The sequence below is a fragment of the Aegilops tauschii genome, chromosome 4, assembly GCF_002575655.3.
Source record: "Aegilops tauschii subsp. strangulata cultivar AL8/78 chromosome 4, Aet v6.0, whole genome shotgun sequence".
Classification (NCBI taxonomy): Eukaryota; Viridiplantae; Streptophyta; class Magnoliopsida; order Poales; family Poaceae; genus Aegilops; species Aegilops tauschii.
In genome coordinates, this window is record NC_053038.3 from 31,325,762 (window position 1) to 31,397,850 (window position 72,089).

The following is a 72,089-nucleotide window of genomic DNA, read 5'->3' on the forward strand; positions in this document are numbered from 1 at the left end:
TAATCAGAATCTGCGGCAGAATCGATTGATTTCTTTGAAGGAATTTCCTTGTCACAATGTGTATTTGTGATCCTGACTGCTGCAGTGGAGCTTTCGGCTTTGGTGATCCTGACGCCGCTGGCTGGCCGCGTCCCTGTGTCTAACTCGGCGCACAGCGTTCTCAGGATGTCTCTGGCTGAACTTGCGGTTCTGTCCAAAGATGTCGCGCTCGACTGCTTCAGGACGGCGAGAGCTGAGAGTGGACAACTTGGCAACACGCACAAAAATCGGCCCGGAAATGGGGATGCGGCCAAGAGTCGTGATTCCCCGATCTACGAGTGGATGGCCCGCTGCGATGTGTGAGGTCAGGCATCGGCATCGGCTAACTCTACTGTGACGTGCGAGGTCGGCTATCGGATATTGGTTTTCTTTGGCTCTAGCTCATGACTAATCCTGAATTAAGCAAAGGAGTGTTTGTATGACACGGTTAGATTGACAATAAATGCATTAGGAGAAGTAGCTCCAATTAGCATTTTTTAGGTGGAATAGTTTTTTGGGTGGGTTAGATGCAACTAGCTCTAACTGGTCCTAATGTTTAGATACTTTTGGCCTATTTGAGCCCAAACTAGCTCTAACCCATGGATGGATCCAAACAGGAACATTGACTGATTATCTCAGCTTCTCTATGGCACAACCGCAGTCCTTGTCGGAATGCTTCAATGGCACCACAAATTATTACACGCTTGATTGAGTTCGAACACACTCATCAAAGTTTCTTCTTTCTGAAGAAGAAGAAGAAGAAGGGTTTTCTTGTCGCCATAATCCATAGAGTTCTGAACATTGGCATCACAAAGTAAAACGGAAGCACAAAATGAAACAACATCCATTAGCAATCCTACCAGCCGAACATAACAAATTAGTGAGGACATAGCCAGGGTCGCACGATGTCCAGATCAAAGCTCTGGTCGTCTTGGGACATCTGCAATGGGACATCTCAATAATGTAGACGCATTCCTCCCCTCTCGCAGGGGTCGTTTTTCTGCGCCTCGAAAGATTCTCAATCAGAATCTGCGGCAGAATCGATTGATTTCTTTGAATTCCCTTGCCTTCTCCTGTGTCACGGTGTATTATTGTGTTGCACACTGCTGCAGACCCGCAGTAGAGTTTTCGGCTTCGGCGATCTTGACGCCGGTGGCTGGCCGCGTCCCTGTGTCTCACTCGGCGCACAGCGTTGTCACGATTTCTCTGTCCGGACTCGCGGTTCTGTCCAGAGGGGTCGCGCTCCACTGCTTCACGACGGCGAGAGCTGAGAGCTGATAGTGGACAACTTGGCAACACGAGCAAAAATCGGCCCGGAAATGGGATGCGGCCAAGAGTCGTGATTCCCCGATCTAGGAGTGGATGGCCCGCTGCTTCTTTCTATCGCCATGTGTGAGGTCAGGTATCGACATCGGCTAACTCTATCGTTAAATAGTAATGAAATTCGCAATGGCTTAAAAATAATGCAATTTGCAGTGGCTAAAAGTTACAATCAACCGGCTGATTGGATGTACACTTCAACATAAGTTTGCCATACGTACATATGCCATACATCAAAATTTACACATTGCCAAGCAAGAGAAACTAAATCTGCCATATCTTAAAACCAAATAAAAAAACTTAACAATTATGTTTGAAACTAAGTTGCCATTGTTCCCTAAGATGATGGCAAACAAAATGAAAATGAAAATTATGAAAAAAATCTTATGAAAACAAGTTTACCATGGGATGTTCAAAATAAATTTGCCATGGTGTAAAAAAGGAATTTGCCATGATTTGTTCAACAAATGTTTACAAATTACCATGGCTTATTCAATAAATGTGCCATGTTCAAAAAAACATTTATTGACCATGGTACAAAAAATAAATTTGCCATGGTTTAAATCTAAATTTGGCATAGTCCAATATAAAATTTGCCATGGGACAAAAAATAATTTTTTCCATGGTCAAAATATAAATTACCATGGCAGAAACGAAAACAATATACCATGTGCTGTGTTTGTTGCTTTCTCTGCCCTGCTTTGCTTCTTTGCCTTGCTCTAGGCGTGGTCGTGGCAACTCTATGAACAGGCCTTGCTTTTTGTGTTAGACTGGTAAAAAATCTCGGGCGTCCATTCCAATATGGCGCAACATCAGTTATTTTCCTGCCGCGCACGGGGTAACGGAACTCAAACATGGGCACGACAAGGGTCTTCAAAGGTAAACCCAGTATGGGATATTGTGTGGAAGCTAAAAATCCCGAGCAAGATCAAGATCTTCATATGGAAGGCGCTGCATGGTACTGTTGCTTGTTATGGGATGCTCGCGTCAAGGCATATTCCAGTTTCTGCACAATGTCCGATTTGCTCTTCTGGTTCCGAGGACATCCGCCATCTCCTATTCACTTGCAGGCGTGCTCGTCTTGTGTGGAAGGCACTTGGGCTAGATGAGGTGATCAACCAAGCGCTGCCATCTGACCGATCGGGATCTGTAATTTTAGAAGAGTTGCTGTGTAGTAAGACCAAGAAATCACCGATCCTTGGTGGTCTAGGGCTACAGGAATCAATCGCTGTTGCATGTTGGTACATCTGGTACCAACGAAGAGAGATTGCTAAAGGCGAACAGGTGGCCGCCCCAACTCGAACCACCTTTGCAATCCAAGCTCTAACATCAAATTTTGGTGTCGTCTTGATCTCTAGTGCACCACCTGAAATCATGTGGACAAAGCCTAGCCCGGGGTCCTATAAACTTAATTTGGATGCGGCTTTTTATGAGGATGGGACAGGAGCTATGGGAGTAGTCCTCCGCAACTGTTCTGGGGAGGCAATCGCTGGCGCTGCTGAGCCAATTACTCATGCTTTGGATGCAATGGCAGCGGAGTCTCTAGCCATGCTTAAAGGAATGGATCTACTGGAACGACTAGGATGCTCGTGGGTTACCTTGGAGTATGACTGTTTAGAGTTGATTAATGCATGCAATGGTGACACTGGAATTTTTGGCCCCTCCTCGGCTACCTTGGCAGAAAATTTTGCTAGAGCAAAGCACGCTGCTGGTATCTCTTTCCAACACTGTAAGCGGGATGCAAATTTGGTCGCACATCACTTAGCAAAACACTCTTATGAGTCGAAGTCTTCTGTTTTTTGGGATGATGATCCTCCTAGTTTCTTACTACCTCTTTGTAATTCAGGATGTAACTCTGTTGGCTTTGAAATAAAGTGCGCCGAATAGGCATTCCTTAAAAAAACATGGGCACGAGTTTCTTTTTCTTTTTTCTTTTTCTTCTTCTTCTTATTATTATGTGAGAGACAAGGGCTTCAGTCTTGCGTCTTCTGTTGGGTTGCTTGGAGTTTTTTTTTTCTTCGAACACCGGATAGGTGCAGGGGATCAATCCTAGACAAAACATTTAAAAGGCTCTAGTTAAGGTTTCACAGACAAACATGGTATACGAACATGTTATACTTGTAGTACAATAGTTTGTCACTCCAACTAAAAAAAAGTGACCCTGCAAAAAAAATCTAAAAGAAGTGCGTGAAGATTTTAGGGTTTCACAGACAACATCAAAATAGTTTGTCTCCTTTATTTATGTTGGCATGTTATAGTTCGTAGGTTGACTATAGGAGCATATGCAGTAGTTGTTCTGTCAGCGGTCAAACTTTGTACGAACATTGTATTTTCGCTGAAAGATTAATGTCAAAGAAAATACACTGGTTCAATAAAACCGAGATTGTTTTTGTACTCGTTCTCCAGATTCCAAACGGGGCGAGTCAACCCATGTGGGTGAATCCAAAATTGTACTGCTGGTTTTCCTTCGCCTCTTTCTCATCGACGGTATATCCACCCATGCTGCCTCAGTTTGTACCAAGAAACCTCGAGTTTAACTAACTAGGCTCGGTAATTTTAATAGCTATAAGCATGTGCAGTGTCTCTGTCTCTCTCCAATCTCGGTTTCAATCATGGAGGCATACATCTAAAATCTGGACTGCAAGATTGCTTCCAAAAGCAGAACTGTTAGAATAGCTGCAATCAACTGTTGCGATATCTCGCTGGCTGTTGCTGCCGACGGTGCGCTCCTAATTAATTAATTTAATTAAAAATGAAAATGCCCTGCTTGGTGATTACTAGCATAGCACTGGGAATCGTCGCCGTATATTAGATTAGAGAGCTAAAATAATCGCATCGTTTATTTCATTTTGCTTAGCTGCATAGCCTAGGACTGAAGAGAGGAACAGCTGGCCTTCCGTAGACCTCGTACCATTCACTGGAACCCATGGAACGAAAAACATGAGGTACTCTGATCCGGAGCTTTGCTACACCTACAGGAGGGTTACAGGATGAGGGAATTATAGGGTGTCATACTGTCATGGCAGTTTCTAATTGGTCATTAATAGACGCATGGGCCCACCCCCATTAAAATCAGGGGGGAGGGGGGGCATGTTTACAATGTTTGAAAGTAGCCTGTAGAACCCCTGTAAAACCTATACGTCTAGCATTTTTGCTCTGATCCGTGGGTCTGGCCCTGATCACGCGTACTTATAAATCTTTCCATTCCAGCAAGCTGCTTAAAAATGTGGGAGTATTACTTGAGATCGAACAAAACCACGAGTATAAATAATTTAGCAAAAAACAAAAGTGTTCATTTAGTTACTGGTAGTCACATGCTGGAGTGAAAGAAAGAAATGTCTAAAACATGGTGCTAGTGATCATCATGGACAGTTTGACAAAAAACTTTCAGTGTATATTCAACCAGCTGCACACAAATATCCTCGCAGTGATGTGGCAGGCTAGGGGCGACGGCTTTACGTCGTGGCTGCGTCCAACGCACAAGATTCCAAATATTGTTGTACTATTGTTTTTTTTTTGCGGGGTTGTTGTACTATTGTTAATGTACTTCATTTAAGTAAAACTATAACGATTAGTTATAAGTTTGTCATTCGTCTTTAATACTGTATATCCACAACTAGCATCATCTTTGCTTCCTTGCGCGGGGTTTAGCTGCTGCTATTATTTCAATAAGCAGGCAGGCACATGCGTCGCGTAGCAGATATCCGAAGATGCATGCATGTGGTGGCAGTGATCACCAGCACTAACTACTCCTAGGAAAAAGTAGCTGCGCAGAAATATCCATGCGGTCGACATATAGAGGTAGAATAATCGTACACCCTCCGTCTAGGTGTGTAAGTCATCTTACGTTGCGCACCGTGACCAAGGTGGAGGGGAAAACGAGAGAACTTAATGTGTTTTTGCTAATTAATAACAATGCATGCAACGAACTAACCAATGCATGTCGTGTTTGGTAGTCTCAAATCATTTAAAGCATGCATGACCCACATCTCTTATTGGTTGATATGTCACAAAACAAGAAACGAGATGAGAGTTAATGTACCGCGCCTAAGTGTTTTGGGATTATTTGATTTTCGTAAGATGACTTACACATCTAGACGGAGGGAGTAGTATCAGTTGGTTTGTGATGTGCGCGGCACGTTCGTTCCAACGGTCCGTCATGGTGGACGGCGACCCGGCCAGCTAGCAGCTGCACTTGTAGTTGTAGTCCTAGTCCTAGACTAGACAAGGAGAGGAGCGGATAAAACCCACTGCACCGAGCTGCCTTCGCCTAGCGCCGCCCCGGCCAAAATCGGGGAGCTCGGTTGGACGCGAGCGAGTCCGCCCCGCCGCCGGCGGCGGCTCGTCAACTCAGAGGCATGCTGTGCTGATGGATCCATCGTCGGGAGCTCGGTCGGATCAACGCACTAGTAGTAGGCTTTGTTGGATGAGGACTTGACGAGGCAAAACTGCGTTGCGTTTCCAAGGCTTCCGAGTCCAAAGCCATGAAGATATCGAGGCAGGCAGAGCGGCCGCGAGTCGCACGCCACAAGTAGTACGTGGCGGCGGCCGCCAACAAGTCCATTCTCAAATTGATGAGATCGGTCAGTCGCGCCAGTAGTTACGTACGTGCAGGAGCCTAGGGCGCGCCGTATGTTCTACATGGAGTGGAACTGGAACACGTGCCTAGCTGACGGACGGAGCGGGATAGATCAGGCCGTCCCGGCGTTGGACTGGACCCGTCGACCGGCCGGCGAGGCCCGCCGTCCCGCGCTAACTGGTCGGTCCGGTGAGGCGGAGCCGTCATTATTTTATATAGAGCTCAAGGCTAGTCGGGTTTGAATAGGCACCGGTACGCTTGAAGTCAGACAGTGATCTCCAAAGTCAATCGGGACTCGGGACGTGTCTAGCTGCTCAAAACTCCAACCATAGGGATTACTAGTTCCCTTGCAAAAGAACTGATTGAGCTAGCCAGCCACTAAAAATATACATACATGGAAAAGGTACTCCCTCTATGCAATTTTATGACCTTGGAGACATTAAAGACAATGTGCAAAGCAATCCATTTTGAGTTGTCTAAAACGACTTACAAAAGTGAACGGAGGGAGTACATGACATAAGATAATGATACTTACTACAGTACTTTGCAGACAAAATTAAAACTGTATCCATAATAATACAAGCATGAGAATAAGGATCTCAAACAGCAATCTCATGGGACAAGTTGCAGTCAAACACAACAATTTCTCACTCCCACAGTAGCAAATAAACAAGGGATTGACTTGAGCCAGAGAAACACCTTGTTAACAGAAAATAGGCAAAGTAAAACGATAGTCAAACTTCATGATCCCTGATACTTGGCCTGGTAGTTCCATATTGCCCCTCCCTGCCAAACAAACCAATTTAAAACTTAGATGAACTGCATGTATTGTTGATTATCTTAATAAATAAGATATGATAGGTGGAAAATGAACAGTTTGGGAGCAGCAAGCAGTAAAGTCACCTAACTAATAGGACATGGCTTCAGAAGTTGGCTTGGCTGGGAAGTCCAAGCAAGCTTGCCCTGAGCATTGCCGGAGAGAGCAAGAGGACAGCCAATGCTGGCGTCCGTCAGAGAGAGAGGTGTGCAGTTGAAAGTTGCTCTTGGATGGAAAGCAGAACTCCGGGTCCGGTATATGTACTCACCCAGTGCAAAGTAGAATCTGCGAGAACAAGGAAAATAGTAGTTATATGGATAAGGTGGCAACAGTAATACTCTGGAGGAGAAATGGCAATACAATTATATGTATGTTAAATACGCACATATGTAATTGTCATCATTTTACTATAACCTAACATGTAATTGTGAGATCAGATCCTGCACTACCATTAGCTGGTCTCACTTTGATGATTTTACTAAATTCATAGAAAATTAGGAATTGTGCGGTGGTACTCTTATTGTCTTAAGAGAGACTATGTTCGATGCAGGACAAAAACCAGTCGCATATCTTCTAGAACAAAAAAAGTCATGGGCCCAAAGACTTGTGTGCTCATAGCTAGCAGACTGGGAGTACATCTGAAACAAACAACTACACTGATGTAGAGATAAATGGCAGTCATTCACAGGAAAAATACTGAAACCTTAGGATAAAAAGCAACTTCGCACAAAATCTGAAAGAGGCCACTGGAAGCTATAACTGAAGGAAGGTCCTTACTGAGGAACAAATAACCAAATATGCCATGGCATTGTATGTTTTAGGTTCAAAATACCTAATTTTGATAGAAATAACTAAAACAGATGTATCTTATAACTAGCAGTTTGGTAAGACTAAAATGTGGATGTTATTTTGACATAAATAAGAAAAAGGCGTTCACGTAAGCTTCTAAATGGGATTTTATTTCATTCTCCACCTTCAGTTGAGCAATGACTTGGCATAGCTACATATGTAGTAGTCAGGCCAAATGCAACTTATTTTAAACGTTTGTTGTAAATAAATGCAATGCAAAATTCATTACACAAACATATTCTAAAAATAAATTTGATCTTTTATCCACCTTTCACAAACAAGAATTATTGGTACAAGGGATAAAAGATGGCGACCGATACTTGTCCTTCGAGCTGCGCTATGTGATCTTAAGCCACGCATTGAGAAATTATACATCTAGTCATCACCTTGTTTAGGGTGTCACAAAACCGAACTCCAAAACAAACGACCAAGGAAATCATCATGGAGACAATTTGACGGACATAATGATACTGTAGCTTATAAGCATATAAGAGCACGAGAATCCAATTCGGTGCCCAGGTCTAGATGAACCCAGTGAACAGTAACATGACAAAAAAATCAACTTTTTTTTTGCTTCAAAAAGATGTTTTGAGTGCAGGATGTGCGTGCAATATTTCATCCCGTTTGAACATCTGTGGAGCTCATGGCAAAAAAAGAAAACCGGACAAAACAGCGCGTGAACAGTAACTTTCTCACAGAGCCGAATTTTGTCTTTTTTGTCGCGCGCTCCTCGAATGTCGAAACTTCACCAAATTTTGCATAAACATCGCGCACACAAGCATCTTGCTTGCAAAAAAAAAACTCAGAATTTTTTGATTTTTTCCTATTTTTTACGAATTTTTTATTTTGCCCGGGCACTGAAACGCCGCTCTGGATAAGAGCAAAGCTACTGAGCAAATCTTTGCATAAACAGTGTAGGAGTCTCACACAATTTGTTACAAGAAAACCAAACAGTACAAAAATACACTGTTGGGCAAACAAAGCTACTCGGCAAATATCTTTCCCATCTACCCTACACTTGAGCAAACTTTGAGATGAGCTAGCCGCTCTGGATAAGAGCAAAGCTACTGAGCAAATCTTTGCATAAACAGTGTAGGAGTCTCACACAATTTGTTACAAGAAAACCAAACAGTACAAAAATACACTGTTGGGCAAACAAAGCTACTCGGCAAATATCTTTCCCATCTACCCTACACTTGAGCAAACTTTGAGATGAGCTAGCAGATAGGACAACTCCCTTGTGTATTTGTGTGGAATAGAAACATGTGAAGAGAAGAAAGAAAACAAAAGGAGATATGGTGCCTCAACACTGACTTTCAATTTATGAACCTCAATACTGAACACTACACATGGTCGCAGCAGTGCATTTTCTGTAATGCTATCACCACCAACAGTACATTAATAACCTATTTGTTTGCTTCAGCATATCAACATCTTTAAGGTCCTGAACCACATTTTCAGTAGCAAGGATCTGCCTTTTGAAAACAAAAACAAACCTAATCATGCGCAGGGGTCTAGATTAAAGATTCACTTCAGGCTCTTAAAACCAAACTGGTACTCTGATCAGTTTAACCGAAGTAGTTGAATGCAAAGTTCCTGATATGGACAAACATATACGAATCATAAGGAAGCATCGGTGCACAGGTATAAAACTACAACAGGCTAAAAACAGAATCTTTACTGTGGCCCGTAAACTATTTCTAAAGTCTCTGGTATGCCAATCTAACATTTTGATGACAACATGCAGCTTTCAAAAGCGAGTATAGAGTAAAAAAAGCAGAACTTCAGACTAAAAAGTGAAGCTATTCCCTTGAATCTGTTGAACATTTAACAATATCATTATCCAATTAATACCACTGAAACAACTTGTTATGACCGGCATAGGGGCTTAGCCCAGTGGGTTATGGCCCAAGTATCTTAATTAGGGGCTTAGCCCAATTATCTTATCGTATTAGGATCGTTTGCTTAGGAGTCAAGTAAACCTCTCTATATAAGGAGAGGAGATGTATCAATCTAATCAAGCAAGAAGCAATCATAATTTGCTCGGCTTCCCTTAGGGAGCCGGGAGACCTAAACCCTAGCCGCCTCCTGCCTTCGCCGCCGCTGCTTCCGTCGCAAGGACGGCGCCACGCCGCCGGCCGCCGCGCACCAGCCCTCGTCCTTCCCCCTCCTTCCCCTACAACCTACGCCCTAGATCCGGTAGGGCCCTAGCTCCTACCAATTTGGTATCCAGAGACTCGAGTTCGATCATGCCGTCATCAACACCCACGCCGCCGTTGCCCATCATCACCACCGCCCCGATGACCACTGTCGGGGGTACTGAGGACCAGGGCAGATGCAGCAGGATCTCGTGACGGCCGTCCAGGGCATCCATCGGTACCTGGCCGGGCCCGCACCTCCACCGGCTGCGACTACCGCCGCCTACGGCCACCCCACGCTGTCGTGGCCGTCCCAGGGGGCGCCTGCATTGGGCGGGCCACCGCTGCCGCCGTTCCAGGCGGGGCACCCCAGCGGGCCGCCTCTGCCGCTGCTGCATCTGCCCTGGTCCTCAGTACCCGCGGCGATCGCCGGGGCCCATCCGTCGTTCCAGCCGCCGCAGTGGCCCGTGCCGGTTCTCACGGCGCCATCCGCGCCCGCCCCAGCGCCACAGTGGCCGCACTGGCCCGTGCTAGCCCCAGCCGCGCCGGTCCAGCTCCCACCGCCGCCGCCCAGCTCCGGACTGGGCCAGTCCACACCAGGAGACCTCCCGATCCAGCAGGTCCGGTTTCCGCCGTCACCGTCCCAGATCCCGGCCTGGCTAACCGGGACGTCGCCACCGCCAGTTTACACGGAGGCCGGGAACCCACCGGTACCCATGCTGCAGTCTGGGGCCTCGTCCGGCTCCGCGGGGGCCTATGACGGTCTCCCCACCGTTGACCGGGCGCCGTCATCATCACTACTCTGCACCGCCGAGCCAGTCGGCCATGGCGCGCCGACCCAGACGCCGCCACGGTTCGCCAAGATCGACTTCGCCATTTATGACGGCACGGAGGACCCGCTTAACTGGCTCAACCAGTGTGAGCAGTTTTTCCGTGAACAGCGCACGCGAGCGCACTTGGCTGGCATCCTACCACCTCCGCGGTGCAGCCCAGACCCCAGGATATCCAGACGGCCATGTACTACGCCCGCGCGTTCGAGCGCCGCGCGGTGGCCGTCCAGCAGGAGTCACCGTCCCGGGCCACTGGGTCGCTACCCTGGCCAGATCCCGCTCCGTGTCGGCCTGTTCAGGCTTCCGCGGCACCCCTCGCCGCGACAGCGGCGCGCCCGTTCCGCCGGCTCACCTCGGCCGAGCTACTCGAGCGTCGCCGCCAAGGGTTGTGCTTCAATTGCGACGAGTCCTACACGCCCAGCCACGCCTGCCCACGACTCTTCTACCTCGAGGTTGCAGACTACATTCCGGAGGACGCCGTCGCCGCCGACCTTGCCGCCCCAGCTGTTGCGAAGGTGTTTGACGCTGGTTGATCACCTCGAGTATTTCAGCAAGCGCTTCCCCACCTTACAGCTCGAGGACGAGCTGTTTGTGCAGGCGGGGAGAAGTGTTATGACCGGCATAGGGGCTTAGCCCAGTGGGTTATGGCCCAAGTATCTTAATTAGGGGCTTAGCCCAATTATCTTATCGTATTAGGATCGTTTGCTTAGGAGTCAAGTAAACCTCTCTATATAAGGAGAGGAGATGTATCAATCTAATCAAGCAAGAAGCAATCATAATTTGCTCGGCTTCCCTTAGGGAGCCGGGAGACCTAAACCCTAGCCGCCTCCTGCCTTCGCCGCCGCTGCTTCCGTCGCAAGGACAGCGCCACGCCGCCGGCCGCCGCGCACCAGCCCTCATCCTTCCCCCTCCTTCCCCTACAACCTACGCCCTAGATCCGGTAGGGCCCTAGCTCCTACCACAACTATACAATGTTCATCATCACAAGAAACGACAGTATTTTCTATTGTCTGGCATCAAGGAAGACAATAAATTACGATGTAAGAAGGTTTTCCGAGCTGAACACTGAACGTGCAAGGTTGAAATCAAATAAGCAGATGCAGAAGTAATACAAAAGTGAAACTGAGTTCTAGGAAGTTTGTCGACATACCAAATAACACATTCTTCGGCAAACGGATCTTGTCATATAGCCATTTACTGATTTACATCAGACCCCATGAAAGCCAGGAAAATAGTGAGCATTAGAAATAACCGTGATATTTTGAGTGACATCTGTGAGTAGGCAACACAAAGTGAAAACGTGAATGAGTACATATACTATTTGAAAGCCATGAAAGGGCATGCAACTATCTAAGAAATTAACTGACTACACCAAGCAATAAAACTCTCTGGTGCACCACTTTATTGAGGAAAAAAACAAAAATGAGTCAGGCTGAACACGAATATAAATAAGTTCAGTACAGTACGATGTTCTTTAAGTTGATGCCCTATATGATGCTTATGACTAGGGAGGTGACCACCCGATCATTGCATTTCCCCACCTGAGAAGAAAAATAAAGCCATCCTTCCAAGTGCTTACACTTAAATAAAAATCGGAATCAGCGTATGACAAAAGAGCTTATAATGTAAACAAAAAAGAACCCTGGATTCATAGCAGCTTCAAATGGGGAGGTGGAATAGTAAGAATACAAAAAGAAGAAATCTTCCTCCACCACCTCTTTGAAAGTGCATTTTGGAGCAAGAGCTACCATTGAAAAAATTGGGAGCATTGTAGCATAAATGCCTACATATGCTAATTTCAATGTTAGTCGCTTCAGACACATAGATAGCCTAAAAGGAGCAGTTTCAGTTTATCTATATCAAGAAACGAACAAAAGATTCATCTACAAATATCAAAAGAACCCCGGATAAATCTGCCCCCATCATCGCCAAAGAAAGAAGAAAGTACCAAACAAACTAAGAAAGGCAACAAAACATCCTACGAATCTAGCTAGATATGAGCATCTATTGGATAGGAACAAACAAAAATTCACATGCAAAAACTTAACCGAGGTAGCCAACAAACCTAAAAGGACAACAAAGAATCTCCCTTCTTGGAGCCCAGCTAGACGTAGACATCTCTTAAATCCAATTTGCAGGAACCTAGCTAGACATGAATATATGAGCAAGTCATAAACCAATTAAAGAGTGTAGACACCAATTTTACAGTACAGTTCAGCAAATAAAGATGGCTCATTACTGTATGGACAAGCTCCATCAATCAGAAAATCGAGGTAGAAGATCTATGAACTAAAATCTTCAGAACTCTTTGCTGGCCAAATTATACCTTAAAATCAACAATAATAGATGGTTGCACACCTGGAATTTGAGATGTGTTTCCGCTGGAGCACTTCCTGCGAAAATAAAGAACGCCATACCATGATAAAACAATGTAAATCCAGATCTTCCCCCTTTAGCTGAACACCAAAACAAAACACTGGGTTTTTTGTTCCACGCCCAAGCAGTCCCAAATCCTTCATGGTTTGCTGAGAGAGATGAACCTGGACGTCTAGCCGCCCATGAATGATAGGCACGCTACCGCAGCCGTCAGGCATCTGGGCAGCTAGAGGCGAAGAGGAGGATGGTGGCAGTAAGGGGCCGCAGAGGAGACCGGCGTCACGTCCGGAGGCAGCGACACATTGAGGAGGCATCATTGAGCATGGATGCGGCCGAGGTGGACCTCGACGGCGGCAGGCAGGAAGAGGATGGGGCTCAAGCGAGGGATGTGGCGGCTAGGGTTTTCACCACATAGGGAAAAAGGTTAACCTGTTTGTCAATGTGTGAATATATAGGCTGGCTAGAAAAAGACGGAGATGCCCCTTCAGCGGGACAAAATCACTCATGGTGCCATCGCTTCGATGCTAGCCGTCAAGCGAAAAGATCCTACGGCCACCATTGCAAACGAATCAAGAATTGAGATTAGATGTATGGTCCTTGGAAGATATAAACATCCTGGATGGAGATATTCTGAATGTGCTGTGTATTGCTTTTGGAAGGATGGGCTATGCCTGAGTGTCCAAGGTACATGATATAAGATGATGATACTTACTAACAATACTGCAGTACTTTGCAAACAAAATGGTATAAGGATAGAAACTATATCCATGATAATACAAGCACGAGAATAAGGATCTCACAAGAATGTCATCAAACAGTAATCTCATGGGACAAGTTGCAGCCAAACACAACAGTTTCTCACTCCAACAAAAGCAAATAAACAAGGGATTGACTTGAGCCAGATAAACATCTTGTTAATAGAAATAGGCAAAATAAAAAGATAACCAAACTTCATGATTCCTGATACTTGATCTGGTGCTTCCATATTGCCCCTCCCTGCCAAACAAACCAATTTAAAACTTAGTTGAACTGGATGTATTGTTGATCATCTTAATAAATAAGATAAGATAGGTGAAACATGAACAATTTGGGAGCAGCAAGTAGTAAAATCACCTAACTAACAGGACATGGCTTCAGAAGTTGGCTTGGCTGGGAAGTCCAAGCAAGCTTGCCCTCAGCATTGCCGGAGAGAGCAAGAAGACAGCCAATGCTGGCATCCGTCAGAGAGAGAGGTGTGCAGTTGAAAGTCTTGCTGCTCATATCAACACGGACCCAAAAGCTTGGCGTGGATGGAAAGCAGAACTCCGGGTCCTGGTAGATGTACTCACCCAGTGCAAAGTATATGACACGGTCTTCCTGTATGTTGAGGAAGGGGTACATGGGTGCCATGGAGGTCGGCAGGCGGTTCCCTTTGAAAGCCCCCTCTTCACGCAGGCTCCCCAGCTTGAGCTCGTAGTCTACATCCCAACTCATATCTTCCTTGAGTCTCCAGACCCTCACCATGCGGTCATCCACAAGATCCACACGCTCAAGGAAGCCGGTGATGGAGACAAACTTGATGGAGTCCCCAACACAGCCCACAGCTCGAAAGGCCCTCGGCTCTGGTATGTAATCTCTACAGCCTAAGTATCTCTCGCACCCCACAGGGAGGTCTAAGGAGTGGGCGTCCATGTAACGCTGGCTGGAGAACACATCACCGCAGTCACAGTACATGCCACCAAGCAAGAGATCCACCCAGTAACCACGGCCACGGTGGGAGAACACATCTTCGGCAAGGAAAGAGCTTTTCTCAGCGAGCAGATGGTCGGGGAAATTAGTGAACTTCGCAATCTCCCACTGAGACTTAGATGAGGATCCCGACACGAAGAGAACAGGCTGCCGTCCAGGACAGCCTATGTCGTAGACGGTCCCGGGAAAGACCAGGGCGTAGGAGCTGATGTCGTCGTCCCGGCGGCGCGCCACAAGAACACGGGACGTAAGGACGGAAGGGGGTGTGCTGGGCGCAGACGGGATCATGAGGAGCGATCTGTCAATTGCGTTGTAGATGAGATAGATACCCCGGGGGTAAACTTGAGGAAAGGAAGTTATCATGATAATCAGGTTCTTGTCGACGGCATGGATACAAGTGGAGAACGGGCGGACGCCTCGGAGGGTCAGGCGGGACAGATCTGGCGCACCAGCAAGGTCTGCTTCTAGCGCCAGGCCCCGCATGAGCGCATCGCAATCGAGGTCCGCAGGGAACCCGAACGCCCTCTTGGCTCCAGAGGACAGCAAAGTCTTCTTGTTGTCGGCTGTTTCGCCGCCGGGGAGATACGTGCCCACGAAGGGATCCAGGAGGAAAAGGGAAGGCGAGGGCGGAGTCATGACTGAAGTTTCGACGGCTGATCTGTTGGTGCGTGTGTCGTGGGGGTGGGGGTGGGGGTGGGGGACGGGGCAGGATATTGATGGAGAAGCCGCCGGCGGCGGCAGCGGCGGCGGCGGGGAGGATGATGAGGAGACGGGGGGGAGGACGGGGGCAAGGGCAAGCAAAGCACGATCTCAACCGGGGTCGGTTTCTCGACTCTTCTATCTAAAGAAAGAAGAGCGCTAAAGAAAGAAGAGCGGATGATGGGTTACCGTCGGATGCCGGCGACGCGGATCGAGGGGCTATTGGAGCGTTGATCGGTATCTCAGAGAAACACACCGGTATGAAAACACCTGGACTAGGTGCACGATGAACCGCACGACTCGGGTCGTACTCTTTCTTTCCTCTTCTTATTGTTTCTTTCCTCTTCAGGAGTCGACCAGTTTCTTTTAAAGAAGTTCACCAGTTCATTATGAAAAATATATATATATAACTACGTGTGCCTTCAAAAGTGAAAATTCATGTGTGAAAAACTTTGCTTGGAGCTCTTCCATGTCAAGGAGTCTAAGCAAACAGACATATAATTTCGAGTTCTCACTGCCCCTTATGCAGTTCAGATTGTGAAAGCATCCGGCATGTTTTATTCTTGTGCCCTCGAGTACCGGAGGTGTGGCGTTTACTAGGTATGGCAGCGGTGGTGAATGAGGTATGCATGTTGGAAAGAGAGGGTGGCTCGGTGATGGCTGACCTCCTCTTGTCCAAAAATCCAACTAAGGCATTGGTTAATGGTGTTCACCGCAATGACCTTGTTGACACGGCTGTGTGTACTTGTGGTGGAAACGACGCGGATATACACACGGCGAGCAACTGTACGAGCCTACCAGATCAGCGCAAGCAATATGGGCACTCGCAAAAAATTACTCAAGAGCAAAATTCAAACACAACAGAATTAGGAGACATGGCTGGGAGAAACCACCAGAGGGCACAATCAAGCTAAATGTGGACGCATGTTTCGACATTGAAAGTGGCACTGGCGCTACAGGTGCTATACTTCGAGACCACTCCGGTTTCTTTGTGGCGGCATCTTGCAGCAACATCCCTTTTGCTGAAGAAGCGGCTACGGTGGAAGCATGAGGCTTAAGAGATGGACTTCTCCTCGCAAGTGAAACTGGATGCAACAAGATATGCGTAGAAGGTAATTGCATGTAAGTCATTGAAATCATGCAAAACGGAGGAAATTCGCTTGGACCGGCAGCAGCAATTTATGAAGAATGCTCTTTCTTAGCTCGTAATTTTATTTCTATAATTTTTTCTCATTGTCCTAGGGAAGCTAATATGGCAATAGCACTTCCACTTTGATGATAATTCTTGATTGCTCGCGCCCACGCCATGTAAAGTAGGAAAACCGTAGAAAACGTGGAGCACGTGTCACACCGGGAGAGACGCTCGTTCAGTTTCAGGGTGGCTATAAGGAGGGAAGAAGGAGAAAGATTATTTCTTTTTTATCTTATATGACTTTGTATGCGATCGGAAAACGGATGAGATCAAAAAGGCCATCATTGGGGCAAACAATGCAATAGCTTCGGTGGGAGCAAAGCCCAAAATGGCATAACCAAATGATTGTTTAGCCAATGATGGATTTCGCGCCACGCAATAAATAAAAGAACTGAGGAACTCGATTTGACACTGTTGGGGAACGTAGTAATTTTAAAAAAATTCCTACGCACACGCAAGATCATGGTGATGCATAGCAACGAGAGGGGAGAGTGTTGTCCACGTACCCTCGTAGACCGATAGCGGAAGCGTTATCACAACGCGGTTGATGTAGTCGTACGTCTTCACGATCCGACCGATCAAGTACCGAACGTACGGCACATCCGAGTTCTACACACGTTCAGCTCGATGACGTCCCTCGAACTCCGATCCAGCCGAGTGTTGAGGGAGAGTTTTGTCAGCACGACGGCGTGGTGACGATGATGATGTTCCACCAACGCAGGGCTTCGCCTAAGCTCCGCAACGGTATTATCGAGGTGTAATATGGTGGAGGGGGGCACCGCACACGGCTAAGAGATCTCAAGGATCAATTGTTGTGTCTCTGGGGTGCCCCCCTGCCCCCGTATATAAAGGAGCAAGGGAGGAGGAGGCCGGCCCTAGGAGGGGGCGCACCAAGTGTGGAGTCCTACTAGGACTCCCTAGTCCTAGTAGGATTCCACCTCCCATATGGAATAGGAAAAGAGGAAGGGAAAAAGAGAAGGAAGGAAGGGGGCGCCCCCCTTCCCTAGTCCAATTCGGACCAGACCAAGGGGAGGGGTGCGGCCACCCTTGAGGCCCTTTTTCTTCTTTCCCGTATGGCCCAATAAGGCCCAATACGTATTCCCGTAACTCTCCGGTACTCCGAAAAATACCCGAATCACTCGGAACCTTTTCGAAGTCCGAATATAGTCGTCCAATATATCGATTTTTACGTCTCGACCATTTCGAGACTCCTCGTCATGTCCCCGATCTCATCCGAGACTCCGAACTCCTTCGGTACATCAACATACATAAACTCATAATAAAACTGTCATCGTAACTTTAAGCGTGCGGACCCTACGGGTTCGAGAACTATGTAGACATGACCGAGACACGTCTCCGGTCAATAACCAATAGCGGGACCTGGATGCCCATATTGGCTCCCACATATTCTACGAAGATCTTTATCGGTCAGACCGCATAACAACATACGTTGTTCCCTTTGTCATCAGTATGTTACTTGCCCGAGATTCGATCGTCGGTATCTCGATACCTAGTTCAATCTCGTTACCGGCAAGTCTCTTTACTCGTTCCGTAACACATCATCCCGCAACTAACTTATTAGTCACAATGCTTGCAAGGCTTATAGTGATGTGCATTACCGAGTGGGCCCAGAGATACCTCTCCGACAATCGGAGTGACAAATCCTAATCTCGAAATACGCCAACCCAACAAGTACCTTTGGAGACACCTGTAGAGCACCTTTATAATCACCCATTTACGTTGTGACGTTTGGTAGCACACAAAGTGTTCCTCCGGTAAACGGGAGTTGCATAATCTCATAGTCAGAGGAACATGTATAAGTCATGATGAAAGCAATAGCAACATACTAAACGATCGGGTGCTAAGCTAACGGAATGGGTCAAGTCAATCACGTCATTCTCCTAATGAGGTGATCTCGTTAATCAAATGACAACTTATGTCTATGGCTAGGAAACATAACCATCTTTGATTAACGAGCTAGTCAAGTAGAGGCATAGTAGTGACACTCTGTTTGTCTATGTATTCACACATGTATTATGTTTCCGGTTAATACAATTCTAGCATGAATAATAAACATTTATCATGATATAAGGAAATAAATAATAACTTTATTATTGCCTCTAGGGCATATTTTCTTCAGTCTCCCACTTGCACTAGAGTCAATAATCTAGTTCACATCGCCATGTGATTTAACATGAATAGTTCACATCACCATGTGATTAACACCCATGGTTCACATCGTCATGTGCCCATCACCCAAAGGGTTTACTAGAGTCAGTAATCTAGTTCACATCGCTATGTGATTAACACCCAAAGAGTACTAAGGTGTGATCATGTTTTGCTTGTGAGATAATTTTAGTCAACGGGTCTGTCACATTCAGATCCGTAAGTATTTTGCAAATTTCTATGTCTACAATGCTCTGCATGGAGCTACTCTAGCTAATTGCTCCCACTTTCAATATGTATCTAGACCGAGACTTAGAGTCATCTAGATTAGTGTCAAAACTTGCATCGACGTAACCTTTTACGACGAGCCTTTTGTCACTTCCATAATCGAGAAACATATCCTTATTCCAGTAAGGATAATTTTGACCGCTGTCCAGTGATCTACTCCTAGATCACTATTGTACTCCCTTGCCAAAATCAGTGTAGGGTATACAATAGATCTGGTACACAGCATGGCATACTTTATAGAACCTATGGCCAAGGCATAGGGAATGACTTTCATTCTCTTTATATCTTTTGCCGTGGTCGGGCTTTGAGTCTTTACTCAATTTCACACCTTGTAACACAGGCAAGAACTCTTTTCTTTGACTGTTCTATTTTGAACTACTTCAAAATCTTGTTAAGGTATGTACTCATTGAAAAACTTATCAAGCGTCTTCATCTATCTCTATAGATCTTGATGCTCAATATGTAAGCAGCTTCACCGAGGTCTATCTTTGAAAAACTCCTTTCAAACACTCCTTTATGCTTTGCAGAATAATTCTACATTATTTCCGATCAACAATATGTCATTCACATATACTTATCAGAAATGCTGTAGTGCTCCCACTCACTTTCTTGTAAATACTGGCTTCACCGCAAGTCTGTATACAACTATATGCTTTGATCAACTTATCAAAGCGTATATTCCAACTCCGAGATGCTTGCACCAGTCCATTGATGGATCGCTGGAGCTTGCATATTTTGTTAGCACCTTTAGGATTGACAAAACCTTCTGGTTGTATCATATACAACTCTTCTTTAATAAATCCATCAAGGAATGCAGTTTTGTTTATCCCTTTGCCAGATTTCATAAAATGCGGCAATTGCTAACATGATTCGGACAGACTTAAGCATAGATACGAGTGAGAAACTCTCATCGTAGTCAACATCTTGAACTTGTCGAAAACCCTTTTGCGACAATTCTAGCTTTGTAGATAGTGATACTACTATCAGCGTCCGTCTTCCTCTTGACAATCCATTTATTCTCAATTGCTTGCCGATCATCGGGCAAGTCAACCAAAGTCCACACTTTGTTCTCATACATGGATCTCATCTCAGATTTCATGACCTCAAGCCATTTTGCGGAATCTGGGCTCACCATCGCTTCTTCATAGTTCGTAGGTTCGTCATGGTCTAGTAACATAACCTCCAGAACAGGATTACCGTACCACTCTGGTGCGGATCTTACTCTGGTTTACCTACGAGGTTTGGTAGTAACTTGATCTGAAGTTACATGATCATCATCATTAACTTCCTCACTAATTGGTGTAGAAGTCACAGGAACAGATTTCCGTGGTCCAATAAGGGAGCAGGTACAGTTACCTCATCAAGTTCTACTTTCCTCCCACTCACATCTTTCGAGAGAAACTCCTTCTCTAGAAAGGATCCATACTTATCAACGAATGTCTTGCCTTCGGATCTGTGATAGAAGGTGTACCCAACTGTCTCCTTTGGGTATCCTATGAAGACACATTTCTCCGATTTGGGTTTGAGCTTATCAGGATGAAATTTTTTCACATAAGCATCGCAACCCCAAAATTTTAAGAAACGGCAACTTTGGTTTCTTGCCAAACCACAGTTCATAAGGCGTCGTCTCAACGAATTTTGATGGTGCCCTATTTAACGTGAATGTAGCTGTCTCTAATGCATAACCCAAAACGATAGTGGTAAATTGGTAAGAGACATCATAGATTGCACTATATCCAATAAAGTACGGTTATGACATTCGGACACACCATTACACTGTGGTGTTCCAGGTGGCGTGAGTAGTGAAACTATTTCATATTGTTTTAACTGAAGGCCAAACTCGTAACTCAAATATTTTACCTCTGCGATCATATCGTAGAAACTTTTATTTTCTTGTTACGATGATTCTCCACTTCACTCTGAAATTCTTTGAACTTTTCAAATGTTTCAGACTTTGTGTTTCATCAAGTAGATATACCCATATCTGCTCAAATCATCTGTGAAGGTCAGAAAATAATGATACCTGCTACGAGCCTCAATATTCATTGGACCACATACATCTGTATGTATGATTTCCAACAAATCTGTTGCTCTCTCCATAGTTCCGGAGAACGGCGTTTTAGTCATCTTGCCCATGAGGCACGGTTCGCAAGCATCAAGTGATTCATAATCAAGTGATTCCAAAATCCCATCAGTATGGAGTTTCTTCATGCGCTTTACACCAATATGACCTAAATGGCAGTACCACAAATAAGTTGCACTATCATTATTAACTTTGCATCTTTTGGCTTCAATATTATGAATATGTGTATCACTACGATCGAGATCCAACAAACCATTTCCGTTGGTGTGTATGACCATAAAGGTTTTATTCATGTAAACAGAACAATAATTGTTCTCTAACTTAAATGAATAACCGTATTGCAATAAACATGATCAGATCATATTCATGCTCAACGCAAACACCAAATAACACTTATTTAGTTTCAACACTAATCCCGAAAGTACAGGGAGTGTGCGATGATGATCATATCAATCTTGGAACTACTTCCAACACACATCGTCACCTCGCCTTTTACTAGTCTCTGTTTATTCTGCAACTCCCGTTTTCGAGTTACTACTCTTTAGCAACTGAACCAATATCAATTACCGAGGGGTTGCTATAAACACTAGTAAAGTACACATCAATAATCTGTATATCAAATATACCTTTGTTCACTTTGCCATCCTTCTTATCCACCAAATAGTTGGGGTAGTTCCGCTTCCAGTGACCAGTCCCTTTGCAGTAGAAGCACTTAGTCTCAGGCTTAGGACTAGACTTAGGCTTCTTCACTTGAGCAGCAACTTGCTTGCCGTTCTTTTTGAAGTTCCCCTTTTTCCCTTTGCCCTTTTCTTGAAACTAGCGGTCTCGTCAACCATCAACACTTGAAGTGGTCTCGTCAACCATCAACACTTGATGTTTTTCTTGATTTCTACCTTCGTCGATTTCAGCATCACGAAGAGCTCGGGAATTACTTTCGTCATCCCTTGCATACCATAGTTCATCACGAAGTTCTACTAACTTGGTGATGGTGACTAGAGAATTCTGTCAATCACTATTTTATCTGGAAGATAAACTCCCACTTGATTCAAGCGATTGTAGTACCCAGACAATCTGAGCACATGCTCACTAGTTGAGAGATTCTCCTCCATCGTTTTGCTATAGAACTTGTTGGAGATTTCATATCTCTCAACTCGGGTATTTGCTTGAAATATTAACTTCAACTCCTGGAACATCTCATATGGTCCATGACGTTCAAACCGTCTTTGAAGTCCCGATTCTAAGCCGTTAAGCATGGTGCACTAAACTATCAAGTAGTCATCATATTGAGCTAGCCAAACGTTCATAACGTCTGCATCTGCTCCTGCAATAGGTCTGTCACCTAGCGGTGCATCAAGGACATAATTTTTCTGTGCAACAATGAGGATAATCCTCAGATCACGGATCCAATCCGCATCTTTGCTACTAACATCTTTCAACATAATTTTTCTCTAGGAACAAAAAATAAACACAGGGAAGCAACAACGCGAGCTATTGATCTACAACATAATTTGCAAAATACTATCAGGACTAAGTTCATGATAAATTTAAGTTCAATTAATCATATTACTTAAGAACTCCCACTTAGATAGACATCTCTCTAATCATCTAAGTGATTACGTGATCCAAAGCAACTAAACCATGTCCGATTAACACGTGAGATGGAGTAGTTTCAATGGTGAACATCACTATGTTGATCATATCTACTATATGATTCACGCTCGACCTTTCGGTCTCTGTGTTCCGAGGCCATATCTGTATATGCTAGGCTCGTCAAGTTTAACCTGAGTATTCCGCGTGTGCAACTGTTTTGCACCCGTTGTATTTGAACGTAGAGCCTATCACACCCGATTAACACGTGGTGTCTCAGCACGAAGAACTTTTGCAATGGTGCATACTCAGGGAGAACACTTTTATCTTGAAATTTTAGTGAGAGATCATCTTATAATGCTACCGTCAATCAAAGCAAGATAAGATGCATAAAGGATTAACATCACATGCAATCAATATAAGTGATATGATATGGCCATCATCATCTTGTGCTTGTGATCTCCATCTCCGAAGCACCGTGCTTGTGATCTCCATCTCCGAAGCACCGTCATGATCACCATCGTCACCGGCACGACACCTTGATCTCCATCGTAGCATCGTTGTCGTCTCGCCAACTTATTGCTTTTACGACTATCGCTACCGCTTAGTGATAAAGTAAAACTATTACATGGCGATTGCATCTCATACAATAAAGCGACAACCATATGGCTCCTGCCAGTTGCCGATAACTCGGTTACAAAACATGATCATCTCATACAACACATTATATCACATCATGTCTTGACCATATCACATCACAACATGCCCTGCAAAAACAAGTTAGACGTCCTCTACTTTGGTGTTGCAAGTTTTACGTGGCTGCTACGGGCTTAGCAAGAACCGTTCTTACCTACGCATCAAAACCACAACGATAGTTTGTCAAGTTGGTGTTGTTTTAACCTTCGCAAGGACCGGGCGTAGCCACACTCGGTTCAACTAAAGTGAGAGAGATAGACACCCGCCAGTCACCTTTAAGCAACGAGTGCTCCGAACGGTGAAACCAGTCTCGCGTAAGCGTACGCGTAATGTCGGTCCGGGCCGCTTCATCTCACAATACCGCTGAACCAAAGTATGACATGCTGGTAAGCAGTATGACTTATATCGCCCACAACTCACTTGTGTTCTACTCGTGTATAGCATCAACACATAAAACCAGGCTCGGATGCCACTGTTGGGGAACGTAGTAATTTCAAAAAAATTCCTACGCACACGCAAGATCATGGTGATGCATAGCAACGAGAGGGGAGAGTGTTGTCCACGTACCCTCGTAGACCGATAGCGGAAGCGTTATCACAACGCGGTTGATGTAGTCGTACGTCTTCACGATCCGACCGATCAAGTACCGAACGTACGGCACCTCCGAGTTCTACACACGTTCAGCTCGATGACGTCCCTCGAACTCCGATCCAGCCGAGTGTTGAGGGAGAGTTTTGTCATCACGACGGCGTGGTGACGATGATGATGTTCCACCGACGCAGGGCTTCGCCTAAGCTCCGCAACGGTATTATCGAGGTGTAATATGGTGGAGGGGGGCACCGCACACGGCTAAGAGATCTCAAGGATCAATTGTTGTGTCTCTGGGGTGCCCCCCTGCCCCCGTATATAAAGGAGCAAGGGAGGAGGAGGCCGGCCCTAGGAGGGGGCGCACCAAGTGTGGAGTCCTACTAGGACTCCCTAGTCCTAGTAGGATTCCACCTCCCATATGGAATAGGAAAAGAGGAAGGGAAAAAGAGAAGGAAGGAAGGGGGCGCCCCCCTTCCCTAGTCCAATTCGGACCAGACCAAGGGGAGGGGTGCGGCCACCCTTGAGGCCCTTTTTCTTCTTTCCCGTATGGCCCAATAAGGCCCAATACGTATTCCCGTAACTCTCCGGTACTCCGAAAAATACCCGAATCACTCGGAACCTTTTCGAAGTCCGAATATAGTCGTCCAATATATCGATTTTTATGTCTCGACCATTTCGAGACTCCTCGTCATGTCCCCGATCTCATCCGAGACTCCGAACTCCTTCGGTACATCAACATACATAAACTCATAATAAAACCGTCATCGTAACTTTAAGCGTGCGGACCCTACGGGTTCGAGAACTATGTAGACATGACCGAGACACGTCTCCGGTCAATAACCAATAGCGGGACCTGGATGCCCATATTGGCTCCCACATATTCTACGAAGATCTTTATCGGTCAGACCGCATAACAACATACGTTGTTCCCTTTGTCATCAGTATGTTACTTGCCCGAGATTCGATCGTCGGTATCTCGATACCTAGTTCAATCTCGTTACCGGCAAGTCTCTTTACTCGTTCCGTAACACATCATCCCGCAACTAACTTATTAGTCACAATGCTTGCAAGGCTTATAGTGATGTGCATTACCGAGTGGGCCCAGAGATACCTCTCCGACAATCGGAGTGACAAATCCTAATCTCGAAATACGCCAACCCAACAAGTACCTTTGGAGACACCTGTAGAGCACCTTTATAATCACCCATTTACGTTGTGACGTTTGGTAGCACACAAAGTGTTCCTCCGGTAAACGGGAGTTGCATAATCTCATAGTCAGAGGAACATGTATAAGTCATGATGAAAGCAATAGCAACATACTAAACGATCGGGTGCTAAGCTAACGGAATGGGTCAAGTCAATCATGTCATTCTCCTAATGAGGTGATCTCGTTAATCAAATGACAACTTATGTCTATGTCTAGGAAACATAACCATCTTTGATTAACGAGCTAGTCAAGTAGAGGCATACTAGTGACACTCTGTTTGTCTATGTATTCACACATGTATTATGTTTCCGGTTAATACAATTCTAGCATGAATAATAAACATTTATCATGATATAAGGAAATAAATAATAACTTTATTATTGCCTATAGGGCATATTTCCTTCAGACACAACCAACACTTTCCACCTCTCTTCCTTCCCTTGGATCAGATAGGAAATCCTCACTTTTCCAAGACAGAGGAGAAGCAAGCAACGGATTGAGCAACTAGCGCGAAAGCCGTTGCGCGTTAGCGCATCCGTTTTCTTGCTAGATTTTTATACGATTTTTTGAGTCTGCTTCCTCGTCTTCTCCATTTCTACCATTGTGCTTTGCTCCTTCGCTTGCGCTGCCGTCACCTAGGTTTCACATCCCGCCTTTTTAGTCCTTGATCCGCTGCGTGCCACTGTCATGGCCAAGACTAGGAGTCTAGGAGCGAGGGACAGGGCACCTGCCCCAAGCAAAGAACCTCCCACCGCCACGACGGAGAGAAAGAGGAAGAGGGCCTCCGCCAAGAAGAACCAGCCACGGGTGGCCAACAAGACCACGGGGAAGTGGTTTCCCTCCGAACCTCCTCTGAAGACCTCGACTTGCTCATCAAGGAAGGGTCAATGGTCGTGGATCTGAAGTGTCGCATTCCATACAAGGAGATCCCACCGGCCCCTCGCGACGGTGAGCACGTGATTCATCAATAATTATTTAGAAGAGGGCTCAGATTCTCCATGCGTGGGCTACTTCGGCTCTATGGCTGCCAGCTGCATCACATCCCTCCAAACAGAGTCCTTCATATAGAAAATTCATGACTTTCTGTGAATGCTTCCTTGGGATGGCTCCCCACTTCGAGTTGTTCCGCTATTTCTTCCAGGTTCAGGTTCAGCTGGATGGTAATGACGTCTGCAACCTCGGGGGAGCTAGCATGCAGCTCTGTCCCAAGACCAAGTTCTTCGTGATGGACCTCCCGAAGTCTGTCCGAGAGTGGCACAAGTTCTAGTTCTACGTTTCCGGCTTGGTGACAATTTGCCGGCCTTCGTGAATGATCCCTCGAAGAAACTACGCTCCTAGGATCCACTTGATCGCTTATCTTCCTATGCCAGCCTATGGCCGATGCCACAACTCATTTGAAGAGTAGTAAGTTGAAGGGAGGGCACATTTTGAGGACGTGGGTGGAGTGTCGCGTCCTCCCTCTACAGGCTTGGCCAGTTACCGTTGGAGATATGCCCCAGAGGCAATCATGTGATGATGATATTTCCCCGTGTATTCATGAGTCATATGTATTGTCCTTGAACATCACCAATGATATGTACCAATAAGTATGTGACTTTTTTGTGAAACTATATATTGTATGATGATGTTCTAATGGCCCCTAATTGATAAGTTTATGTTGGCACATACCCACTAGTATACTATTTAGTTGATGACTATGCTTCACTAGTCATGGGCATAGAGATGCTAAATCGATAGCATGGACTCGGAGATGGAGATCACTGAGTCGGACAGACCCACTTTTGAGACATAATGAGATATTGTCATCTGTTGGTCACATGTGCGATTTATATGCCAGGTCCTAGACCAGAGGTACTTGCATGTTCTCGAGATGAGGATGGCTCACTTAGGGTCTATCAAACGCTACTCCGTAGTTGGGTAGTTATAAAGTTAGCTTCCGGGTGATCGTGAGGCATGCCGCAATACATGGTTAACCAAGATGGGATTTGCCCCTCCTATACCGAGAGATATTCCGTGGGCCCTCTTGAGTGACCATATTCGTAAAGCATGGACATGCAATGTCGGGGGGATGAACCCCGTGCAGGCAACGGAACCCGGATCCTTTTCAAAAACAATGGGGCCAGCATCGCCCCTCAATCCGGCTTGCACTTGGCCGGGTCGCTCAACCCGGCCAAGTCCTTCGACCCGGCCAGACTCCTCAACTCGGACCCAACAACCAAGCTCCAGACTTCCCCAACAAGCCAGATCCACCCTTGGCGTGTTCTCCAACCCGGTCGAGGGTCAGCGGCCGTCCCATCCCAGCCGTACGATGGGACGAGTCTCCACCAACTGATGACCGAAGCCACAGTGATCCGCCCATGCCTCTGGTCAGCCGGACGAGGCAACAATGCCCCCACCTACTCGTTAACCAGGCTGGCGCGGCAACAGTGCAATGATCGTCACCCATGACGCCGGCAAGCGGTGATCTGACGGAGCGCCACTGTAGCCGACTCGACTCGGCCATGCCCTGACGATCGACAAGACAGCGCATGGCGTCCCTAGGCGCATGGGGCCCGCGCCCGGGGAACCCGGCGAGGCCTAGTACCCGGCGGGTCCCAGCACCGGGTTCCCTGGACACTGACAACCCGGCACTACGGCCTTGTAACATTATCATTGTACCCCGGGGGTTGACCTATAAAACCCCCCAGAAGCCCTCATGCATACGGGCAATGCACTTACCCATCCACCCACTCACACACCTAGCAAGCAACACCCGAGGAGAGGGAGCAGCCCGAGCCTTGGCCCGCCTTCCTTCTTCCTCCATACAGCTCTAGGGGCATCTCTGTACCCATACATATCAACTACACTCGGTAGGACTAGGGGTGTTATCTCTCCGGAGAGCCCCGAACCTGGGTATGTCTTGCGTCCCGCGCTCGCTCATGCCGACCTCGCCTCTGGAGCCCACCAGTGCCCTCGAGCCTCCTCCTATCTTTAGCCATCCCTTGGCATCTGTCGTGCGCCCACCATGACAGTTGGCGCCCACCGTGGGGCAGCTCGAGGTCCTGGCCGGGAGCATGCTTCAGACGGGGCTCTTCTCCGACTCTGACGAACCCGTCACGCTGGCGGACGACGTCATCGACGCACTCGCCGCTTCCTTCGCCACGCTGCACATCTCCGATGCGCCTACGGCCGACGAGTACCCCAGCGAGGTACTTAGCTTTTCAGACTCCCCGCTCTCCATCAACGACGGCGCTCCCGCCGGAGCGATGGACCTCTGAGTGGAGGTTTTTGTCACCGACACCGGCGCCTCCTCCTCGTCGAGTGCGGTAAGGAAGGCCGCCGAAGCTAAGGCCGCGGCGGATAGGGCCGGCTCGCCCAACCTGCTGCGCACCATGATGCAGAGCCTCCGCATTCCCATCGGCACCGACATCGACGCCTCCAACATCGTTGAAGACCGGACTTGTCTCAACGAGGATCGCCAGCGCCTGCTGGACGTCACCGAGACGCTTGCTGCCATACAGCGCCGCCTCGACTCCGCTCAGCTGGAGCGCAACGCCGCCTACGGCTTCACACCAGATGCACCCGAGCCAAGCCGGGTCACCGACGTGCGGGCCCGGGGCGGCACGATCGGGCGTGCCTTCGGCGCTCTCCCTCCCATCTACGAGACTCCCATGAAAAACATGCGCGCTGCCCAGGCGGCCGCGGTCGGCCTGGACCAGCTCGCGGGCGAGTAACTGCTGGACCGCCTCAAGAGGGTGAACGACCTCCTCGCTGCGGCCAACGCGTAGCAGGACCGCCTCAACCAGCTCGCTAGACCGGCCGGATCCGGCTCCGTCCGCGTCGTTGGACCCGACGACAACCAGCACACGGCGTCTTCACCACCCGGCGAGGCGCACTCCGGCCGCACCCGGACCCGGCGCAACCCCGCCCCGACGGCTGCCGGCGGCTTGGGCGACGAGCCGGCCTCCGAGGTCCGGTGCCGCCTCGACCCCCCTGCTTCAACCCGGCGACGTCCGACTACGGTCGACCCCCCCCCGCGGCGCGGTCACTGATCGCCTGGGCCCGCGCGCCATCGACGGCACCGACGCCCATCACCGCCTCGACCGACTCGCTCTCTCCTAGGAGCTGGAGGAGACCGGCCCAGTCGGGCCGGTGTGCTTCGGGCCACACATCCGAGGCGAGCCCTTTACTAAAGGGTTCACGCTCCCCCGCGACACCCCCAATTACAATGGCACCGTGAAGCCGGAGGACTGGCTCACCGACCACACCACCGCCATCGGCATCGCCGGCAGTAACCACCGCCTCGCCGTGCGCTACGCGCCCCTCATGCTCCAGGGGTCGGCCCGCACCTGGTTGAACAGTTTGCCGGCCGGCAGCATCAACACGTGGGTCGACTTTGAGCAGGCCTTCGTGCGCAACTTCACCGGCACCTACAAACGACCCGGCCGCCCCAGTCGGCTTGCCATGTGCGTGCAGGGGCCGGAGGAAACTGACCGCGAGCACCTCGCGCGCTGGACCGAGCTCTGGAACAGCTGCGAAGGCGTCCACGAAGTCCAAGCAATCTAGTACTTCGTCAACGGGTGCCGAGATGACACCCTCCTCAAGCACAAGCTCTTGCGTTTCGAGCCGGCCACTATGGTCGCGCTCATGGTGACGGCGGATAAGTACGCCAACGCCGACTCCGCCATGAAGATCCAGGTGCCGCTGGATGAAGCCGGCAAAGCAAAGCCGGTTCCCCCTCCGAAGCCGGCCAGTGAAGGAAGCCGGCAGCAGCACAACCAGCAGAACAACAAGCGCAAGGCCGATCAACCGGCCCAGCGCTACGACAACCGGCTCGTCACGGCCGCCGAGCAGGCACCCGCGGTCGACCCAGCCCGCTAAACGCCGGCAGACTGGCAAGACGACGTGGCAGCCCGCCATGAGTTTCGAGGAGATGCTCGACGCTCCCTGCAAGCACCACAGCGGCGCAAGGTCGTCAACGCACACGCTCCGACAATGCGCCATCACCAAGCGCATCGCGAGGGGCGACATCTCGCCACCTCCGGCCCCGGCTTCGGGAGCGGGGCAGCCGCCTCCGCCTCCACCACCGCCACCGGCTGGCGGCGCGAAGCGCGACGACGCCTACCCGGCCCAGAACGCGACCTACGTCGTCTTCACCAGCCTCGGCGATGACAAGCGCAGCGAGCGCCTCCTTCGGTAGGAGGTGAACACCGTCATCCCAGCCAAGACGGAATACATGCATTGGTCGAAACGCCCGGTCACCTGGACCCGGGAGGACCACCCGGCCGTCATGCTGAACCCGGGTGGTTACGCCCTCGTCCTCGACCCCACCATTGTCGCACCCCGGCGCACGTGCAAGTTCTCCCGGGTTCTCGTCGACGGCGGCAGCATCATCAACATCCTCTACCGCGACACCCTAACCAAGCTCGGCCTCGAGGCCAAAGACCTGGAGCCGACCCGAACGATCTTCCACGGCATCGTTCCCGGCCTCTCCTGCTCTCCGATCGGCCGGATCCGGCCCGATGTCCTGTTCAGTGACAGCAGACACTTCCGACGCGAGCCGATCTAGTTCGAGGTGGTGGACCTATCCAACGCGTACCACGCACTGCTGGGCCGGCCCGCGCTCGCCAAGTTCATGGCGGTCCCCCACTACGCCTACCTGAAGATGAAGTTGCCGGGTCCAAAGGGCCTCATCACCGTCACCAGTGACTACCAAGTCCCTGGAGTGCGCCCGAGACGGCGCCAAACTAGCCGAGTCGCTGGTCATAGCCGAGGAGCGGCGCCAACTCGACCGGATCATTGCTTTGGCCCAAGAGGCGTCGGCCGCACAGATCCCGGCTAAGGAGCTGGCTGATGAGGCCGCGTTCAAGCCCTCCAAGGAGACCAAGAAGGTGAAGCTAAACCCGGAAGACCCCAGCTGCAGCAAGTACGTTGTCGTGGGCACCCGCCTCGATAGCAAATAGGAAGGCGAGCTCGTCGACTTCCTCCGTGAGAATCGGGGATATCTTTGCATGGACCCCAAAGGACATGCCGGGTATCCCGAGGAAGTACGCCGAGCACAAACTCCATGTACGCAAGGACGCCAAGCCTGTCCGTCAACCCCTATGACGTTTTTCCAAAGAGAAGAGAAGAACCATCGGTGAAGAGGTCGCCAAGCTTTCACCCCGAGTGGCTAGCCAACCCAGTCCTCGTCTTGAAGAAGAACAAGACCTGGCGCATGTGTATCGACTAAACTAGCCTGAACAGGGCCTGCCCCAAGGACCCGTTCGCCCTCCCGCGGATCGACCAAGTCATCGACTCCACTGCCGGGTGTGAGCTCCCGTCCTTCCTGGATGCTTACTCCGGCTATCATCAGATCAAGCTGGACCCGGCTGACGCCCTGAAGACGTTCTTCATCACGCCCTTTGGGGCGTATTGCTACATCACCATGTCGTTCGGCTTGAAGAACGCCGGCGCCACTTTCCAGCGCCGCATGCAGAAATGCTTGCTGCCGCAACTCGGCCGCAACATCCACGTCTATGTGGACGACATCATGGTGAAGACCAAGCAGCACCTGACGCTCCTCGACGATTTGAAGGAGACCTTCGCCAACCTGCGCGAGTACAAGGTTAAGCTCAACCCAGAAAAATGCGTTTTTGGCGTCCCGGCCAGAAAGCTACTCGGCTTCCTCGTCTCGGAGCGCGGCATTGAGGCAAACCCGGAGAAGATCAAGGCCATCGAGCGCATGCGCAAGCCGGCTCGGCTGCGCGATGTCCAGAAATTCACAGTCTGCTTGGCCTCGGTCAACCAGTTTCTCAGCCGGCTGGGCGAGAGGGCCCTGCCCCTATATCAGCTGATGAAGAAGACGGCGCCGTTCGAGTGGAACGACCAGGCGGATGAGGCTTTCTGGGATCTCAAGCGCATGCTCTCCACCGCACCAGTCCTGGCCGCACCGGCCGAGAAGGAGCCACTGTTGCTCTATATCGCCACGACCTCGCGGTCGGTCAGCACGGTGATGGTGGTCGAGCGACCAGAGAAGGACAAGGTCCAAGCCGTCCAACGTCCCGTATACTACCTGAGCGAGGTGCTCTCCGCCTCGAAGCAGAACTACCCGCACTACCAGAAGATGTGTTACGACGTGTACTTCACCGCCAAGAAGCTGAAGCAGTAGTTCCAAGAGCATGTCGTCACCGTGGTCAGCACGGTCCCTCTCGGCGAGATCATCGGGTGCCGGGATGCCTCTAGCCGGATCGCCAAGTGGGCGCTCGAGCTAGCCGGCCACACCATCCTCTACGAGCCCCGCACCATGATCAAGTCCCAGGCTTTGGCCGACTTCCTCATCGACTGGACTGAGACCCAGTACTTGCCGCCGCCACCGGACTCAACGCACTGGCGCATGCACTTCGATGGCTCGAAGGTGCAACTCGGCCTGGGGGCTGGCATCGTACTGTCCTCCCCCAAGGGCGACCGGCTCAAGTATGCACTGCAGATCCACTTCGCTGCCTCCAACAACGTCGCCGAGTATGAAGCCCTTGTGCACGGCCTCCGGCTTGCCAAGGAACTCGGCATCCGGCGCATCCTGTGCTACGGCAACTCGGACCTGGTGGTGTAGTAGTGCTCCGGCGAGTGGGACACCCACGACTCCAACATGGCAAGCTACCGCTTCCTCGTCCAAAAGCTATCCGGATTCTTCGCGGGCTGCGAGTTCCTCCATGTCCGGCGCGCAGAGAATGAGGCGGCCGACACGCTCGCCAAGACCGCCTCGTCCCAGCAGTCCATTCCGTCCGGTGTCTCCCTCGAGCATCTGCACAAGCCGTTTGTCAAGCCGTCTCCGGACTCCGAGTCCATCCACGTCCCAGCCGACCCGGCTACGCCTCAACCCGGCCCGGGGACTGCTCCAGCCAACCCGGCCGCGCCCCAACCCGGTCCGAGAACTGCTCCAGCAGACCCGGCCACGCCTCAACCCGGCCCGAGGACTGCTCCAGCCGACCCGACCACACCTCAACCCCGCCCAGGGGCCGCTGAACCCGGCTCAGGGGTTGCCGCCCTGGAACCCGCCGTAATGGCTATCTTCGCCGTTGTCACGGCACCATCCTGGGCCTTGCCCATCTCGGAGTTCCTGGAGAACGGGGTCCTCCCCATGGACGAGATCGAAGCCCGGCAAGTGCAGCGCCGAGCGTCTGTGATGGAAATATGCCCTAGAGGCAATAATAAAGTTGTTATTTATATTTCCTTATATCATGATAAATGTTTATTATTCATGCTAGAATTGTATTAACCGGAAACTTAGTACATGTGTGAATAGATAGACAAACAGAGTGTCACTAGTATGCCTCTACTTGACTAGCTTGTTGAATCAAAGATGGTTAAGTTTCCTAGCCATAGACATGAGTTGTCATTTGATTAACGGGATCACATCATTAGAGAATGATGTGATTGAATTGACCCATTTCGTTAGCTTAGCATTTGATCATTTAGTATATTGCTATTGCTTTCTTCATGACTTATACATGTTCCTATGACTATGAGATTATGCAACTCCCGAATACCGGAGGAACACTTTATGTGCTACCAAACGTCACAACGTAACTGGGTGATTATAAAGGTTCTCTACAGGTGTCTCCGATGGTACTTGTTGAGTTGGCATAGTTCGAGATTAGGATTTGTCACTCCGATTGTCGGAGAGGTATCTCTGGGCCCTCTCGATAATACACATCACTATAAGCCTTGCAAGCAATGCAACTAATGAGTTAGTTGCGGGATGATGTATTACGGAACGAGTAAAGAGACTTGCCGGTAACGAGATTAAACTAGGTATTGAGATACCGACGATCGAATCTCGGGCAAGTAACATACCGATGACAAAGGGAACAACGTATGTTGTTATGCGGTTTGACCGATAAAGATCTTCGTAGAATATGTAGGAGCCAATATGAGAATCCATGTTCCACTATTGGTTATTGACCGGAGACGTGTCTCGGTCATGTCTACTTAGTTCTCGAACTCGTAGGGTCCGCACGCTTAACGTTCGGTGACGATCTGTAATATGAGTTTATGTGTTTTGATGAACCGAAGGTAGTTCAGAGTCCCGGATATGATCACGGACATGACGAGGAGTCTCGAAATGATCGAGATGTAAAGATTGATATATTGGACGGCTATATTCGGACACCAGAAGTGTTTCGGGTGATCTCGGAGAAAACCGGAGTACCGGAGGGGTTACCGGAAGCCCCCAGGGAAGTATTGGGCCTTAGTGGGCCTAAGGGGAGAGAGAGTGGTGCCGGCCAGGGCAGGCCGTGCGCCCCCTCCCCTTGAGTCCGAATAGGACAAGGAAGGGGGGGCGGCGCCCGCCTTGCCTTTTCCCTCTCCCACTCCTTCCTTTCCCCTCCTAGTGGGACTAGGAAAGGGGAGTCCTACTCCCACTAGGAGGAGGACTCCTCCTCTTGGCGCGCCCTCCTAGGGCCGGCCGGCCTCCCCCCTTGCTCCTTTATATACGGGGGTAGGGGGCACCCCATGGACACACAAGTTGATTGTTCCAAGCCGTGTTCGGTGCCCCCCTCCACCATAATCCACCTCGGTCATATCGTAGCGGTGCTTAGGCGAAGCCCTGCGTTGGTAGCATCATCATCACCGTCATCACGCCGTCGTGCTGACGGAACTCTCCCTCGAAGCTCTGCTGGATCGTGAGTTCGTGGGACGTCACCGAGCTGAATGTGTGCTGAACTCGGAGGTGCCGTGCGTTCGGTACTTGGATCGGTCGGATCGTGAAGACGTACGACTACATCAACCGCGTTGTCATAACGCTTCCGCTTACGGTCTGCGGTACGTGGACAACACTCTCCCCTCTCGTTGTTATGCATCACCATGATCTTGCGTGTGCGTAGGAATTTTTTTGAAATTACTACGTTCCCCAACAGTGGCATCCGAGCCAGGTTTATGCGTAGATGTTATATGCACGAGTAGAACACAAGTGAGTTGTGGGCGATACTAGTCATACTGCTTACCAGCATGTCACACTTTGATTCGGCGGTATTGTTGGATGAAGCGGCCCGGACCGACATTACGCGTACGCTTACGCGAGACTGGTTCTACCGACGTGCTTCGCACACAGGTGGCTGGCGGGTGTCAGTTTCTCCAACTTTAGTTGAATCGAGTGTGGCTACGCCCGGTCCTTGTGAAGGTTAAAACAACACATACTTGACGAAATATCGTTGTGGTTTTGATGCGTAGGTAAGAACGGTTCTTGCTCGGCCCATAGCAGCCACGTAAAACTTGCAACAACAAAGTAGAGGACTTCTAACTTGTTTTTGCAGGGCATGTTATGATGTGATATGGTCAAGACATGATGCTAAATTTTATTGTATGAGATGATCATGTTTTGTAATAGAGTTATCGGCAACTGGCAGGAGCCATATGGTTGTCGCTTTATTGTATGAAATGCAATCGCCATGTAATTGCTTTACTTTATCACTAAGCGGTAGCGATAGTCGTAGAAGCAATAGTTGGCGAGACGACAACGATGCTACGATGGAGATCAAGGTGTCACGCCGATGACGATGGTGATCATGACGGTGCTTTGGAGATGGAGATCAAAGGCACTAGATGATGATGGCCATATCATATCACTTATATTGATTGCATGTGATGTTTATCCTTTATGCATCTTATTTTGCTTAGATCGACGGTAGCATTATAAGATGATCTCTCACTAAATTTCAAGGTATAAGTGTTCTCCCTGAGTATGCACCGCTGTGAAAGTTTGTCGTGCCGAGACACCACGTGATGATCGGGTGTGATAAGCTCTACGTTCACATACAACGGTTGCAAGCTAGTTTTGCACACGCAGAATACTCGGGTTAAACTTGACGAGCCTAGCATATGCAGATATGGCCTCGGAACACTGGAGACCGAAAGGTCAAGCATGAATCATATAGAAGATATGATCAACATAGTGATGTTCACCACTGAAAACTACTCCATCTCACGTGATGATCGGACATGGTTTAGTTGATATGGATCACGTGATCACTTAGATGATTAGAGGGATGTCTATCTAAGTGAGAGTTCTTAAGTAATATGATTAATTGAACTTTAATTTATCATGAACTTAGTCCTGATAGTATTAGCATATCTATGTTGTAGATCAATAGATCGCGTTTAGCTCCCCTGTTTTATTTTTGATATGTTCCTAGAGAAAACTAAGTTGAAAGATGTTAGTAGCAATGATGCGGATCGGATCCGTGATCTGAGGATTATCCTTATTGCTGCACAGAAGAATTATGTCCTTGATGCACCGCTAGGTGACAGACCGATTGCAGGAGCAGATGCAGACGTTATGAACATTTGGCAAAGCTCGATATGATGACTACTTGATAGTTTAGTGCACCATGCGTTATGGCTTAGAATCGTGGCTTCAAAGACGTTTTGAACGCCACAGAGCATATGAGATGTTCCAAGAGTTCAAATTAGTATTTCATACTCATGCCCATGTCGAAAGGTATGAGACCTTTGACAAGCACTTTGCCTACAAGATGGAGGAGAATTGCTCAGCTAGTGAGCATGTGCTCAGAATGTCTGAGTACTACAATCACTTGAATCAAGTGGGAGTTAATCTTCCAGATAAGATAGTGATTGACAAAGTTCTCTAGTCACTGTCACCAAGTTACTAGAACTTTGTGATGAACTATAATATGCAAGGGATAACGGAAACAATTCCCAAGCTCTTCGTGATGCTGAAATTGATGAAGGTAGAAATCAAGAAAAGCATCAAGTGTTGATGGTTGACAAGACCACTAGTTTCAATAAAAGGGCAAAGGGAAAGAAAGGGAACTTCAAGAAGAATGGCAAGCAAGTTGCCACTCCCATGAAGAAACCCAAAGCTGGACCCTAGCCTGAAACTGAGTGCTTCTACTGCAAATAGAAATGGTCACTGGAAGTGGAGCTGCCCTAGATACTTGGCGGATAAGAAGGATGGCAAAGTGAACAAAGGTATATTGGATATTCATGTTATTGATGTGTAGTTTACTAGTGTTTATAGCAACCCCTCGGTATTTGATACTAGTTCAGTTGCTAAGAGTAGTAAGTCGAAACAGGAGTTGCAAAATAAACAGAGACTAGTTAAGGCGAGGTGATGATGTGTGTTGGAAGTGGTTCCAAGATTGATAAGATCACCATCACACACTCCCTTTACCTTCGGGATTAGTGTTGAACCTAAATGTTATTTGGTGTTTGCGTTGAGCATGAATATGATTGGATCATGTTTATTGCAATACGGTTATTCATTTAAATGAAAGAATAAATTTTGTTCTATTTACATGAATAAAAACCTTCTACGGTCATACACTCAATATAAGCGGTTTATTGAATCTCGATCATAGTGATACACATATTCATAATATTGAAGCCAAAAGATGCAAAGTTAATAATGATAGTGCAAATTATTTGTGGCACTGCCGTTTAGGTCATATTGGTTTAAAGCGCATGAAGAAACTCCATGCTGATGGGCTTTTGGAATCACTTGATTATGAATCACTTGTTGCTTGCGAACCATGCCTCATGGGCAAGATGACTAAAACTCCGTTCTCCGGAACAATGGAGGGAGCAACTGACTTATTGGAAATAATACATACTGATGTATATGGTCCGATGAGTGTTGAGGCTCGCGGCGGGTATCGTTATTTTCTGACCTTCACAGATGATTTGAGCAGATATGGGTATATCTACTTGATGAAACATAAGTCTGAAACATTTGAAAAGTTCAAAGAATTTCAGAATGAAGTGGAAAATCATCGTAACAAGAAAATAAAGTTTCTACGATCTGATCGCGGAGACGAATATTTGAGTTACGAGTTTGGTCTTCATTTGAAACAATGTGGAATAGTTTCGCAACTCACGCCACCTGGAACACCATAGCATAATGGTGTGTCCGAACGTCATAACCATACTTTATTAGATATTGTGCGATCTATGATGTCTCTTGCTGATTTACCACTATCGTTTTGGGGTTATGCATTAGAGACAGCTACATTCATGTTAAATAGGGCACCATCTAAATCCGTTGAGACGACACCGTATGAACTGTGGTTTGGCAAGAAACCTAAGCTGTCGTTTCTTAAAGTTTGGGGTTGCGATGCTTATTTGAAAAAGGTTCAACCTGATAAGCTCGAACCCAAATCGGAGAAGTGCGTCTTCATAGGATACCCAAAAAGAAAATATTGGGTACACCTTCTATCACAGATCCGAAGGCAAGACATTTGTTGCTAAGAATGGATCCTTTCTAGAGAAGGAGTTTCTCTCGAAAGAAGTGAGTGGGAGGAAAGTAGAACTTGATGAGGTAATTGTACCTGCTCCTGAATTGGAAAGAAGTTCATCACAAAAATCAGTTCTAGTGATGCCTACACCAATTAGTGAGGAAGTTAATGATGATGATCATGAAACTTCAGATCAAGTTACTACCGAACCTCGTAGGTCAGACAGAGTAAGGTCCGCACCAGAGTGATACGGTAATCCTATTCTGGAGGTCATGTTACTTGACCATGACAAACCTACGAACTATGAGGAAGCGATGATGAGCCCAGATTCCGCGAAATGGCTTGAGGCCATGAAATCTGAGATGGGATCCATGTATGAGAACAAAGTGTGGACTTTGATTGACTTGCGCGATGATCGGCGAGCCATTGAGATTAAACGGATCTTTAAGAGGAAGACGGACGCTGATAGTAGTGTTACTATCTACAAAGCTGGAATTGTCACAAAAGGTTTTCGACAAGTTCAAGGTGTTGACTACGATGAGCGTTTCTCACTCGTATCTATGCTTAAAGTCTGCCCGAATCATGTCAGCAATTGCCACATTTTATGAAATTTGGCAAATGGATGTCAAAACTGCATTCCTTAATGGATTTCTTAAAGAAGAGTTGTATATGATGCAACCAGAAGGTTTTGTCAATCCAAAAGATGCTAACAAAGTGTGTAAGCATCAGTGATCCATTTATGGACTGGTGCAAGCATCTCGGAGTTGGAATGTAAGCTTTGATAGTGTGATCAAAGCATATAGTTTTATACAGACTTGCGGTGGAACCTGTATTTACAAGAAAGTGAGTGGGAGCACTACAACATTTCTGATAAGTATATGTGAATGACATATTGTTGATCGGAAATAATGTAGAATTTTCTGGAAAGCATAAATGAGTGTTTGAAAGGAGTTTTTCAAACAAAGACCTCGGTGAAGCTGCTTACATATTGAGCATCAAGATTTATAGAGATAGATCAAGATGCTTGATAAGTTTTTTCAATGAGTACATACCTTGACAAGATTTTGAAGTAGTTCAAAATGGAACAGTCAAAGAAAGAGTTCTTGCATGTGTTGCATGGTGTGAAATTGAGTAAGACTCAAAGCCTGACCACGACAAAAGATAGAAAGAGAATGAAAGTCATTCCCTATGCCTCAGCCATAGGTTCTATAAAGTATGCCATGTTGTGTACCAGATCTATTGTATACCCTACACTGAGTTTGGCAAGGGAGTACAATAGTGATCTAGGAGTAGATCACTGGACAGCGGTCAAAATTATCCTTAGTGGAATAAGGATATGTTTCTCGATTATGGAGGTGACAAAAGGTTCGTCGTAAAGGGTTACGTCAATGCAAGTTTTTGACACTGATCCAGATAACTCTAAGTCTCAATCTGGATACATATTAAAAGTGGGAGCAATTAGCTAGAGTAGCTCCGTGCAGAGCATTGTTGACATAGAAATTTGCAAAATACATACGGATCTGAATATGGCAGACCCGTTGACTAAACTTCTCTCACAAGCAAAACATGATCACACCTTAGTACTCTTTGGGTGTTAATCACATGGTGATGTGAACTATGATTATTGACTCTAGTAAACACTTTGAATGTTGGTCACATGGCGATGTGAACTATGGGTGTTAATCACATGGTGATGTGAACTATCGGTGTTAAATCACATGGCGATGTGAACTAGATTATTGACTCTAGTGCAAGTGGGAGACTGAAGGAAATATGCCCTAGAGGCAATAATAAAGTTGTTATTTATATTTCCTTATATCATGATAAATGTTTATTATTCATGCTAGAATTGTATTAACCGGAAACTTAGTACATGTGTGAATACATACACAAACAGAGTGTCACTAGTATGCCTCTACTTGACTAGCTCGTTGAATCAAAGATGGTTAAGTTTCCTAGCCATAGACATGAGTTGTCATTTGATTAACGGGATCACATTATTAGAGAATGATTTGATTGACTTGACCCCTTTCGTTAGCTTAGCATTTGATCGTTTAGTATATTGCTATTGCTTTCTTCATGACTTATACATGTTCCTATGACTATGAGATTATGCAACTCCCGAATACCGGAGGAACACTTTATGTGCTACCAAACGTCACAACGTAACTGGGTGATTATAAAGGTGCTCTACAGGTGTCTCCGATGGTACTTGTTGAGTTGGCATAGATCGAGATTAGGATTTGTCACTCCGATTGCCGGAGAGGTATCTCTGGGCCCTCTCGATAATACACATCACTATAAGCCTTGCAAGCAATGCAACTAATGAGTTAGTTGTGGGATGATGTATTACGGAACGAGTAAAGAGACTTGCCGGTAACGAGATTAAACTAGGTATTGAGATACCGACGATCGAATCTCGGGCAAGTAACATACCGATGACAAAGGGAACAACGTATGTTGTTATGCGGTTTGACCGATAAAGATCTTCGTAGAATATGTAGGAGCCAATATGAGCATCCAGGTTCCGCTATTGGTTATTGACCGGAGACGTGTCTCGGTCATGTCTACATAGTTCTCGAACCCGTAGGGCCCGCACGCTTAACGTTCGGTGACGATCTGTAATATGAGTTTATGTGTTTTGATGAACCGAAGGTAGTTCGGAGTCCCGGATATGATCACGGACATGACGAGGAGTCTCGAAATGGTCGAGACGTAAAGATTGATATATTGGATGGCTATATTCGGACACCAGAAGTGTTCCGGGTGATCTCGGAGAAAACCGGAGTACCGGAGGGGTTACCGGAATCCCCCGGGGAAGTATTGGGCCTTAGTGGGCCTGAGGGGAGAGAGAGAGGGGCCGGCCAGGGCAGGCCGCGCCCCCCCTCCCCTTGAGTCCGAATAGGACAAGGAAGGGGGGAGCGGCGCCCCCCTTGCCTTTTCCCTCTCCCACTCCTTCCTTTCCCCTCCTAGTGGGACTAGGAAAGGAGAGTCCTACTCCCACTAGGAGGAGGACTCCTCCTCTTGGCGCGCCCTCCTAGGGCCGGCCGGCCTCCCCCTTGCTCCTTTATATACGGGGGCAAGGGGGCACCCCATGGACACACAAGTTGATTGTTCCAAGCCGTGTGCGGTGCCCCCCTCCACCATAATCCACCTTGGTCATATCGTAGCGGTGCTTAGGCGAAGCCCGGCGTCGGTAGCATCATCATCACCGTCATCACGCCGTCGTGCTGACGAAACTCTCCCTCGAAGCTCGGCTAGATCGTGAGTTTGTGGGACGTCACCGAGCTGAACGTGTGCTGAACTCGGAGGTGCCTTGCGTTCGGTACTTGGATCGGTCGGATCGTGAAGACGTACGACTACATCAACCACGTTGTCATAACGCTTCCGCTTCGGTCTACGAGGGTACGTGGACAACACTCTCCCCTCTCGTTGCTATGCATCACCATGATCTTGCGTGTGCGTAGGAATTTTTTTAAAATTACTACGTTCCCCAACAGTCCGCCTACAACATCATCAACAACGAGCTCGTCAAGCGCAGCTCACCGGCGTTTTTCAGCGCTACGTCGAGCGGGACATGGGCATCGAGATCCTCCTTGACATACACTAGGGCGAGTGCGGGCACCACACCGCCTCGCGTTCCCTGGTGGCAAAAGCTTTCCACCACGGTTTCTACTAGCCCACGGCCCTCGAAGACGCGGAGTGACTCGTCCTCAAGTGTGAGGGATGCCAGCGCTTCAGCAAGCGTAGCCACCAGCCGGCGTCTGCACTCCGGACCATCCCGATCGCGTGGCCCTTCGCGGCCAGGGGACTCGACATGGTGGGGCCCTTCAAAACCGCTCGAGGTGGCATGACGCATCTGCTGGTGGCGGTGGACAAGTTCACCAAGTGGATCGAAGCAAGGCCGATCAAGAACATCGCAGTGCGCTACGGCATGCCAAACAACATCATCATGGACAACGGCACCAACTTCGCTAAGGGCGCGCTCGCACAGTACTGCTCCATCTCCGGCATCCGCCTCGACCTGGCTTCCGTCACACATCCGCAGTCCAATGGCCAGGTCAAGCGGGCTAACGACCTCATCCTATCCGGCATCAAACCGCGACTCGTCGAGCCTCTCATCCGTTCACCCGGCAGTTGGCTTGACGGGTTGCCGTCCGTCCTCTGGAGTCTCCGCACCATGCCAAACAGGTCAACCGGGTTCACCCCTTTCTTCCTCGTCTACGGAACGGAAGCCGTCATCCCGACCGGCGTCGAGTTCGACTCACCGCGCGTCACGATGTACACGGAAGCCAAAGCAAAGGAAGCCCGCGAAGATGGTGTCGACCTGCTCGAAGAAGCACGTCTCCTAGCGCTCAGTCGCTCAGCCATCTACCAGCAAGGCCTAAGGCACTACCATAGCAAGAAGATCAAGCCCCTCGCTTTCCGGGAGGGAGACCTCGTCTTCCGACTCGTCCAAGAGCAGACCGGCCAACTGTAGCGACCAGACCTCAAACAGTCCAATCTCTGTGCATCAGTGTCATCCCTGGATCGGTAATGCTGACACGCACAGTACTTGAAGGATTTATAACAGAGTAGCAATCACACACTTATTACATCGAATGTCTCAAAAGAGAACTTATTACAATAAATATGGCTTAAGGCCATCTAAATACGATAACAGCGGAAGGCTTGGAAGATAAAGTGAGTCCATCAACTCCAACGGCATCACTGAGTATAAGACCACGACCTACGGGACCTTACTCGTCGTCTGAAAAGTCTGCAACATGAACGTTGCAGCCCAAAAACGGGTCAGCACATGGAATATGCTGGCAATGTAACACAAGAGAATAATGAACAGAATAATACTATCAACTACATGCATATATGGCTGGTGGAAAGCTCTATGGTTACAGTTTTGCATAAAGCCAATTTTTCCCTACATCAAAGGAATAAAGTTTATTTAACTATCATGGTGGTTGTTAAACATTGAGAAGGTTCACCCAACTCAATCCCAATTAAGCATCATCATTAAACCCAATCAAATTAAATTAAAAGTGATGAGATCCACATGATAATCCAAGTACTAGATACTCAAGACGTCCATAACCGGGGACACGGCTAACCATGATTAGTTTGTACACTCTGCAGAGGTTTGCGCACTTTTCCCCACAAGACTCGATTTCCCCCGTTAGATTTCTCGCACTACATGGTGTTTGAGAAACGGATGACTGAGACACAGTCTTTCAGAAGCGTTAGCACCTTACGATGGGTAGACAGTTACACCTACTTTCCCCTACATCTGCTAGTCTACCACTGTAAGAGTTCACACGACTTAATCAACTATGCTAGAGCCCATAATAGATTGTGGCTGCACACGGAAGTTTCTAGCATGAATAATCTTATGATCCCTTTGAGCCTGGGTGGCGGTCCATAGGAAAATCACACGGTACCCCGGGATTTCCAAAAAAAACAGGCAATCACTGGGTTCCCCAGGTGCCTCAATCCACCCAGATGTGTATTTAAGTAGCCACCTTAAGTTGAACCATTAATTAACAATCTCACATCTGTCATGGAAACACTCAAACCCAATCCACGTCTACTAGCATAGCATAGCAATATAAGCAACGTAGAAGTAACTCCCAAGGGTTTGATAATAAAATAGGACAACAGGTACTACCTCTTCTACTTCCCAAACCCACATGTTAAAAATAGATCCTAACCATATGCAATTGTTGGAGGGTTGATCTAATGCAATAAAACTGGGTAGTAAAAAGGTATGATCAAAGTGTTACTTGCCTTGCTGATGATCCGCGAAACCTAGAGACTCGTAGTAGCACGCTTCGCACTCCGGGTACTCTATCACAAACAAACAAGCATACAATAAGCACTCACTAGAAGCACGGGTAAAACTTAAATAAGAAATCTAACCAGAAAGTTCAACTTAAGAACTCTGGTTTGCAAAAAGAATCAAATCAAACGAAACAACCAAACTCAAACGGCGAAAGAAACAAACTCCGTTTACTAATCTGGACTTAAGTCAAATTTTACAGTAGAAAAATCCTGTTCAAGTTGGTTAAACAGAAAGAGGGCTTCGAGACGAAACTCTAGGTGCTTGAATCGCCTGATTTCGATAAACGAGCGAAAAGTTATACTAAAACGAAAATCGGCTCAGAAATCGCATCGAAAATAATCGCGAAAAACCCGAGAAAAAGAAAAACTGACGAACAGACTAACGAACGAACGTTCGCTGTCTGCGGCTAAACGGTGAAAACCGTTCGTTAAAACGTACGTACGAACGAGCGTTCGCTAAATAACTAAACCGAATCTAAAAAAACGTATCTAGGGTTTTTTTAATAAAAAAATCGATTAGTTTTCCCGCGAAAACCGACAGCGGCGGCGGTTACCTCCGGCGAGGTCCGGCGGGGTGGCGGATCGGCGACGGCGGGACGGGCGGCGGCGGCGGCGCGCGGGGCGAGTCGAGGCGGCGGCTAGGGTTAGGGCGACAGGGCGGGCTGGCGGGGTCGGCGGCTCGGGCTTCGGCCTCATAAGAGGCCGGCCGGGTCGGAGTCCAGGACGGACACGGCCCAGTTAGGTCGGTGGACTTTAAAGAAAAAATTCCGCGCAGAAAAATGAATAAAAGAAATACTAAACGGACTCCAAAAATCCTGAAAAAAAATTCCCCGTCCTCTAAAAATATAGCGGACAAGGTGAACATTTATTTGGGCCTCTAATGCAATTTTGAAAAATGCTTATTTTTCCTAATTCGAATAAAATAGCGATAAAACTCCGAATAAAATTCTTGTTTGATTTTAATATTAAAACTCCAATATTTCTTTATTTTCGGGAAGTCATTTTATCCCCTCTCCTTTATTTTTTTATAAAAGAAATATTCGAAGAGAAAATAATTAAAATCAAACGATCCTCTTTTCAAAATTTGAGAAAACTCAAATATGAAAATAACGAAATCCCCAACTCTCTCCTTGGGTCCTTGAGTTGCGTAGAATTCCTAGGATCAAGCCAAAATGCAATTAAAATATAATATGCAATGATGCTCTAATGTATAACATTCCAAATTGTAAATTTGGGATGTTACAAACCTACCCCCCTTAAGATGAACCTCGCCCTTGAGATTCGGGTTGGCTAGAAAATAGGTGTGGGTGGTCCTTCCATAGGTCTTCCTCTCGTTCCCAGGTGGCTTCATCTTCAGTATGGTGACTCCACTGAACCTTGCAGAACTTGATAACCTTGCTGCGGGTGACTCGGCTGGCAAACTCGAGAATCTTCACTGGTTTCTCCTCATAGGTCAAATCGTTATCCAACTGAATCGATTCCAGCGGCACTGTATCTCTCAGAGGTATATCGCCATCTCCGCGTGACACTTCTTCAACTGGGAAACGTGGAACACATCGTGAACTCCTGACAATCCTTCGGGTAATTCCAACTTGTAAGCAACTTCTCCCATACGTTCCAAAACTTTGTATGGTCCCACAAAACATGGTGCTAACTTTCCCTTAACTCCAAAACGCTTAACTCCTCGAAGTGGGGACACACGAAGATAAACTCTGTCTCCGACTTCGTATACTGTCTCCTTGTGTTTGGAATCCGCATAGCTCTTCTGCCTGGATTGGGCTACCTTGAGCCTATCGCGAATCATCTTAACCTTCTCTTAAGACTCTTTAATCAAATCTGGTCCAAACAACTGACGGTCTCCAACTTCATCCCACAACAGCGGTGTCCTGCACCTCCTTCCGTACAAGGCTTCGAAAGGGGCCATCTTCAAACTGGCTTGATAGCTGTTGTTGTAAGAGAACTCCGCATATGGCAAATTGTCGTCCCAACTAGATCCATAATCTAGCACACAAGCTCTCAACATGTCTTCCAGAATCTAATTGACTCTTTCGGTTTGTCCATCTGTGTGTGGATGAAAAGTTGTACTGAACTCTAGCCTGGTACCCAAAGTTTCATGCAACTGATTCCAGAACTTTGAGGTAAACTGGGTTCCTCTATCTGATACAATGGTCCTCGGAACTCCATGCAGACATATGATCCTGGTCATATATATCTTTGCCAACTTAGCACTGGTATAAGTGGTCTTCACTAGGATGAAATGAGCTACCTTCGTCAAACGATCGACTACAACCCATATCGAGTCATAGCCTGAACGAGTCCTGGGCAATCCCGTGATAAAATCCATGCCTAGCTTATCCCACTTCCATTCGGGTATCGGCAACGGCTGTAGCAAACCTGCTGGCTTCTGATGCTCTGCCTTTACTCTCTGACATACATCACAAACTGCTACATACTCTTCAATATCCTTCTTCATTCCGGTCCACCAAAAACCACCCTTCAAATCCAGATACATCTTGGTATTTCCTGGGTGAATCGAATACGGCGAATCATGGGCCTCTTGCAGAATTAACTTCCTGATCTCCTGATCATTGGGCACATAAACGCGATCTTCAAACCGTAAGGTATCGTGCTCATCCTCACGAAATCCTTTAGCTTTTCCTTTGCTCATCCTTTCCTTTATCTCGGCAATCTCCTTGTCCGTCTTCTGAGCTTTTCTGATCCTATCCATCAAAGTAGACTGAATCTCCAATGCTGCTACATAGCGTCTCGGGACTATCTCCAAACATAGCTCACGAAGATCCTCTGCTAACTCCTTGGGTAACTCTCCAGTCAAGAGTGTATTGACATGGCTCTTGCGACTCAGCGCATCAGCTACTACGTTAGCCTTTCCTGGATGATAATGCAATCTCATATCATAATCCTTGATGAGCTCCAACCATCTCATTTGCCTGAGATTCAACTCCTTCTGCGTGAAGATATACTTCCAACTCTTTTGATCCGTGTACACCTCACAATGGTTTCCGATGAGAAAATGTCTCCATGTCTTCAAGGCATGCACTACGGCTGCTAACTCCAAATCATGCGTAGCATAATTCAACTCATGGGGTTTAAGCTGTCGTGAGGCATAGGAAACAACTCTTCCATCCTGCATAAGCACTGCTCCAAGTCCTCGACGAGAAGCGTCGCAATACACCTGGTAATCCTTGCGTTGATCTTGCAGAATCAACACTGGCACTGTAACCAAGCATTTCTTCAACTCCTGGAAACTAGCCTCACATTCCTCCGTCCAATTGAATTTGGTGTCCTTCTTCAACAACTCCGTCATGGGCTTTGCAATCTTCGAGAAATTCTCAATGAACCTCCGGTAGTATCCTGCGAGTCCAAGAAAACTCCGGATCTCTCCAACTGGCGTGGGTGCTTCCCAATTTGTCATAGCAATAACCTTGGTGGGGTCTACCGCTATTCCTTCTCTGGATATAACATGTTCGAGGAATCCAACTTCCTTCAACCAAAACTCACATTTGCTGAACTTGGCATATAACTAGTGTTCTCTGAGTTTCCCAAGTACCAAACGCAAATGCTCCTTGTGCTCCTCTTCATTTTTCGAGTAGACTAATATGTCATCAATGAACACCACGACGAACTTATGCAAAAACTCCATAAACACCTTGTTCATCATGTTCATGAAATAGGCAGGTGCGTTAGTCAGACCAAATGACATAACGGTATACTCATATAGCCCGTACCTTGTGGTAAAAGCGGTCTTTGGTATATCCTGCTCTCGAATCTTCAGCTGGTGGTATCCTGATCGCAGATCGATCTTGGAAAATACTTTAGCTCCTTGTAACTGGTCAAACAGATCATTGATCATTGGTAGTGGGTACTTGTTCTTGATCGTCACTTCATTCAATCCCCGATAATCAACAACCATCCTTAACGATCCATCCTTTTTCTCCACTAGAAGTATTGGTGATCCCCAAGGTGACGAACTTGGGCGAATATAGCCTTTATCCAGTAACTCCTTAAACTGCTTCTTAATTTCCTCCAAATCCTTAGCGGGCATCCTGTACGGTCTCTTAGATATTGGCCCTGTGCCTGGCAAAAGCTCAATAAAAAATTGAATGTCTCTATCCGGTGGCATGCCGGGCAACTCTTCTGGAAATACATCGGGAAAATCCTTCACCACTGGTACTTCCTCCTGTACAACTCCTGATAAGGAATTCACTTGAGTCCTCTTCGGCATATGCCGGGGTACATACTTAATCCTTCTTCCTTCTGGGATGGTGAGCATAATCGACTTACTGGCGCAATCGATGTTCCCTCCATACATCAATAGCCAATCCATACCCAAAATCACATCCAAACCTTGCGACTCCAAAATTATCAGGTCTGAGGGGAAAACATGCCTACCTATGGCCAATGGCATATGAAAACATCCTTGGCTTGCCATATACTCTGCTCCTGGCGAGCTTACTAACATAGGTGTTCTAAGAACCTTGGTGGGCAGTTTATACTTATCCACAAATCCCCTTGATATGTATGAATGCGATGCACCAGTATCAAAAAGAACGATTGCAGTAAATGACTTAACCAAAAACTTACCTATTACTGCATCAGGCTGGCCTTCAACCTCCTCCACGTTAACGTGGTTCACTTGTCCCCTGTTGAAAGGGTTGGGCTTCTTTCCAGAGCTTCCATTGCCATTTCCATTCTTTGCTTCAGGACATTCATTGGCATAATGTCCAGTCTTCTGGCACTTGTAGCAAGTAACGTGACTTAGATCCTTCTTAGCGGGCGTTGCTGGGTTGGAACGGTTATGTCCGTTGCTTCCTCCATTACCCGTTCCATTCTTGGGGCCACTATGGTTGTGCGAACTTCCTCCGTTGTGATTGTGACCTCCATGGTTATGTTGAAGGGGTCCTCCCGAGTTCGGAGTAAAACGGGGCCTCTGCTGAGCTCCTGAACTATACTTCCCTTGTCCATACTTCCTCTTGCGGCTCTAAATCTGCTGCTGCTTCCCTTCAATCATGAGAGCTCTATCTACCAAATCCTGGTAGTTGTTGAAGGTTGCCACCATCAACTGCATGCTCAGCTCATCATTCAGTCCTTCCAGAAACTTCTCCTGCTTAGCTACATCTGTAGAACCGTCATTTGGGGCATAACGTGCTAACTTGCTAAAATCTTCCACATACTGGCCAACGGTGCGTCCTCCTTGGCGCAAGTTGTGAAACTCACGCTTCTTCATGGCCATAGCTCCTGTTGAAACATGGGCAGTACGGAAAGCCTGCTGAAACTGGTCCCATGTGATAGTGTCGATGGGGTGAGTGGCTGTGTAATTCTCCCACCATGATGCTGCGGGTCCATCAAGCTGATATGCGGCAAAACACACTCTCTCCGCATCTGTGCATCCTGCAGTGGTCAACTCCCTTCCAATCTTGCGGAGCCAATCATCTGCAACAATCGGCTCGGTGCTGCTGGAAAACACCGGCAGATTCAGCCTTAAGAAATGGGCTAAGTGATCAACAGGTGGTGGTGGTGGGTTGTTGTTGTTGTTGTTGTTGCCTTGGTTCTGAATTAACACTTGCATCAGGGCATTCTGCTGTTGAATCAACTGAGTGATCTTCGGTGGGAAAACAAATCCGGTGTCGCGTCTCGGAGGCATCTGATGGGTTTAGACACTAGTAGAAAAAGGGTCTAATGTGAAACTCATTAGTCCCGGTTTGGTATTGAACCGACACTAATGTGACCATTAATGCCGGTTCCAACGGCCAGGCGGGCGGCCCTCATTAGTACCGGTTCGTGGCGAACCTTTAGTACCGGTTCGTGCCACGAACCGGTACTAAAGAGGTGGTGGCCTTTAGTACGGGTTGGTGGCTCCAACCGGTACTAAAGACCCCCCCTTTAGTACCGGTTGGAGCCACCAACCGGTACTAAAGGTGGTGCGCTGCCACCCGCAGTGCACAATGTTTAGTCCCACCTCGCTAGTTGAGAGGAGCTCGCACCGGTTTATAAGCCCCGCCACGGCTACCGTGTCGAGCTCCTCTCTAAGCAGGCCTTTGTGGGCCTATTGCAAGTCTTCTGCCCTGTGGGGCCTACTGGGCCATACGGGCCTGCATCCTGGCCCAACTAGAGATTGGGTTTCTAGTCGTATGCAGGCCGTGCCGGCCGAGTAGGCTGGCTGTTTTTGCTTTATTTCAAAAATAATAATAAAAAAATCCTTACCAACCGGGACTAAAGGTCCCCCAGACCACGGCGTGCCTCGTGCCACGTGGTGGGCCTTTAGCGCCGGTTCGTGCCGAACCGGTAGTAAAGGGGGGGGCTTTAGTCTCCAATCTTTAGTGCCGGTTGCAGAACCGGCACTAAAGGCCCTTATGAACCGGCGCTAAAGCCCGGTTCTGCACTAGTGAGAAAAGATGAGAAAATAGAATAGAATGAGATCTAGAGGGAAGACACTACCCATATGCACATGAGACAAATACAATCATATCACTCCAATCAATTTCAAACAAGGCATACAATCGATCTAACTATCGTTACAAAAGTGCTCGGACTATACTATATACATGGGGAAAAATACTACTACTAATATGGTGGTCTACTAGAAATTTCGATCAGTCGAAAGACTCCATGATATCAGCTCCAGCTTCATCAACAAAATCATCATCACTAGGGTCCGAGTCGGTGTCATCGATGATGATGTAGTTCTCCGGGCAAGTAGAATCGTCGTCTTCTCCTCTCGGCGCGGGGTCTCCCATGAATACTCCGATCTTCTTTATTAGGTCGTCATTCTTCTCCAATAGTGTTGCGATTTCCTCCTCATACCCATCGCGCGTAGACTTGAGTTCTTCCTCCAGTTTCATGATCCTGGTCTTTACCTTCTTCAGATCTATCATGCCTGCGCACATCTGGTTCTCTTGGCGACGAATGTGCTAGTTTAACTCCTGGATGAAAGCTGCAATTGATCCATCCTTCCTGGTGCTGATCATCTCCCATTGCTCATCTCGACGCCCACAAATCTGGTAGATTGTGTCCTTGAGATCCTTGTGGTAAACTTCTCCAATGCGTCCCATGGTGATGTGGGCTGCCATGCTCTTGCCTAGACTCCAGGTTGGTGCATCAAAGGAAAACTCTATGGGCTCAGTGACTGGCATGATTGTCCTTTATGGAACTTGAACTCGAATTATCCAACGCTCCTCTTCTGGTAGTGTGGCGTTGTAGGTCCCGGTGAAGCTTGGTATTCCAATGTTCAGGTACCTAGTGACTTCCTTCAAGTGGCGTCCAAAAGGTGTGTCTTCATCCGGTTGCGCGAACTTGTTCCTTTTATCCGCCATCCTAAAGAGTAGAAAATGGAGAGGAGTCGGAAATGAGAAGATAGTAGTGATCTAGGGCTTTAGCTTAGTGGTCGTGTCCTACAGTCAGCGTGTGCTCTGATACCATCTTGTAGCGACCAGACCTCAAACAGTCCAATCTCTGTGCATCAGTGTCATCCCTGGATCGGTAATGCTGACACGCACAGTACTTGAAAGATTTATAACAGAGTAGCAATCACACACTTATTACATCGAATGTCCCAAAAGAGAACTTATTACAATAAATATGGCTTAAGGCCATCTAAATACGATAACAGCGGAAGGCTTGGAAGATAAAGTGAGTCCATCAACTCCAACGACATCACTGAGTATAAGACCACGACCTATGGCACCTTACTCGTCGTTTCAAGAGTCTGCAACATGAACGTTGCAGCCCGAGAAAAAGAAAAACTGACGAACAGACTAACGAACGAACGTTCGCTGTCTGCGGCTGAACGGTGAAAACCGTTCGTTAAAACATACGTACGAACGAGCGTTCGTTAAATAACTAAACCAAAAAAACGAACTGAATCTAAAAAAATGTATCTAGGTTTTTTTAAAAACCGATCAGTTTTCCCGAGAAAACCGACGGCGGCGGCGGTTACCTCCGGCGAGGTCCGGCGGGGCGGCGGATCGGCGACGGCGGGACGGGCGGCGGCGGTGGCTCGGACGGCGGCGGCGAGGGGTTCCGGCGGCGGCGGCGAAGTCGGTGGCGGCGGCGCGCGGGTCGAGGCGAGGCGGCGGCTAGGGTTAGGGCGACGGGGCGGGCTGGCGGGGTCGGCGGCTCGGGCCTCGGCCTTATAAGAGGCCGGCCGGGTCGGAGTCCAGGATGGACACGCCCCGGTTAGGTCGGTGGACTTTAAAAAAAAATTCCGTGCAGAAAAACGAATAAAAGAAATACTAAACAGACTCCAAAATCCTGAAATAAATTTTCCCCGTTCTCTAAAAATATAGCGGACAAGGTGAACATTTACTTGAGCCTCTAATGCAATTTTGAAAAACACTTATTTTTCCTAATTCAAATAAAATAGCGATAAAACTCCGAATAAAATTCCTGTTTGATTCTAATATTAAAACTCCAATATTTCGTTATTCTGGGGAAGTCATTTTATCCCCTCTCCTTTATTTTTTTATAAAAGAAATATTCGAAGAGAATAATTAAAATCAAACGATCCTCTTTTCAAAATTTGAGAAAACTCAAATATGAAAATAACGAAATCCCCAACTCTCTCCGTGGGTCCTTGAGTTGCGTAGAATTCGTAGGATCAAGCCAAAATGCAATTAAAATATTATATGCAATGATGCTCTAATGTATAACATTCTAAATTGTAAATTTGGGATGTTACACCAACACAAGCTGTCCTCCCCATGGGAGGGCCCCTTCATCGTCAGCAAGGCCTTATGCGATCGCAACGCGTACTACCTCATCGACGCCCGCAAGACAAACAAGCGCAAGAGGGACACCGCCGGCGAAGAAACAACCCGACCATGGAATGCAGAGCTCCTCCGCCTGATTTACAGTTAGCCGTGTGCACGTATGTATCGCTGCCTTCTGTAATCATCTGAAAACTATGGGATCCCCGAACGACACTCGGGGGTTGCCCCTTTTGCGACCAAGCTATTGTGTCTCCTACATTTGTGCATTACTTTACTCTTAAGCCAACCCGGCCACCGGATCGACACGCTCGACCCGGGGGCACGGGGGCTGGCCGGCTTGGCCACCCGCTGTTCCCCTTAGCGGCTCCTGACACGGTGGATTGCCACGGCCTCTCGCTTCGCCCTAAGCTGCAGAACCGGCTTCAGCTGCTGGCCGGCAAGCACATGAGATCAAAGCTCCAGCACGCCATGAACGCTAAGTCAAGGACCGCCGGGTCGCCCAACCCGGCCCTGCCATTTTAAGTTTCCGCATGACCGGCTGCTCACCAACCTGGCCCCGCCGGATTGCCGCCAGCCGGCCTAGTGGGTGTTTTGCTCGGGCTCAACATTTCGGAAGCCTAAGTATTGTGCGCTCCTCTCAAAGACCAAACCCCTTGTCACGGACCAGAGCCTCGGCCATCAGACTCGGGGGGGGGGGGGGGGGGAGACCCAAGAAGGGGAAAGTTGCAAGAAAACGGCTCCAAAAACGAAAAGCAAAGGTGCAGGCACCCACGAAATTTCTGCTTCAAGCCGGGTCGCTCAACCCGGCCTCACCACTTTGAGTTGCTGCATGACCGGCTTCTCGCCAACCTGGCCCCGCCGGATTGCCGCCAGCCGGCCTAGTGGGTGTTTCGCTCGCGCTGAACATTTCGAAAGCCTAAGTATTGCGTGCTCCCCTCAAAGGCCAAACCCCTTGTCACGGACCGGAGCCTCGGCCGTCAGACTCGCGGGGGGGGGGGGGGGGGACCCAAAGGGGGGAAGTTGCAAGAAAACGGCTCCAAAAAACGAAAAGTAAAGGCGCAAACATTCACAAAGGTCATACAACATAAGTTCAGACACGCCCAAGGCCAGAGTTTATTACACCCAGTTAACCCCCAGTGGGTGGGTGGACCTGCTACCTAATAGAATTTTTTACTAAGTTAAAAATCAGGCGTTCCCGTCACCGGATCGCGCAACTCCCGGGTCCGCTGAGGTACCGGTATCCTCCTCCCCGGCGTCCGTGTCGCGGTAGACGTCCGTCTCCTCGGAGCTGCCCTCCGGGTCGTCCAGAAGCAAGCCGTAGTCGTCAGTAGGCACGACTCCGCCGTCTTCTGCCTACTCCGACTACTCGTCATGGAAGGCGAACCCGACGATGTAGCTGGCCCGAGCAGCAATGCGGCCGGCCTCCGCCTGCAGCTCGCTCTCCGAGCCGGCTCGCTGGCCCATCAACGCGTCCAGCGACAAGTCCAGATGCCAAGACATCGCGAACCTGAGCGCCATCTCGGCGCCAGCACGATCGGCGGAAACCCGCCAGTCATGAAGCCGATTTGGCCCCGCCTCCAACCAGCGCGCCAGCCGCGTGAAGCTGTTCGGCGCGATGGAACCCGGCCAGAGGGCCGCCGTCATCGCCGCACCGGCCTCAGAGAGCCGCCCCATCTGCTCGCTCAAGACTCGCAGATGGGCCTCAGTGGCGGTCACGACCTCCAAGAAGGTCCAGGCCACCCCCGGGTCAGTCCCGGAGCAGACGATCCCTTGCGGGTCGCACTGAAAGCGGACCGCCTCCTCCGCTAGTTGACGGGTCTCCGGGAAGGTCCCAGTCGAAAAGAAAAGCAAGTCAGAAGAAAGTCAATAAGGAAGAAAAGCCGGAGTCCCGATCCGGCAACAACAAAACAAAAGGAAAGCACTTACTGGAGAAGGACTTTTCCAGGTGCTGTGCTTCGAGCAACGTACCACGCCGCTCCTGGGGGATGGTGCGGTCACGCTCCTGGAGCGACATCTCCAGATCAGCGACCTTGGCAAGGGCCGCCTTCACGGCCTCCTCGCGGCGCCGGGTCTCCTTCGCCGTGGCCACCAGCACCTTCAGGCGCTCCACCTTGGCCTGGAGCTGCCCCTTGTCGTCGGCCAGCTTGCCACGTTGCTGATCCGCCTCGGCAAGGGCCTGCTTCGCCTCCAGGACCTTGGTGGCCTCTGCCTTGAGGCGCTCCACCTCGGCCTCGAGGCGGCCCTTGTCACCCGCCAGCTGCTCCTGCAGCCGGCTGGCTTCGTCGAGCGCCTGCCGGGCTCCCGTCGCCTCCGCCCTCGCCTTCTCCACCTCGGCTCCAAGCCGGCCGACGTCTGCAACAAGACGGTCGTAGTGAAAACCGGCCTGAATCAGCCAGGTCCTCCATGACAGCACCTCGGCTGTAGAAGAGAAACTCAGCAACAAAGTACTATTTTAAGATTCGACCCAACTGCTATGCAGTTGGCCCGAATCTCGGGGCCTACACCCAGTGGGTGTGCTAGCGCGCCCCCACTAGAAAAGAGCATGAAAGAGAAGTACCCGCCGCGGCGCGGAGCTCCTCCTCCTTGGTGGCGAGCTTCTCCTTGAGACGCCGGTGCATCTCGAGGAGCCGGTTGAAGGCACTGACCCGGTAGGTGTCCGGTTGCTGCAGAAAGCAACAATCAACGCGAGCCAGCAAGATAAGATTCGACCCAACTGCTACGCAGTTGGCCCGAATCTCGGGGGATACACCCAGTGGGTGCGCTGGCGCGCCCCCACGAAGGAGAAGCAACGAAAAGAGGAAAAGTAGAATGCAATGAAAAACTTACGAACACAGCGCGCTCCAACTCCTGCGTCGCCTCGACCTCGGCCTAGGCGAAGGCCTGGATCCGGTCCGTCCGCCCTCGCAGGCGCCGGGTCACGGCGGCCATCGCCGCCTCCTCCTGGGTCGGAGGTCCGAAGGGGACCTCGCTGGTCCCGCTCCGCGACGACTGCGGCCCGGCGACCCGGCGTCCTCCGGACCTGAGCACCAGGGCGTGCTCTCCGCCAGTCGCCTTCCCTGAGGCCGTCACCTTCTCCAGCGCCCTCTCCGGCACCGACGCCGGCTCGATGGGCAGAGTGGCCTGAGGCTCTACCACTAGCGGCGCCTCGCTCGCCGGCGTCCGGGACGCCCCCTCCGGCGCCGTCCGCGCCGCCTCCCCCAAGACGGCGTCACCACCGCCTCCATCGACCCCCACCCGCTCGACCACGTCGGTCCGCAGTGGGGTGCCGTCCCCAACGAACACGACCTCCCGGTCGAGGTCCATCACATCTGCACGGCCGCCTTGGCCGTGCTCCCCCTCCGACGACGGCACAAAGACCATCGCCGCCACCATCGTCCCCGCCGGCATCTCCGGCCACGCCGGCTCGCGCCCACGTCGCCGCGGCGCCGACCCAGGCCTGGGACGCCGCCGCTTCTAGTTCCGCCTCGGCCCGGTTCCGGTCCGGCCAGGCCAGGCCTTCGGCGTCAGCCGGGTCCTGACCAATGTCCGGATCCGCCCGCTCCTCCTCCTCGTCCCGGTTGACAGTGCCGGACCGGCTCCTCCGAAACGCGACGCCCTCAACGGACGCGGCATCCGCGGCCGCCAGCGCCAGCAAGATCGGCGACCTAAAACCCAAGACAAAAATGAGTACGTAAAGTCGAGCAGAGCCGCTCGGCAACTCGGCTCGAACAAAAAGGGCACTCACCCCGACACTACCGAAACGGCGGGCCTCGCCGCCCTCTCTCGTGGAGCGCCGCGCCTCCTCTTGGCGGGCGGCTTCGCACCTCCAGCCGGCTCCGCCGCGCGCTTCGCGGTCGGGGCCCGCGGTGTGACGCTGTCCTTCCCGTGCAGCCGCCTCACCGTCGCCGCTCCCCAAGATGACCCGGATCCGGCCGCGCCGCCGCCTCCTCCACCCGGCGCCGCTACGTCAAGCGGCTCACGTCAGCACCCCCAAAGCCGTCCCAAAACCAGTAGCTCAAGAAGTAAAAACAAGACTCACCGGCTCGGCGCCCCGCACCCGCGTCAGCGGCCACCGTCTCCCCTCCGCCATGGGCCTCAGGCTCCTCCGAGGCAACGCGCACCACCTGTGCCCGCGCCCGGTCATAAGGATGCCGGATGGCATTCAGAAGCACCTCCCGCGTCGCGTCAGGGCGAACCAGAAGATAAGCAGCAGCGAAATACGGAGACCAGGGACTCACCAACAGCGCCGGGTTTGCATGGCTGTACGGGGCCTTCCCGAACTCCCAGTCAACCTGCAGGTTGGCCTTGGAGATGTCGTTGACCCGGCGCGCATCCTGGTCCGCCGCCAGCCGTGTGTTCGCCATGCGGTTGGGGTCCTGGAGGCCGGTCATCTGACCGATGAGGTGGCTGCGCTGCTGCAGCGGCAACACTCGCCGGACGATGAAGGCGGTGATGAGGTCGGTGCCGGTGAGCTTGTCCCGCTCCTTCATCACCGACACCCGCTCGCACAAGTTGAGCACCTCCTGCGACGGGTGCTTGGGGTAGTACCACCAGTTCTGCTTTGCCCACGGCGGCGAGGGATGAACGGCGGCAGGTTGATGCGGTCCGCGCCGAGGTTGCGGACGTAGAAGAAAGAATTCTGCCATTTCTGGGCAGAATCCTCCAGTGGCATCCTCGGGCAGTCGGTGCCCGACCGCTTGGTGATGACGGCAGCCCCGCACTCGTACATCTCCCCGGCCTTCGGCCCCTGCTGCTTCAGGGAGAAGAAGCGTACCCAGAGGTCGATCGAGGGCTCGACCCCCAAGTACCCCTCGCAAAGGGTAATGAAGCCCGACAGCTGCACGATGGCGCCGGCGCCGAGATGATGGGGCTGGAGCCCGAAGAACTCCAGGAAGTCGCGGAAGAAGCCGCTTGCGGGAAGCCCGAACCCGCGCTTGAAGTGCGGCAGGAAGACCACGCGCTCCGAGCCCTCAGGCCGCGGCTCCCGCTCGCCCTGCGGGAGGCGTGCCTCGACCTCCGCCGCCCCAGGCAGGTGCCTAGTGTTGCATAGGTAGGCGATGTCATCGAGGGTGACGGTCGAACCCATCCATGAGCCTGACGGCAGCGCCATCACGCGAGCGCGGAGGAGAGAAGAAAGAAGATGGTGATGAAGCTCTGCACAAAGCGGCGGGCGTCGCAGCTAGCGGCGGTCGCAAGAGGCAGAGGAAGGATGAAGAGGCAGGGGAGCGCGAGCGTGAATGATCTCCGCCGCTCTCTTCGCCCCCAATTTATTGGCCACGATTCGAAACATGGGGAAGTGGGATCGTTTGCGCTTTCCCCTCCCACTTCCCCGCAATAAGTGCGCACGTACGCACACACTAAATGCCTAGAGAATGGCAACCGACCCGCGGACGCCGCAATAAATCCGCGCGCATGGGACGAGGGCGTGCGGCGGCGGGCCCCAGGGCGTCGCCCCGTCCTGTCACGCGCGTGGCCTGTCAGGCCCCACCGGCTTCCAGGTGCCACGTGGCGGCCGGGCGAGGCCCGAAAGATTACCCAAGATTCGTCGAACTCCTCGGTTTCCCGCCATGACCGGGATGCCGCGATCCGGCTTCCGGAAGCCGGCACACAGTGGGTGTTGCCGGACCCGGCGGTCACCAAATTCGCCTCTACAAGGGGGGAAACTGTGAAGGCCCCCCATCCGAAGACAGCGGACCTTCACAGCTTCGGGGACTACTATCGGGGGGATGAACCCCGGGCAGGCAACGGAACCCGGATCCTTTTCGAAAACAACGGGGCCAGCATCGCCCCTCAATCCGGCTCGCACTTGGCTGGGTCGCTCAACCCGGCCAAGTCCTTCGACCCGGCCAAGCTCTCCAACCTGGCCAGACTCCTCAACTCGGCCCCAACAACCAAGCTCCAGACTTCCCCAACAAGCCAGCTCCACCCTTGGCGTGTTCTCCAACCCGGCCGAGGGTCAGCGGCCGTCCCATCCCAGCCGTACGATGGGACGAGTCTCCACCAACTGATGACCGAAGCCACAGTGCTCCGCCCATGCCTCTGGTTAGCCGGACAAGGCAACAGTGCCCCCCACCTACTCGCTGACCAGGGCTGGCGCGGCAACAGTGCAATGATTGTCACCCATGACGCCGGCAAGCGGCGACCTGACGGAGTGCCACTTTAGCCGACTCGACTCGGCCACGCCCTCAGAATCGACAAGATAGCGCACAACGTCCCTAGGCGCATGGGGCCCGTGCCTGGGGAACCCGGCAAGGCCTGGTACCTGGCGGGTCCCAGCACCGGGTTCCCTGGACACTGACAACTCGGCCCTACGGCCTTGTAACATTACCATTGTACCCCTGGGGGTTGACCTATAAAACCCCCCAGAAGCCCTCATGCATACGGGCAATGCACTTACCCATCCACCCACTCACACACCTAGCAAGCAACACCCGAGGAGAGGGAGCAGCCTGAGCCTTGGCCCGCCTTCCTTCTTCCTCCATACAACTCTAGGAGCATCTCTGTACCCATACATATCAACTACACTCGGCAGGACTAGGGGTGTTATCTCTCCGGAGAGCCCCGAACATGGGTATGTCTTGCGTCCCGCGCTCGCTCATGCCGACCTTGTCTCTGGAGCCCACCAGTGCCCTCGAGCCTCCTCCTATCTTTAGCCATCCCTTGGCATCTGTCGTGCGCCCACCACGACATGCAACTTGGGTTAAATGTTAACCCGATTCAGGAATCTGTATCATGGTTTCGAGAAGAGAGGTCGAGCTACCACAAGGGTGCACTACAAAAAAACACTTTTGTGATGATACGCGTTTGCCACATTAGGTCACGTTTTCTGTCATGCATGTATATCCATGACAATTTTATGATAGAATCAATATAGTCATACATGTTGTCAGTGTTAAAAATGGTGGATCTCGGGTAGGGGGTTCCAAGGTGATCATTTGAGCAAGATGGGAACAAGAAGAATAGGGACACGATGTTTTACCCAGGTTCGGGCCCTCTCAAAGAGGTAAAACCCTATTTCATGCTCTTGTTATATTGATTGTGATAAAGTACAAAGTACAATATGATCTACCTCGAGATCGTATAGATGAGTTTGAAGCTGTAAGACCTTAGAGTCTCCCCTTCTACAGACTAAAACCGCTCAATTTATATAGGCACCAGGGGCATCTAGGGTTTACACATGGTCGGTTACAATCTAGGGAGAAGCATGCCGATCATTCAAATATGCCTTGAAGTGTACGCCAAGCCTTTAGAGAACGTCATCTTGATCACGCCAAGGGCCAGGGCATGCCAGGCCCATTTTTTAGTTATTGGCGGGTCCTCGGTGTCGGTGTCAAAACCGGAGGATCTCAGGTAGGGGGTCCTGACCTGTGGATCTAGGATCAATGGGGAACATGGGGCGAAGAACACAGTGTTTACCCAGGTTCGAGCCCTCTCTAGGAGGTAAAAACATACGTCCTGCTTGATTGTATTTGATGTGTATGGTATGAATACAGAGTCCATCTACCTCGAGATCAGGCGAGCTAAACCCTAGGTTGATGGGGTATTGGATGTTGCTCTAACCCTAAAGACTAAAACCACCAGTTTATATAGACACCAGTAGGGTTAGGGCTACACACGGTCGGTTACAATAAAGGAAAGATCACGCTAAATCCTGACTTGGAGGGCACACCACGGCTCCGGAGATCTTCTATCTGGTCACGGGTCCACGCCTTAGCTCGGCTCCATAGCAGCCCATCAGTCCGGCCCATAAGCAATGGGCCGACGGCCCGAGGACCCCTTAATCTAGGACTCCCTCAGTAGCCCCCAAACTAGCATCCAATGCCAGATTGACGTCTGCATTCCCCCGCAGTCTTCGGCTTGCAAGGCGAGTTTTCCATCCTGTCTTGTGCGCGCTCAGAGCTTAAGTAGTATTCCCTTGCCGGATATTATCCGGCATTCGGATTAACGTCGAACGTTTGCCACCCAACATGATCCATGTTAATGCCGCATTCGTGCCCAACCGGTTTCAACAATCCGGAGTCCGAGGACCCCATCAAAACACGATGGGGCCATTGGAGTTAATGCTTACCTCGGGGCAGGGGCAAACTTTTGACTGATGTGCGCCTTTTTAGAAGGCGAACGGTCCAATGCCACCTTTTTTGCAAACCCGTTCTTTCAGCTTAGGATGAAATGCCTATTTATAGATCCAAAGGTGTGGGGGACAACTTACCCATCCTCCCCCAGAAGCCAACGCCTGAGAAATTTTAGACACCATGGCTGACGTCCCCGGCTCTTCTTCACGACCCCACGGTCCCCTTCCAGGCGACTGGGCGAGCTGCTGCGTCTCATGCCTCCGGCTGAACAATTTGCAGATGCAAGGATATCTCCCCGCAGTGGATCTTGTTTTCGGCCAAACCGGATTGATCTCCATGGATGGCCAAGCGTTCACTGAAAACATCCCTGCTCCAAGCAAGGAAGAGAGGGTATGCTTCGTGCCCTTCCTTGTACGAGGCCTAGGCTTTCCCATTCATCCTTTCTTGTAGGGTTTATTAACATTTTATGGGATCCAGCTCCAGCACCTCGCCCCTAGATCCATACTGCATATTTCTGGCTTCGTGGTGCTTTGCGAGATATTCTTGAGCTGCGAGGCCCACTTTGATTTGTGGAGAAAATATTTCTGCATCGTCCCTCGTACCCGCGGAGGGTCAATTTTTGAAGTAGGTGGAGCAGAGGTGTGGCGTAGGTATAGCCGGGACAGGGTATCCCATCGGGACCCCACGAAAAGATCCCGAGGAATGTACCTCGGAATGGTTCTATATCGAAGACGTCCCCCTTTCCGACCCAGTCCGGCGGGGGCTGCCCGAATACTCAAGCGCCCCACTAAAGAAGCGGTTCAATTGGCGACACAAGAGTCCTTTCCAAGAAGATAGTGTGGAGGTGCACCTTATGGCCACAAAAATTCGGCTACTGGCACATAGCAAACTGACCATGGTTGATGTAATGGCCGTTGCCATAGCTCAGTGTGTACAACCCCTTCAGCAGAGGTCACATCCTATGTGGTGTTACAATGGGACAAGCGACGCGACCTGTTACAAGTGACAAGGGCCGGACAATCAAGCGGCTATAGCCAAAATACTAGCTGACCTCTTCAAAAGAGAGGAGGAAGATTTTGCTTGGTTAGGTATCCGGGAGGGGTGTTCCAGCTACAACCCGGCATAATGGGTGAGTTTAGTCTTTTGCTTTTAGTTTAGAGATTGTGCCCAAACATTTACCGGACATATTCCCTTCTTAAACAGAGTTGGAGATGTCAGGTTGAATCCGTTCGTGTCACGCACAACATGTGATCCTATTCGAGAGGAACTCGAAGGTCCCACCAAGGATAGAGATGCATATTGAAGACGCTTTTGCAAGGTGGATATCATTACATTGTACCATATAGAACACAAATGGGGATACATACAAAGGCATACAATTGCCACATGAACACATCAAACATCATACAGAAGAGCAACATCCGTCTATGGATGAAAGCAAACGAAAAACACGAACGGCATCCACCCTGTTAGCCCAGGCTGCCGACCAGGAACCTATCCCTCGTACGAAGAAGAAGAAGCAGAAGAAGAACTCCAAAACAAGCAAGCATCGCTCTCATGTCATATCATCGTATTACCTGTACCTGCACCTGTTGTTGTAGTAATCTGTGAGCCACGAGGACTTAGCAATCCCAATACGATGAGTATCAAGACTAGCAAAGCCTAATGGGTATGGAATGGTTAAGTGGTGAGGTTGCAGCAAGCACCAAGCATTATATGGTGGCTAACTTACGAGTACAAGAATAAGAAGAGAAACTATGCATAACGGTCGCAAACTAGTAATGATCAATAAGTGATCCAAAACTACTTACAAGTCAAACATAACCCCACCATGTTCTCTTCCCGAACTCCCTCGAAAAGAGACGATCACGGTTACGCACGCAGTTGGTGTATTTTATTTCGGATCTGGTGTCAAGTTCTCTACAACCGGATATTATAAATCTCCAAGTCACCACATAACCGTGGGCACAATTTTCGAAAAGATTTAACCCTGCAGGGGTGTCCCAACTTAGTCCATCATAAACTCTCATGATCTGCAGAGGTAAAACCTCCATCTCGAGAGAACCCGATCAAGCTCGGAATCCCGGTGCACAAGACATTTCGACAATGGTAAAACAAAACCATCAAGACCTCCCGACGTGCCGACACACTGATAGTAGCTGCGCGTATCTCGTCTTAGGCCACGACGGATGAGCTATGGTTACAGCTGTTAGGGAACGCAGCAATTTCAAAAAAAATCCTACGATCACGCAAGATCTATCTAGGTGATGCATAGCAATGAGCAGGGAGAGTGTGTCCATGTACCCTCGTAGACCAAAAGCGGAAGTGTTATATCAACGCGCTTGATGTAGTCGTACGTCTTCATGATCCGACCGATCCTAGCACCGAACGTACGACACCTCCGTGTTCAGCACACGTTCAGCTCGATGACGTCCCTCGTACTCTTGCTCCAGTTGAGGCCGAGGGAGAGTTCCATCAGCACAACGGCATGGCGACGGTGATGATGAAGCTACCGGCGCAGGGCTTCGCCTAAGCACTACGACGATATGACCGAGATGTGTAACTGTGAAGGGGGGCACTGCACACGGCTAAGAGATTGTCTGTTGTGCTATGGGTTGCCCCCTTGGCCACGTCTATAAAGGAGGGAGGAGGAGGAGGCCGGCCTAGGAGGGGCGCGCCTATAGGGGGAGTCCAACTAGGATTCCCAATCCTAGTTGGAGTCCCCTTCCTTTTCCAAGAGGGGAGAGAGGGAAGGAGTAGGAGAGGGAGAAGGAAAGAGAGGGGGGCACCGCCCCTCCCTAGTCCAATTCAGACTTGCCATGGGGGGCGCGCGGCCACCCCTTGAGGCCCTTCTCTCCTTTCCCGTATGGCCCATTAAGGCCCACTACTTCCCCCGGCGAATTCCCGTAACTCTCCGGTACTCCGAAAAATACCCGAATCACTCGGAACCTTTCCGATGTCCGAATATAGCCTTCCAATATATCGATATTTACCTCTCGACCATTTCGAGACTCCTCGTCATATCCGTGATCTCATCCAGGACTCTGAACAAACTTCGGTCATCAAATCACGTAACTCATAATACAAATGATCATCGAACGTTAAGCGTGTGGACCCTACGGGTTCGAGAACTATGTAGACATGACCGAGACACATCTCCGGTCAATAACCAATAGCGGAACCTGGATGCTCATATTGGCTCCTACATATTCTACGAAGATCTTTATTCGGTCAAACCGCATAAAAACATACGTTGTTCCCTTTGTCATCGGTATGTTACTTGCCCGAGATTCGATCGTCGGTATCATCATACCTAGTTCAATCTCGTTACCGGCAAGTCTCTTTACTCGTTCCGTAATGCATCATCCCGTGACTAACTCATTAGTCACATTGCTTGCAAGGCTTATAGTGATGTGCATTACCGAGAGGGCCCAGAGATACCTCTCTGATACGTGGAGTGACAAATCCTAATCTCGATCTATGCCAACCCAACAAATACCTTCGGAGACACCTATAGAGCATCTTTATAATCACCCAGTTATGTTGTGACGTTTGATAGCACACAAGGTGTTCCTCCGGTATTCGGGAGTTGCATAATCTCATAGTCAGAGGAACATGTTTAAGTCATGAAGAAAGCAACAACAATAAAACTAAACGATCATTATGCTAAGCTAACGGATGGGTCTTGTCCATCACATCATTCTCCTAATGATGTGATCCTGTTCATCAAATGACAACACATGTCTATGGTCTGGAAACTTAACCATCTTTGATTAAGGAGCTAGTCTAGTAGAGGCATACTAGGGACACTTTGTTTTTTCTATGTATTCACACATGTACCAAGTTTCCGGTTAATACAATTGTAGCATGAATAATAAACATTTATCATGATATAAGGAAATATAAATAACAACTTTATTATTGCCTCTAGGGCATATTTCCTTCAGTCTCCCACTTGCACTAGAGTCAATAATCTAGTTCACATCGCCATGTGATTTAACACCAATAGTTCACATCGTCATGTGATTTAACACTCTATAGTTCACATCGCCATGTGACCAATACCCAATGGGTTTACTAGAGTCAATAATCTAGTTCACATCGCCATGTGGTTAACACCCAAAGAGTACTAAGGTGTGATCATGTTTTGCTTGTGAGAGAAGTTTAGTCAACGGGTCTGCCACATTCAGATCCGTATGTATTTTGCAAATTTCTATGTCTACAATGCTCTGCACGGAGCTACTCTAACTAATTGCTCCCACTTTCAATATGTATCCAGATTGAGACTTAGAGTCATCCGGATCAGTGTCAAAACTTGCATCGACATAATCCTTTGCGACGAACTTTTTGTCACCTCCATAACCGAGAAACATATCCTTATTCCACTAAGGTTAATTTTGATCGCTGTCCAGTGATCCACTCCTGGATCACTATTGTACCCTCTTGCCAAACTCATGGTGAGGTACACAATAGGTCTGGTACACAACATAGCATACTTCATAGAACCTATGACTGAGGCATAGGGAATGATTTTTCATTCTCTTTCTATTTTCTCCTGTGGTCGGGTTTTGAGTCTTTACTCAACTTCACACCTTGCAACACAGGCAAGAACTCCTTCTTTGACTGTTCCATTTTGAACTACTTCAAAATCTTGTCAAGGTATGTACTCATTGAAAAAAACTAATCAAGCGTCTTGATCTATCTCTATAGATCTCGATGCTCAATATGTAAGCAGCTTCACCGAGGTCTTTCTTTGAAAAACTCCTTTCAAACACTCCTTTATGCTTTGCAGAAAAATCTACATCATTTCTGATCAACAATATGTCATCCACATATACTTATCAGAAAGGTTGTAGTGCTCCCACTCACTTTCTTGTAAATACTGGCTTCATCGCAAGTCTATATAAAATTATATGATTTGATCAACTCATCAAAGCGTATATTCCAACTCCGATATGCTTGCACCAGTCCATAGATGGATCGCTGGAGCTTGCACATTTTGTTAGCACCTTTAGGATTGACAAAACCTTTTTGGTTGCATTATATACAACTCTTCTTTAAGAAATCCATTAAGGAATGCAATTTTGACATCCATTTGCCAGATTTCATAAAATTTAGCAATTGCTAACATGATTCGGACAGACTTAAGCATCGCTACGAGTGAGAAAATCTCATCATAGTCAACATCTTGAACTTGTCGAAAACTGTTTTGCGACAATTCGAGCTTTGTAGATAGTAACATTACTATCAGCGTCCATCTTCCTATTGAAGATCCATTTATTCTCAATGGCTTGCCGATCATCGGGCAAGTCAACCAAAGTCCACAATTTGTTCTCATACATGGATCCCATCTCAGATTTCATGGCCTTATCCCATTTCGCGGAATCTGGGCTTATCATCACTTCCTCATAGTTCGTAGGTTCGTCATGGTCTAGTAATATTATTTCTAGAACAGGATTACGGTACCACTCTGGTGCGGAACGTACTCTGGTTGACCTACTAGGTTCGGTAGTAACTTGATCGGAAGTTTCATGATCATCATCATTAACTTCCTCACTAATTGGTGTAGGGATCACTGGAACTGATTTCTGTGATGAACTACTTTCCAATTCGGGAGAAGGTACAATTACTTCATCAAGTTCTACTTTCCTCCCACTCACTTCTTTCGAGAGAAACTCCTGCTCTAGAAAGGATCCATTCTTAGCAACAAATATCTTGCCTTCGGATCTGTGATAGAAGGTGTACCCAACAATTTCCTTTGGGTATCCTATGAAGACACATTTCTCCGATGTGGGTTCAAGCTTATCAGGCTGAAGCTTTTTCACATAAGCATCGCAACCCCAAACTTTAAGAAACGACAGCTTATGTTTCTTGCCAAACCACAGTTCATACGGTGTCATCTCAACGGATTTAGATGGTGCCCTATTTAACGTGAATGCAACTGTCTCTATTGCATAACCCCAAAACGATAGTGGTAAATCGGTAAGAGACATCATAGAGCGCACCATATCTAATAAAGTACGGTTACGTTCGGACACACCATTACACCGTGGTGTTCCAGGTGGCGTGAGTTACGAAACTATTCCACATTCTTTCAAATGAAGACTAAACTCGTAACTCAAATATTCATTTCCGCGATCAGATCATATAAACTTTATTTTCTTGTTACGATGATTTTCCACTTCACTCTGAAATTCTTTGAACTTTTCAAATGTTTCAGAGTTATGCTTCATCAATTAGATATACCCATATCTGCTCAAATCATCTGTGAAGGTCAGAAAATAATGATACCCGCCGCGAGCCTCAACACTCATCGGACCGCATACATCAGTATGTATTATTTCCAATAAGTCAGTTGCTCGCTCCATTGTTCCGGAGAACGGAGTCTTAGTCATCTTGCCCATGAGGCATGGTTCGCAAGCATCAAGTGATTCATAATCAAGTGATTCCAAAATCCCATCAGTATGGAGTTTCTTCATGCGCTTTACACCAATATGACCTAAACGGCAGTGCCACAAATAAGTTGCACTATCATTATTAACTTTGCATCTTTTGGCTTCAATATTTATGAATATGTGTATCACTACGATCGAGATTCAATAAAACATTTATATTGAGTGTATGACCATAGAAGGTTTTGTTCATGTAAATAGAACAACGATTATTCTTTGACTTAAATGAATAACCGTATTACAATAAACATGATCCAATCATATTCATGCTTAATGAAAACACCAAATAACATTTATTTTAGGTTCAACACTAATCCCGAAGGTAAAGGGAGTGTGCGATGGTGATCTTATCAACCTTGGAATCACTTCCAACATACATCATCACCTTGCCCTTAACTAGTCTATGTTTATTTTGCAACTCCCGTTTCGAGTTACTACTCTTAGCAACTGAACCGGTATCAAATACCGAGGGGTTGCTATAAACACTAGTAAAATACACATCAATAACATGTATATCACATATACCTTTGTTCACTTGGCCATCCTTCTTATCCGCCTAGTATTTGGGGTAGTTCCACTTCCAGTGACCATTCCCTTTGCAGTAGAAGCACTCAGTTTTAGGCTTAGGTCTAGCTTTGGGCTTCTTCACGGGAGTGGCAACTTGCTTGCCATTCTTCTTGAAGTTCCCTTTCTTTCCCTCGCCCTTTTACTTGAAACTAGTGATCTTGACAACCATCAACACTTGATGCTTTTTCTTGATTTCTACCTTCACCGATTTCAGCATCGCGAAGAGCTTGGGAATCGTTTCTGTTATCCCTTGCATATTATAGTTCATCACGAAGTTCTAGTAACTTGGTGATAGTGACTAGAGAACTTTGTTAATCACTATCTTATCTGGAAGATTAACTCCCACTTGATTCAAGCGATTGTAGTACTCAGACATTCTGAGCACATGCTCACTAATTGAGCTATTCTCCTCCATCTTGTAGGCTAAGTACTTTGTCAGAGGTCTCATACCTCTCGACTCGGGCATGAGTCTGAAATACCAATTCTAGCTCTGGGAACATCTCATATGCTCCGTGGCGTCCAAAACATTTTTGAAGTCCCGGTTCTAAGCCATAAAGCATGGTGCACTAAAATATCAAGTAATCATTATACCGAGCTTTGTCAAACGTTAATAACATCTGCATCTGCTCCTGCAATAGGTCCATCACCTAGCGGTGCATCAAGGACATACTTCTTCTGTGCAGCAATGAAGATAATCTTCAGATCATGGACCAAGTCCGCATCATTGCTACTCTCATCTTTCAACTTATTTTTCTCTAGGAACATATCAAAAAATAAACGGGGAGCTACATCGCGAGCTATTGATCTACAACATAGTTATGCAAATACTATCAGGAATAAGTTCATGATAAATTAAAGTTCAATTAATCATATTACTTAAGAACTCCCACTTAGATAGACATCCCTCTAGTCATCTAAATGATCACGTGATCCATATCAACTAAACCATGTCCGATCATCACATGAGATGGAGTAGTTTTCAATGGTGAACATCACTATGTTGATCATATCTACTATATGATTCACGCTCGACCTTTCGGTCTCTGTGTTCTGAGGCCATTTCTGCATATGCTAGGCTTTTCAAGTTTAACCCGAGTATTTTGCATGTGCAAAACTGGCTTGCACCCGTTGTATGTGAACGTAGAGCTTATCACACCCGATCATCATGTAGTGTCTCAGCACGAAGAACTGTCGCAACAGTGCATACTCAGGGAGAACACTTATACATTGAAATTTTAGTAAGGGATCATCTTATAAAGCTAGCATCGTACTGAGAAAAATAAGATGCATAAAAGATAAACATCACATGCAATCAAAATATGTGACATGATATGGCCATCATCATCTTGTGCCTTTGATCTCCATCTCCAAAGTACCGTCATGATGTCCATCGTCACTGGCATGACACCATGATCTCCATCATCTTGATCTCTATCAACGTGTCGTCACATGGTCGTCTCGCCAATTATTGCTTTTTGCAACTATTGCTATCGCATAGCGATAAAGTAAAGCAATTACATGGCGCTTGCATCTTATGCAATGAAGAGACAACCATAATGCTCCTGCCAGTTGCTGATAACTTTACAAAACAAGATCATCTCTTATAAAAAATTATATCTCATCATGTCTTGACCATATCACTTCACAACAAGCCCTGCAAAAACAAGTTAGACGTCCTCTACTTTGTTGTTGCAAGTTTTACGTGGCTGCTACGGGCTTCTAGCAAGAACCGTACTTACCTACGCATCAAAACCACAACGATTTTTCGTCAAGTGTGCTATTTTAACCTTCAACAAGGACCGGGCATAGTCAAACTCGATTCAACTAAAGTTGGAGAAACTGACACCCGCTAGCCACCTGTGTGCAAAGCACGTCGGTAGAACTAGTCTCATGAACGTGGTCATGTAATGTCGGTCCGGGCCGCTTCATCCAACAATACCGCCGAATCAAAGTATGACATGCTGGTAAGCAGTATGACTATTATCGCCCACAAATCTTTGTGTTCTACTCGTGCATATAACATCTACGCGTAGACCTGGCTCGGATGCCACTGTTAGGGAACGCAGTAATTTGAAAAAAAATCCTACGATCACGCAAGATCTATCTAGGTGATTCATAGAAATGAGTAGGGAGAGTGTGTCCACGTACCCTCATAGACCGAAAGCGGAAGCGTTATATCAACGCGGTTGATGTAGTCGTACGTCTTCACGATCCGACCGATCCTAGCACCGAACGTACGACACCGCCGTGTTCAGCACACGTTCAGCTTGATGACATCACTCGTACTCTTGATCCAGTTGAGGCCGAGGGAGAGTTCCGTCAGCACGACGGCGTGGCAATGGTGATGATGAAGCTACCGACGCAGGGCTTCGCCTAAGCACTACGACGATATGACCGATGTGTGTAACTGTGGAGGGGGGCACCGCACACGGCTAAGAGAATGTCTGTTGTGCTATGGGGTGCCCCCTTGGCCACGTTTATAAAGGAGGGAGGAGGAGGAGGCCGGCCTAGGAGGGCGCGCCTATAGGGGAGTCCAACTAGGATTCCCAATCCTAGTTGGAGTCCCCTTCCTTTTCCAAGAGGGGAGAGAGGGAAGGAGTAGGAGAGGGAGAAGGAAAGAGAGGGGGGCGCCGCCCCCTCCCTAGTCCAATTCGGAATTTCCATGGGGGGCGCGCGGCCACCCCTTGAGGCCCTTCTCTCCTATCCCGTATGACCCATTAAGACCCACTACTTCCCGTGGCGAATTCCCGTAATTATCCAGTACTCCGAAAAATATCCGAATCACTCGGAACCTTCCCAATGTCCGAATATAGCCTTCCAATATATCGATCTTTACCTCTCGACCATTTCGAGACTCGTCGTCATGTCCGTGAACTCATCCACGACTCCGAACAAACTTCGGTCTTCAAATCACATAACTCATAATACAAATCATCATCGAACGTTAAGCATGCGGACCCTACGGGTTCGATAACTATGTAGACATGACCGAGACACATCTTCTGTCAATAACCAATAGCGGAACCTGAATGCTCATATTGGCTCCTAAATATTCTACGGAGATCTTTATCGGTCAAACCGCATAACAACATACGTTGTTCCCTTTGTCATCGGTATGTTACTTGCCCGAGATTCGATTGTCGGTATCATCATACCTAGTTCAATCTCGTTATCGGCAAGTCTCTTTACTCATTCCGTAATGCATCATCCCATGACTAACTCATTAGTCACATTGCTTACAAGGCTTATAGTGATGTGCATTACCGAGAGGGCCCAGAGATACCTCTCTGATACGCGGAGTGACAAATCCTAATCTCGATCTATGCCAACCCAACAAACACCTTCGGAGACACCTGTAGAGCATCTTTATAATCACTCAGTTACATTATGACGTTTGATAGCACACAAGGTGTTCCTCCGGTATTCGGGAGTTGCATAATCTCATAGTCAAAGGAACATGTATAAGTCATGAAGAAAGCAATAACAATAAAACTAAACGATTATTATGCTAAGCTAACGGATGGGTCTTGTCCATCACATCATTCTCCTAATGATGTGATCCCGTTCATCAAATGACAACACATGTCCATGGTCAGGAAACTTAACCATCTTTGATTAAGGAGCTAGTCTAGTAGAGGCATAGTAGGGACACTTTGTTTTGTCTATGTATTCACACATGCACTAAGTTTCCGGTTAATACAATTCTAGCATGAATAATAAACATTTATCATGATATAAGGAAATATAAATAACAACTTTATTATTGCCTCTAGGGCATATTCCTTTCAACAGCGTCCAAATCCATGAGTTGCCCCGGGCGGCGCCGCAAGCTGCTCTAGTTTGGACCAACACTCATGAGAAGCACTGGCCCGGTTTGTTGATTAATTATCCTCGGGGTCCGGAAAGTCCCTATGCAAGTTTTAGTTGTTATTAGGAAAATGGCAAAACCAAGGTTGGGCCTTGCTGGAAGAGTTTTATTCAAAGCGAACTGTCGAGGGGGGCCCATAAACCCCGACCGTGTAAGGAACGCAAATCAAGGAACATAAGACTAGTATGACGGAAACTACAGCGGCAAGAGTGGAACAAAACCAA

At 48.6% G+C, this 72,089-nt stretch overlaps 3 protein-coding genes and 1 long non-coding RNA gene across 5 annotated transcripts in view; 2 read left to right on the forward strand and 2 right to left on the reverse strand.

Annotated features, from left to right (window-relative positions):
- Positions 1-43, forward strand: part of LOC109739926 (uncharacterized) — a 3,135-nt gene extending 3,092 nt beyond the window's left edge. Inside the window, exon 7 of the mRNA XM_020298993.4 lies at positions 1-43. This exon is cut by the window's left edge and continues 856 nt beyond it. The gene's annotated coding sequence lies outside the window, so the exon portion shown is untranslated.
- Positions 44-6,308: 6,265 nt separating this feature from the next.
- On the reverse strand, positions 6,309-9,262 carry LOC123493579 (uncharacterized). 2 transcript variants are annotated; one of them, XR_012181276.1, is made up of 3 exons: positions 9,080-9,262; positions 6,821-7,019; positions 6,309-6,703 (listed from the first exon to the last, which is right to left on the reverse strand). It is a non-coding gene; the product is annotated as an uncharacterized lncRNA (long non-coding RNA). The 2 variants fall into 2 exon arrangements; XR_006662139.2 differs by lacking the exon at positions 9,080-9,262 and having other exon boundaries at positions 6,821-7,073.
- Positions 9,263-13,656: 4,394 nt separating this feature from the next.
- On the reverse strand, positions 13,657-15,493 carry LOC109739927 (uncharacterized). The gene is made up of 2 exons (XM_020298994.4): positions 14,041-15,493; positions 13,657-13,923 (listed from the first exon to the last, which is right to left on the reverse strand). Exon 1 carries the CDS (start codon positions 15,289-15,291, stop codon positions 14,041-14,043), a length of 1,251 nt encoding a protein of 416 aa, XP_020154583.1. The 5' UTR covers positions 15,292-15,493; the 3' UTR covers positions 13,657-13,923.
- A 16,119-nt stretch (positions 15,494-31,612) lies between these two features.
- On the forward strand, positions 31,613-53,075 carry LOC141021635 (uncharacterized). Its single transcript, XM_073497482.1, has 6 exons — positions 31,613-31,747; positions 31,931-32,185; positions 32,291-32,536; positions 32,735-33,279; positions 42,111-42,429; positions 52,908-53,075. The coding sequence occupies exons 1-6, from the start codon at positions 31,613-31,615 to the stop codon at positions 53,073-53,075; spliced, it is 1,668 nt and encodes a 555-aa protein (XP_073353583.1).
- Positions 53,076-72,089: the final 19,014 nt, after the last annotated feature.

Excerpts from the sequence above, each read along its gene's own strand:
- LOC141021635 (XM_073497482.1), top strand. The coding sequence starts at position 31,613 with ATGCAGAAATGCTTGCTGCCGCAACTCGGCCGCAACATCCACGTCTAT. Across the intron at positions 32,186-32,290 it reads TCCAAGCCGTCCAACGTCCC|TTCCAAGAGCATGTCGTCAC; the intron begins GTATACTACCTG and ends CTGAAGCAGTAG. Across the intron at positions 33,280-42,110 it reads ATGGACGAGATCGAAGCCCG|CAAGCGTAGCCACCAGCCGG; the intron begins GCAAGTGCAGCG and ends CCAGCGCTTCAG.
- LOC109739927 (XM_020298994.4), bottom strand. The coding sequence starts at position 15,291 with ATGACTCCGCCCTCGCCTTCCCTTTTCCTCCTGGATCCCTTCGTGGGC.